Here is a 70657-nt window from a genome sequence, read left to right on the forward strand (position 1 = left end):
AGTGGATGGTGTTGATTGTGTGTTTGGAAGTTGCAGTCTGAGTGGATGGTGTTGGTTGTTGGTTTGGAAGATGCCGTCTGAGTGGATGGTGTTGGTTGTGGGTTTGGAAGTTGCAGTCTGAGTGGATGGTGTTGGTTGTGGGTTTGGAAGATGCAGTCTGAGTGGATGGTAATGGTTGTAGGTTTGGAAGATGCAGTCTGAGTGGATGGTGTTGGTTGTGGGTTTGGAAGATGCAGTCTGAGTGGATGATAATGGTTGTGGGTTTGGAAGTTGCACTTTGAGTGGATGATAATGATTGTGGGTTTGGAAGTTGCAGTCTGAGTGGATGGTGTTGGTTGTGGGTTTGGAAGTTGCAGTCTGAGTGGATGGTGTTGGTTGTGGGTTTGGAAGATGCAGTCTGAGTGGATGATAATGGTTGTGGGTTTGGAAGTTGCACTTTGAGTGGATGATAATGGTTGTGGGTTTGGAAGTTGCAGTCTTAGTGGATGGTAATGGTTGTGGGTTTGGAAGTTGCAGTCTGAGTGAATGGTGTTGGTTGTGGGTTTGGAAGATGCAGTCTGAGTGGATGGTGTTGGTTGTGGGTTTGGAAGTTGCAGTCTGAGTGGATGGTGTTGGTTTGGAAGTTGCAGTCTGAGTGGATGGTGTTGGTTGTGGGTTTGGAAGATGCAGTCTGAGTGGATGGTAATGGTTGTAGGTTTGGAAGATGCAGTCTGAGTGGATGGTGTTGGTTGTGGGTTTGGAAGATGCAGTCTGAGTGGATGATAATGGTTGTGGGTTTGGAACTTGCAGACTGAGTGGATGGTGTTGGTTGTGGGTTTGGAAGATGCAGTCTGAGTGGATGATAATGGTTGTGGGTTTGGAAGTTGCACTTTGAGTGGATGATAATGATTGTGGGTTTGGAAGTTGCAGTCTGAGTGGATGGCGTTGGTTGTGGGTTTGGAAGATGCAGCCTGAGTGGATGGTGTTGATTGTGTATTTGGAAGTTGCAGTCTGAGTGGATGGTAATGGTTGTGGGTTTGGAAGTTGCAGTCTGAGTGGATGGCAATGGTTGTGGGTTTGGAAGTTGCAGTCTGAGTGGATGGTGTTGGTTGTGGGTTTGGAAGATGCAGTCTGAGCGGATGGTAATGGTTGTGGGTTTGGAAGATGCAGTCTGAGTGGATGGTAATGGTTGTGGGTTTGGAAGATGCAGTCTGAGTGGATGGTGTTGGTTGTGAGTTTGGAAGTTGCAGTCTGAGTGGATGGTAATGGTTGTGGGTTTGGAAGATGCAGTCTGAGTGGATGGTAATGGTTGTGGGTTTGGAAGATGCAGTCTGAGTGGATGGTAATGGTTGTGGGTTTGGAAGTTGCAGTCTGAGTGGATGGTAATGGTTGTGGGTTTGGAAGTTGCAGTCTGAGTGGATGGTAATGGTTGTAGGTTTGGAAGATGCAGTCTGAGTGGATGGTGTTGGTTGTGAGTTTGGAAGTTGCAGTCTGAGTGGATGGTAATGGTTGTGGGTTTGGAAGATGCAGTCTGAGTGGATGGTAATGGTTGTGGGTTTGGAAGTTGCAGTCTGAGTGGATGGTAATGGTTGTGGGTTTGGAAGTTGCAGTCTGAGTGGATGGTGTTGGTTGTGGGTTTGGAAGTTGCAGTCTCAGTGGATGGTAATGGTTGTGGGTTTGGAAGTTGCAGTCTGAGTGGATGGTGTTGGTTGTGGGTTTGGAAGATGCAGTCTGAGTGGATGGTAATGGTTGTGGGTTTGGAAGTTGCAGTCTGAGTGGATGGTGTTGGTTGTGGGTTTGTAAGTTGCAGTCTGAGTGGATGGTAATGGTTGTGGGGTTGGAAGATGCAGTCTGAGTGGATGGTAATGGTTGTGGGTTTGGAAGTTGCACTCTGAGTGGATGGTGTTGGTTGTGGGTTTGGAAGATGCAGTCTGAGTGGATGGTAATGGTTGTGGGTTTGGAAGTTGCAGTCTGAGTGGATGGTAATGGTTGTGGGTTTGGAAGATGCAGTCTGAGTGGATGGTGTTGGTTGTGGGTTTGGAAGTTGCAGTCTGAGTGGATGGTAATGGTTGTGGGTTTGGAAGTTGCAGTCTGAGTGGATGGTAATGGTTGTGGGTTTGGAAGATGCAGTCTGAGTGGATGGTAATGGTTTTGGGTTTGGAAGTTGCACTCTGAGTGGATGGTGTTGGTTGTGGGTTTGGAAGTTGCAGTTGAGTGGATGATAATGGTTGTGGGGTTGGAAGTTGCAGTCTGAGTGGATGGTGTTGGTTGTGGGTTTGGAAGTTGCACTTTGAGTGGATGATAATGGTTGTGGGTTTGGAAGTTGCAGTCTTAGTGGATGGTAATGGTTGTGGGTTTGGAAGTTGCAGTCTGAGTGGATGGTGTTGGTTGTGGGTTTGGAAGATGCAGTCTGAGTGGATGGTGTTGGTTGTGGGTTTGGAAGTTGCAGTCTGAGTGGATGGTGTTGGCTGTGGGTTTGGAAGATGCAGTCTGAGTGGATGGTGTTGGTTGTGGGTTTGGAAGTTGCAGTCTGAGTGGATGATAATGGTTGTGGGTTTGGAAGTTGCACTTTGAGTGTTTGATAATGGTTGTGGGTTTGGAAGTTGCAGTCTTAGTGGATGGTAATGGTTGTGGGTTTGGAAGTTGCAGTCTGAGTGAATGGTGTTGGTTGTGGGTTTGGAAGATGCACTCTGAGTGGATGGTGTTGGTTGTGGGTTTGGAAGTTGCAGTCTGAGTGGATGGTGTTGGTTGTGGGTTTGGAAGTTGCAGTCTGAGTGGATGGTGTTGGTTGTGGGTTTGGAAGATGCAGTCTGAGTGGATGGTAATGGTTGTAGGTTTGGAAGATGCAGTCTGAGTGGATGGTGTTGGTTGTGGGTTTGGAAGATGCAGTCTGAGTGGATGATAATGGTTGTGGGTTTGGAACTTGCAGACTGAGTGGATGGTGTTGGTTGTGGGTTTGGAAGATGCACTCTGAGTGGATGGTGTTGGTTGTGGGTTTGGAAGTTGCAGTCTGAGTGGATGGTGTTGGTTGTGGGTTTGGAAGTTGCAGTCTGAGTGGATGGTGTTGGTTGTGGGTTTGGAAGATGCAGTCTGAGTGGATGGTAATGGTTGTAGGTTTGGAAGATGCAGTCTGAGTGGATGGTGTTGGTTGTGGGTTTGGAAGATGCAGTCTGAGTGGATGATAATGGTTGTGGGTTTGGAAGATGCAGTCTGAGTGGATGATAATGGTTGTGGGTTTGGAAGTTGCACTTTGAGTGGATGATAATGATTGTGGGTTTGGAAGTTGCAGTCTGAGTGGATGGCGTTGGTTGTGGGTTTAGAAGATGCAGTCTGAGTGGATGGTGTTGATTGTGTGTTTGGAAGTTGCAGTCTGAGTGGATGGTAATGGTTGTGGGTTTGGAAGTTGCAGTCTGAGTGGATGGTGTTGGTTGTTGGTTTGGAAGATGCAGTCTGAGTGGATGGTGTTGGTTGTGGGTTTGGAAGATGCAGTCTGAGTGGATGGTGTTGATTGTGTGTTTGGAAGTTGCAGTCTGAGTGGATGGTGTTGGTTGTTGGTTTGGAAGATGCCGTCTGAGTGGATGGTGTTGGTTGTGGGTTTGGAAGTTGCAGTCTGAGTGGATGGTGTTGGTTGTGGGTTTGGAAGATGCAATCTGAGTGGATGGTAATGGTTGTAGGTTTGGAAGATGCAGTCTGAGTGGATGGTGTTGGTTGTGGGTTTGGAAGATGCAGTCTGAGTGGATGGTAATGGTTTTGGGTTTGGAAGTTGCAGTCTGAGTGGATGGTGTTGGTTGTGGGTTTGGAAGTTGCAGTTTGAGTGGATGATAATGGTTGTGGGGTTGGAAGTTGCAGTCTGAGTGGATGGTGTTGGTTGTGGGTTTGGAAGTTGCACTTTGAGTGGATGATAATGGTTGTGGGTTTGGAAGTTGCAGTCTTAGTGGATGGTAATGGTTGTGGGTTTGGAAGTTGCAGTCTGAGTGGATGGTGTTGGTTGTGGGTTTGGAAGATGCAGTCTGAGTGGATGGTGTTGGTTGTGGGTTTGGAAGTTGCAGTCTGAGTGGATGGTGTTGGTTGTGGGTTTGGAAGATGCAGTCTGAGTGGATGGTGTTGGTTGTGGGTTTGGAAGTTGCAGTCTGAGTGGATGATAATGGTTGTGGGTTTGGAAGTTGCACTTTGAGTGGATGATAATGGTTGTGGGTTTGGAAGTTGCAGTCTTAGTGGATGGTAATGGTTGTGGGTTTGGAAGTTGCAGTCTGAGTGAATGGTGTTGGTTGTGGGTTTGGAAGATGCACTCTGAGTGGATGGTGTTGGTTGTGGGTTTGGAAGTTGCAGTCTGAGTGGATGGTGTTGGTTGTGGGTTTGGAAGTTGCAGTCTGAGTGGATGGTGTTGATTGTGTGTTTGGAAGTTGCAGTCTGAGTGGATGGTAATGGTTGTGGGTTTGGAAGTTGCAGTCTGAGTGGATGGTGTTGATTGTGTGTTTGGAAGTTGCAGTCTGAGTGGATGGTGTTGGTTGTTGCTTTGGAAGATGCCGTCTGAGTGGATGGTGTTGGTTGTGGGTTTGGAAGTTGCAGTCTGAGTGGATGGTGTTGGTTGTGGGTTTGGAAGATGCAGTCTGAGTGGATGGTAATGGTTGTAGGTTTGGAAGATGCAGTCTGAGTGGATGGTGTTGGTTGTGGGTTTGGAAGATGCAGTCTGAGTGGATGATAATGGTTGTGGGTTTGGAAGTTGCACTTTGAGTGGATGATAATGATTGTGGGTTTGGAAGTTGCAGTCTGAGTGGATGGTGTTGATTGTGTGTTTGGAAGTTGCAGTCTGAGTGGATGGTAATGGTTGTGGGTTTGGAAGTTGCAGTCTGAGTGGATGGTGTTGATTGTGTGTTTGGAAGTTGCAGTCTGAGTGGATGGTGTTGGTTGTTGCTTTGGAAGATGCCGTCTGAGTGGATGGTGTTGGTTGTGGGTTTGGAAGTTGCAGTCTGAGTGGATGGTGTTGGTTGTGGGTTTGGAAGATGCAGTCTGAGTGGATGGTAATGGTTGTAGGTTTGGAAGATGCAGTCTGAGTGGATGGTGTTGGTTGTGGGTTTGGAAGATGCAGTCTGAGTGGATGATAATGGTTGTGGGTTTGGAAGTTGCACTTTGAGTGGATGATAATGATTGTGGGTTTGGAAGTTGCAGTCTGAGTGGATGGTGTTGGTTGTGGGTTTGGAAGTTGCAGTCTGAGTGGATGGTGTTGGTTGTGGGTTTGGAAGATGCAGTCTGAGTGGATGATAATGGTTGTGGGTTTGGAAGTTGCACTTTGAGTGGATGATAATGGTTGTGGGTTTGGAAGTTGCAGTCTTAGTGGATGGTAATGGTTGTGGGTTTGGAAGTTGCAGTCTGAGTGAATGGTGTTGGTTGTGGGTTTGGAAGATGCAGTCTGAGTGGATGGTGTTGGTTGTGGGTTTGGAAGTTGCAGTCTGAGTGGATGGTGTTGGTTTGGAAGTTGCAGTCTGAGTGGATGGTGTTGGTTGTGGGTTTGGAAGATGCAGTCTGAGTGGATGGTAATGGTTGTAGGTTTGGAAGATGCAGTCTGAGTGGATGGTGTTGGTTGTGGGTTTGGAAGATGCAGTCTGAGTGGATGATAATGGTTGTGGGTTTGGAACTTGCAGACTGAGTGGATGGTGTTGGTTGTGGGTTTGGAAGATGCAGTCTGAGTGGATGATAATGGTTGTGGGTTTGGAAGTTGCACTTTGAGTGGATGATAATGATTGTGGGTTTGGAAGTTGCAGTCTGAGTGGATGGCGTTGGTTGTGGGTTTGGAAGATGCAGCCTGAGTGGATGGTGTTGATTGTGTATTTGGAAGTTGCAGTCTGAGTGGATGGTAATGGTTGTGGGTTTGGAAGTTGCAGTCTGAGTGGATGGCAATGGTTGTGGGTTTGGAAGTTGCAGTCTGAGTGGATGGTGTTGGTTGTTGATTTGGAAGATGCAGTCTGAGTGGATGGTGTTGGTTGTGGGTTTGGAAGATGCAGTCTGAGTGGATGGTGTTGATTGTGTGTTTGGAAGTTGCAGTCTGAGTGGATGGTGTTGGTTGTGGGTTTGGAAGATGCAGTCTGAGTGGATGGTAATGGTTGTAGGTTTGGAAGATGCAGTCTGAGTGGATGGTGTTGGTTGTGGGTTTGGAAGATGCAGTCTGAGTGGATGATAATGGTTGTGGGTTTGGAAGTTGCACTTTGAGTGGATGATAATGATTGTGGGTTTGGAAGTTGCAGTCTGAGTGGATGGCGTTGGTTGTGGGTTTAGAAGATGCAGTCTGAGTGGATGGTGTTGATTGTGTGTTTGGAAGTTGCAGTCTGAGTGGATGGTAATGGTTGTGGGTGTGGAAGTTGCAGTCTGAGTGGATGGTGTTGGTTGTTGGTTTGGAAGATGCAGTCTGAGTGGATGGTGTTGGTTGTGGGTTTGGAAGATGCAGTCTGAGTGGATGGTGTTGATTGTGTGTTTGGAAGTTGCAGTCTGAGTGGATGGTGTTGGTTGTTGGTTTGGAAGATGCCGTCTGAGTGGATGGTGTTGGTTGTGGGTTTGGAAGTTGCAGTCTGAGTGGATGGTGTTGGTTGTGGGTTTGGAAGATGCAGTCTGAGTGGATGGTAATGGTTGTAGGTTTGGAAGATGCAGTCTGAGTGGATGGTGTTGGTTGTGGGTTTGGAAGATGCAGTCTGAGTGGATGATAATGGTTGTGGGTTTGGAAGTTGCACTTTGAGTGGATGATAATGATTGTGGGTTTGGAAGTTGCAGTCTGAGTGGATGGTGTTGGTTGTGGGTTTGGAAGTTGCAGTCTGAGTGGATGGTGTTGGTTGTGGGTTTGGAAGATGCAGTCTGAGTGGATGATAATGGTTGTGGGTTTGGAAGTTGCACTTTGAGTGGATGATAATGGTTGTGGGTTTGGAAGTTGCAGTCTTAGTGGATGGTAATGGTTGTGGGTTTGGAAGTTGCAGTCTGAGTGAATGGTGTTGGTTGTGGGTTTGGAAGATGCAGTCTGAGTGGATGGTGTTGGTTGTGGGTTTGGAAGTTGCAGTCTGAGTGGATGGTGTTGGTTTGGAAGTTGCAGTCTGAGTGGATGGTGTTGGTTGTGGGTTTGGAAGATGCAGTCTGAGTGGATGGTAATGGTTGTAGGTTTGGAAGATGCAGTCTGAGTGGATGGTGTTGGTTGTGGGTTTGGAAGATGCAGTCTGAGTGGATGATAATGGTTGTGGGTTTGGAACTTGCAGACTGAGTGGATGGTGTTGGTTGTGGGTTTGGAAGATGCAGTCTGAGTGGATGATAATGGTTGTGGGTTTGGAAGTTGCACTTTGAGTGGATGATAATGATTGTGGGTTTGCAAGTTGCAGTCTGAGTGGATGGCGTTGGTTGTGGGTTTGGAAGATGCAGCCTGAGTGGATGGTGTTGATTGTGTATTTGGAAGTTGCAGTCTGAGTGGATGGTAATGGTTGTGGGTTTGGAAGTTGCAGTCTGAGTGGATGGCAATGGTTGTGGGTTTGGAAGTTGCAGTCTGAGTGGATGGTGTTGGTTGTGGGTTTGGAAGATGCAGTCTGAGCGGATGGTAATGGTTGTGGGTTTGGAAGATGCAGTCTGAGTGGATGGTAATGGTTGTGGGTTTGGAAGATGCAGTCTGAGTGGATGGTGTTGGTTGTGAGTTTGGAAGTTGCAGTCTGAGTGGATGGTAATGGTTGTGGGTTTGGAAGATGCAGTCTGAGTGGATGGTAATGGTTGTGGGTTTGGAAGATGCAGTCTGAGTGGATGGTAATGGTTGTGGGTTTGGAAGTTGCAGTCTGAGTGGATGGTAATGGTTGTGGGTTTGGAAGTTGCAGTCTGAGTGGATGGTAATGGTTGTAGGTTTGGAAGATGCAGTCTGAGTGGATGGTGTTGGTTGTGAGTTTGGAAGTTGCAGTCTGAGTGGATGGTAATGGTTGTGGGTTTGGAAGATGCAGTCTGAGTGGATGGTAATGGTTGTGGGTTTGGAAGTTGCAGTCTGAGTGGATGGTAATGGTTGTGGGTTTGGAAGTTGCAGTCTGAGTGGATGGTGTTGGTTGTGGGTTTGGAAGTTGCAGTCTCAGTGGATGGTAATGGTTGTGGGTTTGGAAGTTGCAGTCTGAGTGGATGGTGTTGGTTGTGGGTTTGGAAGATGCAGTCTGAGTGGATGGTAATGGTTGTGGGTTTGGAAGTTGCAGTCTGAGTGGATGGTGTTGGTTGTGGGTTTGTAAGTTGCAGTCTGAGTGGATGGTAATGGTTGTGGGGTTGGAAGATGCAGTCTGAGTGGATGGTAATGGTTGTGGGTTTGGAAGTTGCACTCTGAGTGGATGGTGTTGGTTGTGGGTTTGGAAGATGCAGTCTGAGTGGATGGTAATGGTTGTGGGTTTGGAAGTTGCAGTCTGAGTGGATGGTAATGGTTGTGGGTTTGGAAGATGCAGTCTGAGTGGATGGTGTTGGTTGTGGGTTTGGAAGTTGCAGTCTGAGTGGATGGTAATGGTTGTGGGTTTGGAAGTTGCAGTCTGAGTGGATGGTAATGGTTGTGGGTTTGGAAGATGCAGTCTGAGTGGATGGTAATGGTTTTGGGTTTGGAAGTTGCACTCTGAGTGGATGGTGTTGGTTGTGGGTTTGGAAGTTGCAGTTGAGTGGATGATAATGGTTGTGGGGTTGGAAGATGCAGTCTGAGTGGATGGTGTTGGTTGTGGGTTTGGAAGTTGCAGTCTGAGTGGATGATAATGGTTGTGTGTTTGGAAGTTGCACTTTGAGTGGATGATAATGGTTGTGGGTTTGGAAGTTGCAGTCTTAGTGGATGGTAATGGTTGTGGGTTTGGAAGTTGCAGTCTGAGTGAATGGTGTTGGTTGTGGGTTTGGAAGATGCACTCTGAGTGGATGGTGTTGGTTGTGGGTTTGGAAGTTGCAGTCTGAGTGGATGGTGTTGGTTGTGGGTTTGGAAGTTGCAGTCTGAGTGGATGGTGTTGGTTGTGGGTTTGGAAGATGCAGTCTGAGTGGATGGTAATGGTTGTAGGTTTGGAAGATGCAGTCTGAGTGGATGGTGTTGGTTGTGGGTTTGGAAGATGCAGTCTGAGTGGATGATAATGGTTGTGGGTTTGGAACTTGCAGACTGAGTGGATGGTGTTGGTTGTGGGTTTGGAAGATGCAGTCTGAGTGGATGATAATGGTTGTGGGTTTGGAAGTTGCACTTTGAGTGGATGATAATGATTGTGGGTTTGGAAGTTGCAGTCTGAGTGGATGGCGTTGGTTGTGGGTTTAGAAGATGCAGTCTGAGTGGATGGTGTTGATTGTGTGTTTGGAAGTTGCAGTCTGAGTGGATGGTAATGGTTGTGGGTTTGGAAGTTGCAGTCTGAGTGGATGGTGTTGGTTGTTGGTTTGGAAGATGCAGTCTGAGTGGATGGTGTTGGTTGTGGGTTTGGAAGATGCAGTCTGAGTGGATGGTGTTGATTGTGTGTTTGGAAGTTGCAGTCTGAGTGGATGGTGTTGGTTGTTGGTTTGGAAGATGCCGTCTGAGTGGATGGTGTTGGTTGTGGGTTTGGAAGTTGCAGTCTGAGTGGATGGTGTTGGTTGTGGGTTTGGAAGATACAATCTGAGTGGATGGTAATGGTTGTAGGTTTGGAAGATGCAGTCTGAGTGGATGGTGTTGGTTGTGGGTTTGGAAGATGCAGTCTGAGTGGATGGTAATGGTTTTGGGTTTGGAAGTTGCAGTCTGAGTGGATGGTGTTGGTTGTGGGTTTGGAAGTTGCAGTTTGAGTGGATGATAATGGTTGTGGGGTTGGAAGTTGCAGTCTGAGTGGATGGTGTTGGTTGTGGGTTTGGAAGTTGCACTTTGAGTGGATGATAATGGTTGTGGGTTTGGAAGTTGCAGTCTTAGTGGATGGTAATGGTTGTGGGTTTGGAAGTTGCAGTCTGAGTGGATGGTGTTGGTTGTGGGTTTGGAAGATGCAGTCTGAGTGGATGGTGTTGGTTGTGGGTTTGGAAGTTGCAGTCTGAGTGGATGGTGTTGGTTGTGGGTTTGGAAGATGCAGTCTGAGTGGATGGTGTTGGTTGTGGGTTTGGAAGTTGCAGTCTGAGTGGATGATAATGGTTGTGGGTTTGGAAGTTGCACTTTGAGTGGATGATAATGGTTGTGGGTTTGGAAGTTGCAGTCTTAGTGGATGGTAATGGTTGTGGGTTTGGAAGTTGCAGTCTGAGTGAATGGTGTTGGTTGTGGGTTTGGAAGATGCACTCTGAGTGGATGGTGTTGGTTGTGGGTTTGGAAGTTGCAGTCTGAGTGGATGGTGTTGGTTGTGGGTTTGGAAGTTGCAGTCTGAGTGGATGGTGTTGGTTGTGGGTTTGGAAGATGCAGTCTGAGTGGATGGTAATGGTTGTAGGTTTGGAAGATGCAGTCTGAGTGGATGGTGTTGGTTGTGGGTTTGGGAGATGCAGTCTGAGTGGATGATAATGGTTGTGGGTTTGGAACTTGCAGACTGAGTGGATGGTGTTGGTTGTGGGTTTGGAAGATGCAGTCTGAGTGGATGATAATGGTTGTGGGTTTGGAAGTTGCACTTTGAGTGGATGATAATGATTGTGGGTTTGGAAGTTGCAGTCTGAGTGGATGGCGTTGGTTGTGGGTTTAGAAGATGCAGTCTGAGTGGATGGTGTTGATTGTGTGTTTGGAAGTTGCAGTCTGAGTGGATGGTAATGGTTGTGGGTTTGGAAGTTGCAGTCTGAGTGGATGGTGTTGGTTGTTGGTTTGGAAGATGCAGTCTGAGTGGATGGTGTTGGTTGTGGGTTTGGAAGATGCAGTCTGAGTGGATGGTGTTGATTGTGTGTTTGGAAGTTGCAGTCTGAGTGAATGGTGTTGGTTGTTGCTTTGGAAGATGCCGTCTGAGTGGATGGTGTTGGTTGTGGGTTTGGAAGTTGCAGTCTGAGTGGATGGTGTTGGTTGTGGGTTTGGAAGATGCAGTCTGAGTGGATGGTAATGGTTGTAGGTTTGGAAGATGCAGTCTGAGTGGATGGTGTTGGTTGTGGGTTTGGAAGATGCAGTCTGAGTGGATGATAATGGTTGTGGGTTTGGAAGTTGCACTTTGAGTGGATGATAATGATTGTGGGTTTGGAAGTTGCAGTCTGAGTGGATGGTGTTGGTTGTGGGTTTGGAAGTTGCAGTCTGAGTGGATGGTGTTGGTTGTGGGTTTGGAAGATGCAGTCTGAGTGGATGATAATGGTTGTGGGTTTGGAAGTTGCACTTTGAGTGGATGATAATGGTTGTGGGTTTGGAAGTTGCAGTCTTAGTGGATGGTAATGGTTGTGGGTTTGGAAGTTGCAGTCTGAGTGAATGGTGTTGGTTGTGGGTTTGGAAGATGCAGTCTGAGTGGATGGTGTTGGTTGTGGGTTTGGAAGTTGCAGTCTGAGTGGATGGTGTTGGTTTGGAAGTTGCAGTCTGAGTGGATGGTGTTGGTTGTGGGTTTGGAAGATGCAGTCTGAGTGGATGATAATGGTTGTGGGTTTGGAACTTGCAGACTGAGTGGATGATAATGATTGTGGGTTTGGAAGTTGCAGTCTGAGTGGATGGCGTTGGTTGTGGGTTTGGAAGATGCAGCCTGAGTGGATGGTGTTGATTGTGTATTTGGAAGTTGCAGTCTGAGTGGATGATAATGGTTGTGGGTTTGGAAGATGCAGCCTGAGTGGATGGTGTTGATTGTGTATTTGGAAGATGCAGTCTGAGTGGATGATAATGGTTGTGGGTTTGGAACTTGCAGACTGAGTGGATGATAATGATTGTGGGTTTGGAAGTTGCAGTCTGAGTGGATGGCGTTGGTTGTGGGTTTGGAAGATGCAGCCTGAGTGGATGGTGTTGATTGTGTATTTGGAAGTTGCAGTCTGAGTGGATGGTAATGGTTGTGGGTTTGGAAGTTGCAGTCTGAGTGGATGGCAATGGTTGTGGGTTTGGAATTTGCAGTCTGAGTGGATGGTGTTGGTTGTTGATTTGGAAGATGCAGTCTGAGTGGATGGTGTTGGTTGTGGGTTTGGAAGATGCAGTCTGAGTGGATGGTGTTGATTCTGTGTTTGGAAGTTGCAGTCTGAGTGGATGGTGTTGGTTGTGGGTTTGGAAGATGCAGTCTGAGTGGATGGTAATGGTTGTAGGTTTGGAAGATGCAGTCTGAGTGGATGGTGTTGGTTGTGGGTTTGGAAGATGCAGTCTGAGTGGATGATAATGGTTGTGGGTTTGGAACTTGCAGACTGAGTGGATGGTGTTGGTTGTGGGTTTGGAAGATGCAGTCTGAGTGGATGATAATGGTTGTGGGTTTGGAAGTTGCACTTTGAGTGGATGATAATGATTGTGGGTTTGGAAGTTGCAGTCTGAGTGGATGGCGTTGGTTGTGGGTTTAGAAGATGCAGTCTGAGTGGATGGTGTTGATTGTGTGTTTGGAAGTTGCAGTCTGAGTGGATGGTAATGGTTGTGGGTGTGGAAGTTGCAGTCTGAGTGGATGGTGTTGGTTGTTGGTTTGGAAGATGCAGTCTGAGTGGATGGTGTTGGTTGTGGGTTTGGAAGATGCAGTCTGAGTGGATGGTGTTGATTGTGTGTTTGGAAGTTGCAGTCTGAGTGGATGGTGTTGGTTGTTGGTTTGGAAGATGCCGTCTGAGTGGATGGTGTTGGTTGTGGGTTTGGAAGTTGCAGTCTGAGTGGATGGTGTTGGTTGTGGGTTTGGAAGATGCAGTCTGAGTGGATGGTAATGGTTGTAGGTTTGGAAGATGCAGTCTGAGTGGATGGTGTTGGTTGTGGGTTTGGAAGATGCAGTCTGAGTGGATGATAATGGTTGTGGGTTTGGAAGTTGCACTTTGAGTGGATGGTAATGATTGTGGGTTTGGAAGTTGCAGTCTGAGTGGATGGTGTTGGTTGTGGGTTTGGAAGTTGCAGTCTGAGTGGATGGTGTTGGTTGTGGGTTTGGAAGATGCAGTCTGAGTGGATGATAATGGTTGTGGGTTTGGAAGTTGCACTTTGAGTGGATGATAATGGTTGTGGGTTTGGAAGTTGCAGTCTTAGTGGATGGTAATGGTTGTGGGTTTGGAAGTTGCAGTCTGAGTGAATGGTGTTGGTTGTGGGTTTGGAAGATGCAGTCTGAGTGGATGGTGTTGGTTGTGGGTTTGGAAGTTGCAGTCTGAGCGGATGGTGTTGGTTTGGAAGTTGCAGTCTGAGTGGATGGTGTTGGTTTTGGGTTTGGAAGATGCAGTCTGAGTGGATGGTAATGGTTGTAGGTTTGGAAGATGCAGTCTGAGTGGATGGTGTTGGTTGTGGGTTTGGAAGATGCAGTCTGAGTGGATGATAATGGTTGTGGGTTTGGAACTTGCAGACTGAGTGGATGGTGTTGGTTGTGGGTTTGGAAGATGCAGTCTGAGTGGATGATAATGGTTGTGGGTTTGGAAGTTGCACTTTGAGTGGATGATAATGATTGTGGGTTTGGAAGTTGCAGTCTGAGTGGATGGCGTTGGTTGTGGGTTTGGAAGATGCAGCCTGAGTGGATGGTGTTGATTGTGTATTTGGAAGTTGCAGTCTGAGTGGATGGTAATGGTTGTGGGTTTGGAAGTTGCAGTCTGAGTGGATGGCAATGGTTGTGGGTTTGGAAGTTGCAGTCTGAGTGGATGGTGTTGGTTGTGGGTTTGGAAGATGCAGTCTGAGCGGATGGTAATGGTTGTGGGTTTGGAAGATGCAGTCTGAGTGGATGGTAATGGTTGTGGGTTTGGAAGATGCAGTCTGAGTGGATGGTGTTGGTTGTGAGTTTGGAAGTTGCAGTCTGAGTGGATGGTAATGGTTGTGGGTTTGGAAGATGCAGTCTGAGTGGATGGTAATGGTTGTGGGTTTGGAAGATGCAGTCTGAGTGGATGGTAATGGTTGTGGGTTTGGAAGTTGCAGTCTGAGTGGATGGTAATGGTTGTGGGTTTGGAAGTTGCAGTCTGAGTGGATGGTAATGGTTGTAGGTTTGGAAGATGCAGTCTGAGTGGATGGTGTTGGTTGTGAGTTTGGAAGTTGCAGTCTGAGTGGATGGTAATGGTTGTGGGTTTGGAAGATGCAGTCTGAGTGGATGGTAATGGTTGTGGGTTTGGAAGTTGCAGTCTGAGTGGATGGTAATGGTTGTGGGTTTGGAAGTTGCAGTCTGAGTGGATGGTGTTGGTTGTGGGTTTGGAAGTTGCAGTCTCAGTGGATGGTAATGGTTGTGGGTTTGGAAGTTGCAGTCTGAGTGGATGGTGTTGGTTGTGGGTTTGGAAGATGCAGTCTGAGTGGATGGTAATGGTTGTGGGTTTGGAAGTTGCAGTCTGAGTGGATGGTGTTGGTTGTGGGTTTGTAAGTTGCAGTCTGAGTGGATGGTAATGGTTGTGGGGTTGGAAGATGCAGTCTGAGTGGATGGTAATGGTTGTGGGTTTGGAAGTTGCACTCTGAGTGGATGGTGTTGGTTGTGGGTTTGGAAGATGCAGTCTGAGTGGATGGTAATGGTTGTGGGTTTGGAAGATGCAGTCTGAGTGGATGGTGTTGGTTGTGGGTTTGGAAGTTGCAGTCTGAGTGGATGGTAATGGTTGTGGGTTTGGAAGTTGCAGTCTGAGTGGATGGTAATGGTTGTGGGTTTGGAAGATGCAGTCTGAGTGGATGGCAATGGTTTTGGGTTTGGAAGTTGCACTCTGAGTGGATGGTGTTGGTTGTGGGTTTGGAAGTTGCAGTTTGAGTGGATGATAATGGTTGTGGGGTTGGAAGTTGCAGTCTGAGTGGATGGTGTTGGTTGTGGGTTTGGAAGTTGCACTTTGAGTGGATGATAATGGTTGTGGGTTTGGAAGTTGCAGTCTTAGTGGATGGTAATGGTTGTGGGTTTGGAAGTTGCAGTCTGAGTGGATGGTGTTGGTTGTGGGTTTGGAAGATGCAGTCTGAGTGGATGGTGTTGGTTGTGGGTTTGGAAGTTGCAGTCTGAGTGGATGGTGTTGGCTGTGGGTTTGGAAGATGCAGTCTGAGTGGATGGTGTTGGTTGTGGGTTTGGAAGTTGCAGTCTGAGTGGATGATAATGGTTGTGGGTTTGGAAGTTGCACTTTGAGTGGATGATAATGGTTGTGGGTTTGGAAGTTGCAGTCTTAGTGGATGGTAATGGTTGTGGGTTTGGAAGTTGCAGTCTGAGTGAATGGTGTTGGTTGTGGGTTTGGAAGATGCACTCTGAGTGGATGGTGTTGGTTGTGGGTTTGGAAGTTGCAGTCTGAGTGGATGGTGTTGGTTGTGGGTTTGGAAGTTGCAGTCTGAGTGGATGGTGTTGGTTGTGGGTTTGGAAGATGCAGTCTGAGTGGATGGTAATGGTTGTAGGTTTGGAAGATGCAGTCTGAGTGGATGGTGTTGGTTGTGGGTTTGGAAGATGCAGTCTGAGTGGATGATAATGGTTGTGGGTTTGGAACTTGCAGACTGAGTGGATGGTGTTGGTTGTGGGTTTGGAAGATGCAGTCTGAGTGGATGATAATGGTTGTGGGTTTGGAAGTTGCACTTTGAGTGGATGATAATGATTGTGGGTTTGGAAGTTGCAGTCTGAGTGGATGGCGTTGGTTGTGGGTTTAGAAGATGCAGTCTGAGTGGATGGTGTTGATTGTGTGTTTGGAAGTTGCAGTCTGAGTGGATGGTAATGGTTGTGGGTTTGGAAGTTGCAGTCTGAGTGGATGATAATGGTTGTGGGTTTGGAACTTGCAGACTGAGTGGATGGTGTTGGTTGTGGGTTTGGAAGATGCAGTCTGAGTGGATGATAATGGTTGTGGGTTTGGAAGTTGCACTTTGAGTGGATGATAATGATTGTGGGTTTGGAAGTTGCAGTCTGAGTGGATGGCGTTGGTTGTGGGTTTGGAAGATGCAGCCTGAGTGGATGGTGTTGATTGTGTATTTGGAAGTTGCAGTCTGAGTGGATGGTAATGGTTGTGGGTTTGGAAGTTGCAGTCTGAGTGGATGGCAATGGTTGTGGGTTTGGAAGTTGCAGTCTGAGTGGATGGTGTTGGTTGTGGGTTTGGAAGATGCAGTCTGAGCGGATGGTAATGGTTGTGGGTTTGGAAGATGCAGTCTGAGTGGATGGTAATGGTTGTGGGTTTGGAAGATGCAGTCTGAGTGGATGGTGTTGGTTGTGAGTTTGGAAGTTGCAGTCTGAGTGGATGGTAATGGTTGTGGGTTTGGAAGATGCAGTCTGAGTGGATGGTAATGGTTGTGGGTTTGGAAGATGCAGTCTGAGTGGATGGTAATGGTTGTGGGTTTGGAAGTTGCAGTCTGAGTGGATGGTAATGGTTGTGGGTTTGGAAGTTGCAGTCTGAGTGGATGGTAATGGTTGTAGGTTTGGAAGATGCAGTCTGAGTGGATGGTGTTGGTTGTGAGTTTGGAAGTTGCAGTCTGAGTGGATGGTAATGGTTGTGGGTTTGGAAGATGCAGTCTGAGTGGATGGTAATGGTTGTGGGTTTGGAAGTTGCAGTCTGAGTGGATGGTAATGGTTGTGGGTTTGGAAGTTGCAGTCTGAGTGGATGGTGTTGGTTGTGGGTTTGGAAGTTGCAGTCTCAGTGGATGGTAATGGTTGTGGGTTTGGAAGTTGCAGTCTGAGTGGATGGTGTTGGTTGTGGGTTTGGAAGATGCAGTCTGAGTGGATGGTAATGGTTGTGGGTTTGGAAGTTGCAGTCTGAGTGGATGGTGTTGGTTGTGGGTTTGTAAGTTGCAGTCTGAGTGGATGGTAATGGTTGTGGGGTTGGAAGATGCAGTCTGAGTGGATGGTAATGGTTGTGGGTTTGGAAGTTGCACTCTGAGTGGATGGTGTTGGTTGTGGGTTTGGAAGATGCAGTCTGAGTGGATGGTAATGGTTGTGGGTTTGGAAGATGCAGTCTGAGTGGATGGTGTTGGTTGTGGGTTTGGAAGTTGCAGTCTGAGTGGATGGTAATGGTTGTGGGTTTGGAAGTTGCAGTCTGAGTGGATGGTAATGGTTGTGGGTTTGGAAGATGCAGTCTGAGTGGATGGCAATGGTTTTGGGTTTGGAAGTTGCACTCTGAGTGGATGGTGTTGGTTGTGGGTTTGGAAGTTGCAGTTTGAGTGGATGATAATGGTTGTGGGGTTGGAAGTTGCAGTCTGAGTGGATGGTGTTGGTTGTGGGTTTGGAAGTTGCACTTTGAGTGGATGATAATGGTTGTGGGTTTGGAAGTTGCAGTCTTAGTGGATGGTAATGGTTGTGGGTTTGGAAGTTGCAGTCTGAGTGGATGGTGTTGGTTGTGGGTTTGGAAGATGCAGTCTGAGTGGATGGTGTTGGTTGTGGGTTTGGAAGTTGCAGTCTGAGTGGATGGTGTTGGCTGTGGGTTTGGAAGATGCAGTCTGAGTGGATGGTGTTGGTTGTGGGTTTGGAAGTTGCAGTCTGAGTGGATGATAATGGTTGTGGGTTTGGAAGTTGCACTTTGAGTGGATGATAATGGTTGTGGGTTTGGAAGTTGCAGTCTTAGTGGATGGTAATGGTTGTGGGTTTGGAAGTTGCAGTCTGAGTGAATGGTGTTGGTTGTGGGTTTGGAAGATGCACTCTGAGTGGATGGTGTTGGTTGTGGGTTTGGAAGTTGCAGTCTGAGTGGATGGTGTTGGTTGTGGGTTTGGAAGTTGCAGTCTGAGTGGATGGTGTTGGTTGTGGGTTTGGAAGATGCAGTCTGAGTGGATGGTAATGGTTGTAGGTTTGGAAGATGCAGTCTGAGTGGATGGTGTTGGTTGTGGGTTTGGAAGATGCAGTCTGAGTGGATGATAATGGTTGTGGGTTTGGAACTTGCAGACTGAGTGGATGGTGTTGGTTGTGGGTTTGGAAGATGCAGTCTGAGTGGATGATAATGGTTGTGGGTTTGGAAGTTGCACTTTGAGTGGATGATAATGATTGTGGGTTTGGAAGTTGCAGTCTGAGTGGATGGCGTTGGTTGTGGGTTTAGAAGATGCAGTCTGAGTGGATGGTGTTGATTGTGTGTTTGGAAGTTGCAGTCTGAGTGGATGGTAATGGTTGTGGGTTTGGAAGTTGCAGTCTGAGTGGATGGTGTTGGTTGTTGGTTTGGAAGATGCAGTCTGAGTGGATGGTGTTGGTTGTGGGTTTGGAAGATGCAGTCTGAGTGGATGGTGTTGATTGTGTGTTTGGAAGTTGCAGTCTGAGTGGATGGTGTTGGTTGTTGGTTTGGAAGATGCCGTCTGAGTGGATGGTGTTGGTTGTGGGTTTGGAAGTTGCAGTCTGAGTGGATGGTGTTGGTTGTGGGTTTGGAAGATGCAATCTGAGTGGATGGTAATGGTTGTAGGTTTGGAAGATGCAGTCTGAGTGGATGGTGTTGGTTGTGGGTTTGGAAGATGCAGTCTGAGTGGATGGTAATGGTTTTGGGTTTGGAAGTTGCAGTCTGAGTGGATGGTGTTGGTTGTGGGTTTGGAAGTTGCAGTTTGAGTGGATGATAATGGTTGTGGGGTTGGAAGTTGCAGTCTGAGTGGATGGTGTTGGTTGTGGGTTTGGAAGTTGCACTTTGAGTGGATGATAATGGTTGTGGGTTTGGAAGTTGCAGTCTTAGTGGATGGTAATGGTTGTGGGTTTGGAAGTTGCAGTCTGAGTGGATGGTGTTGGTTGTGGGTTTGGAAGATGCAGTCTGAGTGGATGGTGTTGGTTGTGGGTTTGGAAGTTGCAGTCTGAGTGGATGGTGTTGGTTGTGGGTTTGGAAGATGCAGTCTGAGTGGATGGTGTTGGTTGTGGGTTTGGAAGTTGCAGTCTGAGTGGATGATAATGGTTGTGGGTTTGGAAGTTGCACTTTGAGTGGATGATAATGGTTGTGGGTCTGGAAGTTGCAGTCTTAGTGGATGGTAATGGTTGTGGGTTTGGAAGTTGCAGTCTGAGTGAATGGTGTTGGTTGTGGGTTTGGAAGATGCACTCTGAGTGGATGGTGTTGGTTGTGGGTTTGGAAGTTGCAGTCTGAGTGGATGGTGTTGGTTGTGGGTTTGGAAGTTGCAGTCTGAGTGGATGGTGTTGGTTGTGGGTTTGGAAGATGCAGTCTGAGTGGATGGTAATGGTTGTAGGTTTGGAAGATGCAGTCTGAGTGGATGGTGTTGGTTGTGGGTTTGGAAGATGCAGTCTGAGTGGATGATAATGGTTGTGGGTTTGGAACTTGCAGACTGAGTGGATGGTGTTGGTTGTGGGTTTGGAAGATGCAGTCTGAGTGGATGATAATGGTTGTGGGTTTGGAAGTTGCACTTTGAGTGGATGATAATGATTGTGGGTTTGGAAGTTGCAGTCTGAGTGGATGGCGTTGGTTGTGGGTTTAGAAGATGCAGTCTGAGTGGATGGTGTTGATTGTGTGTTTGGAAGTTGCAGTCTGAGTGGATGGTAATGGTTGTGGGTTTGGAAGTTGCAGTCTGAGTGGATGGTGTTGGTTGTTGGTTTGGAAGATGCAGTCTGAGTGGATGGTGTTGGTTGTGGGTTTGGAAGATGCAGTCTGAGTGGATGGTGTTGATTGTGTGTTTGGAAGTTGCAGTCTGAGTGGATGGTGTTGGTTGTTGCTTTGGAAGATGCCGTCTGAGTGGATGGTGTTGGTTGTGGGTTTGGAAGTTGCAGTCTGAGTGGATGGTGTTGGTTGTGGGTTTGGAAGATGCAGTCTGAGTGGATGGTAATGGTTGTAGGTTTGGAAGATGCAGTCTGAGTGGATGGTGTTGGTTGTGGGTTTGGAAGATGCAGTCTGAGTGGATGATAATGGTTGTGGGTTTGGAAGTTGCACTTTGAGTGGATGATAATGATTGTGGGTTTGGAAGTTGCAGTCTGAGTGGATGGTGTTGGTTGTGGGTTTGGAAGTTGCAGTCTGAGTGGATGGTGTTGGTTGTGGGTTTGGAAGATGCAGTCTGAGTGGATGATAATGGTTGTGGGTTTGGAAGTTGCACTTTGAGTGGATGATAATGGTTGTGGGTTTGGAAGTTGCAGTCTTAGTGGATGGTAATGGTTGTGGGTTTGGAAGTTGCAGTCTGAGTGAATGGTGTTGGTTGTGGGTTTGGAAGATGCAGTCTGAGTGGATGGTGTTGGTTGTGGGTTTGGAAGTTGCAGTCTGAGTGGATGGTGTTGGTTTGGAAGTTGCAGTCTGAGTGGATGGTGTTGGTTGTGGGTTTGGAAGATGCAGTCTGAGTGGATGGTAATGGTTGTAGGTTTGGAAGATGCAGTCTGAGTGGATGGTGTTGGTTGTGGGTTTGGAAGATGCAGTCTGAGTGGATGATAATGGTTGTGGGTTTGGAACTTGCAGACTGAGTGGATGGTGTTGGTTGTGGGTTTGGAAGATGCAGTCTGAGTGGATGATAATGGTTGTGGGTTTGGAAGTTGTACTTTGAGTGGATGATAATGATTGTGGGTTTGGAAGTTGCAGTCTGAGTGGATGGCGTTGGTTGTGGGTTTGGAAGATGCAGCCTGAGTGGATGGTGTTGATTGTGTATTTGGAAGTTGCAGTCTGAGTGGATGGTAATGGTTGTGGGTTTGGAAGTTGCAGTCTGAGTGGATGGCAATGGTTGTGGGTTTGGAAGTTGCAGTCTGAGTGGATGGTGTTGGTTGTTGATTTGGAAGATGCAGTCTGAGTGGATGGTGTTGGTTGTGGGTTTGGAAGATGCAGTCTGAGTGGATGGTGTTGATTGTGTGTTTGGAAGTTGCAGTCTGAGTGGATGGTGTTGGTTGTGGGTTTGGAAGATGCAGTCTGAGTGGATGGTAATGGTTGTAGGTTTGGAAGATGCAGTCTGAGTGGATGGTGTTGGTTGTGGGTTTGGAAGATGCAGTCTGAGTGGATGATAATGGTTGTGGGTTTGGAACTTGCAGACTGAGTGGATGGTGTTGGTTGTGGGTTTGGAAGATGCAGTCTGAGTGGATGATAATGGTTGTGGGTTTGGAAGTTGCACTTTGAGTGGATGATAATGATTGTGGGTTTGGAAGTTGCAGTCTGAGTGGATGGCGTTGGTTGTGGGTTTAGAAGATGCAGTCTGAGTGGATGGTGTTGATTGTGTGTTTGGAAGTTGCAGTCTGAGTGGATGGTAATGGTTGTGGGTGTGGAAGTTGCAGTCTGAGTGGATGGTGTTGGTTGTTGGTTTGGAAGATGCAGTCTGAGTGGATGGTGTTGGTTGTGGGTTTGGAAGATGCAGTCTGAGTGGATGGTGTTGATTGTGTGTTTGGAAGTTGCAGTCTGAGTGGATGGTGTTGGTTGTTGGTTTGGAAGATGCCGTCTGAGTGGATGGTGTTGGTTGTGGGTTTGGAAGTTGCAGTCTGAGTGGATGGTGTTGGTTGTGGGTTTGGAAGATGCAGTCTGAGTGGATGGTAATGGTTGTAGGTTTGGAAGATGCAGTCTGAGTGGATGGTGTTGGTTGTGGGTTTGGAAGATGCAGTCTGAGTGGATGATAATGGTTGTGGGTTTGGAAGTTGCACTTTGAGTGGATGATAATGATTGTGGGTTTGGAAGTTGCAGTCTGAGTGGATGGTGTTGGTTGTGGGTTTGGAAGTTGCAGTCTGAGTGGATGGTGTTGGTTGTGGGTTTGGAAGATGCAGTCTGAGTGGATGATAATGGTTGTGGGTTTGGAAGTTGCACTTTGAGTGGATGATAATGGTTGTGGGTTTGGAAGTTGCAGTCTTAGTGGATGGTAATGGTTGTGGGTTTGGAAGTTGCAGTCTGAGTGAATGGTGTTGGTTGTGGGTTTGGAAGATGCAGTCTGAGTGGATGGTGTTGGTTGTGGGTTTGGAAGTTGCAGTCTGAGTGGATGGTGTTGGTTTGGAAGTTGCAGTCTGAGTGGATGGTGTTGGTTGTGGGTTTGGAAGATGCAGTCTGAGTGGATGGTAATGGTTGTAGGTTTGGAAGATGCAGTCTGAGTGGATGGTGTTGGTTGTGGGTTTGGAAGATGCAGTCTGAGTGGATGATAATGGTTGTGGGTTTGGAACTTGCAGACTGAGTGGATGGTGTTGGTTGTGGGTTTGGAAGATGCAGTCTGAGTGGATGATAATGGTTGTGGGTTTGGAAGTTGCACTTTGAGTGGATGATAATGATTGTGGGTTTGGAAGTTGCAGTCTGAGTGGAGGGCGTTGGTTGTGGGTTTGGAAGATGCAGCCTGAGTGGATGGTGTTGATTGTGTATTTGGAAGTTGCAGTCTGAGTGGATGGTAATGGTTGTGGGTTTGGAAGTTGCAGTCTGAGTGGATGGCAATGGTTGTGGGTTTGGAAGTTGCAGTCTGAGTGGATGGTGTTGGTTGTTGATTTGGAAGATGCAGTCTGAGTGGATGGTGTTGGTTGTGGGTTTGGAAGATGCAGTCTGAGTGGATGGTGTTGATTGTGTGTTTGGAAGTTGCAGTCTGAGTGGATGGTGTTGGTTGTTGGTTTGGAAGATGCAGTCTGAGTGGATGGTGTTGGTTGTGGGTTTGGAAGTTGCAGTCTGAGTGGATGGTGTTGGTTGTGGGTTTGGAAGATGCAGTCTGAGTGGATGGTAATGGTTGTAGATTTGGAAGATGCAGTCTGAGTGGATGGTGTTGGTTGTGGGTTTGGAAGATGCAGTCTGAGTGGATGATAATGGTTGTGGGTTTGGAAGTTGCACTTTGAGTGGATGATAATGATTGTGGGTTTGGAAGTTGCAGTCTGAGTGGATGGTGTTGGTTGTGGGTTTGGAAGTTGCAGTCTGAGTGGATGGTGTTGGTTGTGGGTTTGGAAGATGCAGTCTGAGTGGATGATAATGGTTGTGGGTTTGGAAGTTGCACTTTGAGTGGATGATAATGGTTGTGGGTTTGGAAGTTGCAGTCTTAGTGGATGGTAATGGTTGTGGGTTTGGAAGTTGCAGTCTGAGTGAATGGTGTTGGTTGTGGGTTTGGAAGATGCAGTCTGAGTGGATGGTGTTGGTTGTGGGTTTGGAAGTTGCAGTCTGAGTGGATGGTGTTGGTTTGGAAGTTGCAGTCTGAGTGGATGGTGTTGGTTGTGGGTTTGGAAGATGCAGTCTGAGTGGATGGTAATGGTTGTAGGTTTGGAAGATGCAGTCTGAGTGGATGGTGTTGGTTGTGGGTTTGGAAGATGCAGTCTGAGTGGATGATAATGGTTGTGGGTTTGGAACTTGCAGACTGAGTGGATGGTGTTGGTTGTGGGTTTGGAAGATGCAGTCTGAGTGGATGATAATGGTTGTGGGTTTGGAAGTTGCACTTTGAGTGGATGATAATGATTGTGGGTTTGGAAGTTGCAGTCTGAGTGGATGGCGTTGGTTGTGGGTTTGGAAGATGCAGCCTGAGTGGATGGTGTTGATTGTGTATTTTGAAGTTGCAGTCTGAGTGGATGGTAATGGTTGTGGGTTTGGAAGTTGCAGTCTGAGTGGATGGCAATGGTTGTGGGTTTGGAAGTTGCAGTCTGAGTGGATGGTGTTGGTTGTTGATTTGGAAGATGCAGTCTGAGTGGATGGTGTTGGTTGTGGGTTTGGAAGATGCAGTCTGAGTGGATGGTGTTGATTGTGTGTTTGGAAGTTGCAGTCTGAGTGGATGGTGTTGGTTGTTGGTTTGGAAGATGCAGTCTGAGTGGATGGTGCTGGTTGTGGGTTTGGAAGTTGCAGTCTGAGTGGATGGTGTTGGTTGTGGGTTTGGAAGATGCAGTCTGAGTGGATGGTAATGGTTGTAGGTTTGGAAGATGCAGTCTGAGTGGATGGTGTTGGTTGTGGGTTTGGAAGATGCAGTCTGAGTGGATGATAATGGTTGTGGGTTTGGAAGTTGCACTTTGAGTGGATGATAATGATTGTGGGTTTGGAAGTTGCAGTCTGAGTGGATGGTGTTGGTTGTGGGTTTGGAAGTTGCAGTCTGAGTGGATGGTGTTGGTTGTGGGTTTGGAAGATGCAGTCTGAGTGGATGGTAATGGTTGTGGGTTTGGAAGATGCAGTCTGAGTGGATGGTGTTGATTGTGTGTTTGGAAGTTGCAGTCTGAGTGGATGGTGTTGGTTGTTGGTTTGGAAGATGCAGTCTGAGTGGATGGTAATGGTTGTGGGTTTGGAAGTTGCAGTCTGAGTGGATGGTAATGGTTGTGGGTTTGGAAGATGCAGTCTGAGTGGATGGTGTTGGTTGTGGGTTTGGAAGATGCAGTCTGAGTGGATGGTAATGGTTGTGGGTTTGGAAGATGCAGTCTGAGTGGATGGTAATGGTTGTGGGTTTGGAAGTTGCAGTCTGAGTGGATCGTAATGGTTGTGGGTTTGGAAGATGCAGTCTGAGTGGATGGTAATGGTTGTGGGTTTGGAAGTTGCAGTCTGAGTGGATGGTGTTGGTTGTGGGTTTGGAAGATGCAGTCTGAGTGGATGGTGTTGGTTGTGAGTTTGGAAGTTGCAGTCTGAGTGGATGGTAATGGTTGTGGGTTTGGAAGATGCAGTCTGAGTGGATGGTAATGGTTGTGGGTTTGGAAGATGCAGTCTGAGTGGATGGTAATGGTTGTGGGTTTGGAAGTTGCAGTCTGAGTGGATGGTAATGGTTGTGGGTTTGGAAGTTGCAGTCTGAGTGGATGGTAATGGTTGTAGGTTTGGAAGATGCAGTCTGAGTGGATGGTGTTGGTTGTGAGTTTGGAAGTTGCAGTCTGAGTGGATGGTAATGGTTGTGGGTTTGGAAGATGCAGTCTGAGTGGATGGTAATGGTTGTGGGTTTGGAAGTTGCAGTCTGAGTGGATGGTAATGGTTGTGGGTTTGGAAGTTGCAGTCTGAGTGGATGGTGTTGGTTGTGGGTTTGGAAGTTGCAGTCTCAGTGGATGGTAATGGTTGTGGGTTTGGAAGTTGCAGTCTGAGTGGATGGTGTTGGTTGTGGGTTTGGAAGATGCAGTCTGAGTGGATGGTAATGGTTGTGGGTTTGGAAGTTGCAGTCTGAGTGGATGGTGTTGGTTGTGGGTTTGTAAGTTGCAGTCTGAGTGGATGGTAATGGTTGTGGGTTTGGAAGATGCAGTCTGAGTGGATGGTGTTGGTTGTGGGTTTGGAAGATGCAGTCTGAGTGGATGGTAATGGTTGTGGGTTTGGAAGTTGCAGTCTGAGTGGATGGTAATGGTTGTGGGTTTGGAAGATGCAGTCTGAGTGGATGGTGTTGGTTGTGGGTTTGGAAGTTGCAGTCTGAGTGGATGGTAATGGTTGTGGGTTTGGAAGTTGCAGTCTGAGTGGATGGTAATGGTTGTGGGTTTGGAAGATGCAGTCTGAGTGGATGGTAATGGTTTTGGGTTTGGAAGTTGCAGTCTGAGTGGATGGTGTTGGTTGTGGGTTTGGAAGTTGCACTTTGAGTGGATGATAATGGTTGTGGGTTTGGAAGTTGCAGTCTTAGTGGATGGTAATGGTTGTGGGTTTGGAAGTTGCAGTCTGAGTGGATGGTGTTGGTTGTGGGTTTGGAAGATGCAGTCTGAGTGGATGGTGTTGGTTGTGGGTTTGGAAGTTGCAGTCTGAGTGGATGGTGTTGGTTGTGGGTTTGGAAGATGCAGTCTGAGTGGATGGTGTTGGTTGTGGGTTTGGAAGTTGCAGTCTGAGTGGATGATAATGGTTGTGGGTTTGGAAGTTGCACTTTGAGTGGATGATAATGGTTGTGGGTTTGGAAGTTGCAGTCTTAGTGGATGGTAATGGTTGTGGGTTTGGAAGTTGCAGTCTGAGTGAATGGTGTTGGTTGTGGGTTTGGAAGATGCAGTCTGAGTGGATGGTGTTGGTTGTGGGTTTGGAAGTTGCAGTCTGAGTGGATGGTGTTGGTTGTGGGTTTGGAAGTTGCAGTCTGAGTGGATGGTGTTGGTTGTGGGTTTGGAAGATGCAGTCTGAGTGGATGGTAATGGTTGTAGGTTTGGAAGATGCAGTCTGAGTGGATGGTGTTGTTTGTGGGTTTGGAAGATGCAGTCTGAGTGGATGATAATGGTTGTGGGTTTGGAACTTGCAGACTGAGTGGATGGTGTTGGTTGTGGGTTTGGAAGATGCAGTCTGAGTGGATGATAATGGTTGTGGGTTTGGAAGTTGCACTTTGAGTGGATGATAATGATTGTGGGTTTGGAAGTTGCAGTCTGAGTGGATGGCGTTGGTTGTGGGTTTAGAAGATGCAGTCTGAGTGGATGGTGTTGATTGTGGGTTTGGAAGATGCAGTCTGAGTGGATGGTAATGGTTGTGGGTTTGGAAGTTGCAGTCTGAGTGGATGGTGTTGGTTGTGGGTTTGGAAGTTGCAGTCTGAGTGGATGGTGTTGGTTGTGGGTTTGGAAGATGCAGTCTGAGTGGATGGTAATGGTTGTGGGTTTGGAAGATGCAGTCTGAGTGGATGGTGTTGATTGTGTGTTTGGAAGTTGCAGTCTGAGTGGATGGTGTTGGTTGTTGGTTTGGAAGATGCAGTCTGAGTGGATGGTAATGGTTGTGGGTTTGGAAGTTGCAGTCTGAGTGGATGGTAATGGTTGTGGGTTTGGAAGATGCAGTCTGAGTGGATGGTGTTGGTTGTGGGTTTGGAAGATGCAGTCTGAGTGGATGGTAATGGTTGTGGGTTTGGAAGATGCAGTCTGAGTGGATGGTAATGGTTGTGGGTTTGGAAGTTGCAGTCTGAGTGGATGGTAATGGTTGTGGGTTTGGAAGATGCAGTCTGAGTGGATGGTAATGGTTGTGGGTTTGGAAGTTGCAGTCTGAGTGGATGGTGTTGGTTGTGGGTTTGGAAGATGCAATCTGAGTGGATGGTGTTGGTTGTGAGTTTGGAAGTTGCAGTCTGAGTGGATGGTAATGGTTGTGGGTTTGGAAGATGCAGTCTGAGTGGATGGTAATGGTTGTGGGTTTGGAAGATGCAGTCTGAGTGGATGGTAATGGTTGTGGGTTTGGAAGTTGCAGTCTGAGTGGATGGTAATGGTTGTGGGTTTGGAAGTTGCAGTCTGAGTGGATGGTAATGGTTGTAGGTTTGGAAGATGCAGTCTGAGTGGATGGTGTTGGTTGTGAGTTTGGAAGTTGCAGTCTGAGTGGATGGTAATGGTTGTGGGTTTGGAAGATGCAGTCTGAGTGGATGGTAATGGTTGTGGGTTTGGAAGTTGCAGTCTGAGTGGATGGTAATGGTTGTGGGTTTGGAAGTTGCAGTCTGAGTGGATGGTGTTGGTTGTGGGTTTGGAAGTTGCAGTCTCAGTGGATGGTAATGGTTGTGGGTTTGGAAGTTGCAGTCAGAGTGGATGGTGTTGGTTGTGGGTTTGGAAGATGCAGTCTGAGTGGATGGTATTGGTTGTGGGTTTGGAAGTTGCAGTCTGAGTGGATGGTGTTGGTTGTGGGTTTGTAAGTTGCAGTCTGAGTGGATGGTAATGGTTGTGGGTTTGGAAGATGCAGTCTGAGTGGATGGTAATGGTTGTGGGTTTGGAAGTTGCACTCTGAGTGGATGGTGTTGGTTGTGGGTTTGGAAGATGCAGTCTGAGTGGATGGTAATGGTTGTGGGTTTGGAAGTTGCAGTCTGAGTGGATGGTAATGGTTGTGGGTTTGGAAGATGCAGTCTGAGTGGATGGTGTTGGTTGTGGGTTTGGAAGTTGCAGTCTGAGTGGATGGTAATGGTTGTGGGTTTGGAAGTTGCAGTCTGAGTGGATGGTAATGGTTGTGGGTTTGGAAGATGCAGTCTGAGTGGATGGTAATGGTTTTGGGTTTGGAAGTTGCAGTCTGAGTGGATGGTGTTGGTTGTGGGTTTGGAAGTTGCACTTTGAGTGGATGATAATGGTTGTGGGTTTGGAAGTTGCAGTCTTAGTGGATGGTAATGGTTGTGGGTTTGGAAGTTGCAGTCTGAGTGGATGGTGTTGGTTGTGGGTTTGGAAGATGCAGTCTGAGTGGATGGTGTTGGTTGTGGGTTTGGAAGTTGCAGTCTGAGTGGATGGTAATGGTTGTGGGTTTGGAAGTTGCAGTCTGAGTGGATGATAATGGTTGTTGGTTTGGAAGTTGCACTTTGAGTGGATGATAATGGTTGTGGGTTTGGAAGTTGCAGTCTTAGTGGATGGTAATGGTTGTGGGTTTGGAAGTTGCAGTCTGAGTGAATGGTGTTGGTTGTGGGTTTGGAAGATGCAGTCTGAGTGGATGGTGTTGGTTGTGGGTTTGGAAGTTGCAGTCTGAGTGGATGGTGTTGGTTGTGGGTTTGGAAGTTGCAGTCTGAGTGGATGGTGTTGGTTGTGGGTTTGGAAGTTGCAGTCTGAGTGGATGGTGTTGGTTGTGGGTTTGGAAGATGCAGTCTGAGTGGATGGTAATGGTTGTAGGTTTGGAAGATGCAGTCTGAGTGGATGGTGTTGTTTGTGGGTTTGGAAGATGCAGTCTGAGTGGATGATAATGGTTGTGGGTTTGGAACTTGCAGACTGAGTGGATGGTGTTGGTTGTGGGTTTGGAAGATGCAGTCTGAGTGGATGATAATGGTTGTGGGTTTGGAAGTTGCACTTTGAGTGGATGATAATGATTGTGGGTTTGGAAGTTGCAGTCTGAGTGGATGGCGTTGGTTGTGGGTTTAGAAGATGCAGTCTGAGTGGATGGTGTTGATTGTGTGTTTGGAAGTTGCAGTCTGAGTGGATGGCAATGGTTGTGGGTTTGGAAGTTGCAGTCTGAGTGGATGGTGTTGGTTGTTGGTTTGGAAGATGCAGTCTGAGTGGATGGTGTTGGTTGTGGGTTTGGAAGATGCAGTCTGAGTGGATGGTGTTGATTGTGTGTTTGGAAGTTGCAGTCTGAGTGGATGGTGTTGGTTGTTCGTTTGGAAGATGCCGTCTGAGTGGATGGTGTTGGTTGTGGGTTTGGAAGTTGCAGTCTGAGTGGATGGTGTTGGTTGTGGGTTTGGAAGATGCAGTCTGAGTGGATGGTAATGGTTGTAGGTTTGGAAGATGCAGTCTGAGTGGATGGTGTTGGTTGTGGGTTTGGAAGATGCAGTCTGAGTGGATGATAATGGTTGTGGGTTTGGAAGTTGCACTTTGAGTGGATGATAATGATTGTGGGTTTGGAAGTTGCAGTCTGAGTGGATGGTGTTGGTTGTGGGTTTGAAAGTTGCAGTCTGAGTGGATGGTGTTGGTTGTGGGTTTGGAAGATGCAGTCTGAGTGGATGGTAATGGTTGTGGGTTTGGAAGATGCAGTCTGAGTGGATGGTGTTGATTGTGTGTTTGGAAGTTGCAGTCTGAGTGGATGGTGTTGGTTGTTGGTTTGGAAGATGCAGTCTGAGTGGATGGTAATGGTTGTGGGTTTGGAAGTTGCAGTCTGAGTGGATGGTAATGGTTGTGGGTTTGGAAGATGCAGTCTGAGTGGATGGTGTTGGTTGTGGGTTTGGAAGATGCAGTCTGAGTGGATGGTAATGGTTGTGGGTTTGGAAGATGCAGTCTGAGTGGATGGTGTTGGTTGTGGGTTTGGAAGATGCAGTCTGAGTGGATGGTAATGGTTGTGGGTTTGGAAGATGCAGTCTGAGTGGATGGTGTTGGTTGTGGGTTTGGAAGTTGCAGTCTGAGTGGATGGTAATGGTTGTGGGTTTGGAAGTTGCAGTCTGAGTGGATGGTAATGGTTGTGGGTTTGGAAGATGCAGTCTGAGTGGATGGTGTTGGTTGTGAGTTTGGAAGTTGCAGTCTGAGTGGATGGTAATGGTTGTGGGTTTGGAAGATGCAGTCTGAGTGGATGGTAATGGTTGTGGGTTTGGAAGATGCAGTCTGAGTGGATGGTAATGGTTGTGGGTTTGGAAGATGCAGTCTGAGTGGATGGTGTTGGTTGTGAGTTTGGAAGTTGCAGTCTGAGTGGATGGTAATGGTTGTGGGTTTGGAAGATGCAGTCTGAGTGGATGGTAATGGTTGTGGGTTTGGAAGATGCAGTCTGAGTGGATGGTAATGGTTGTGGGTTTGGAAGTTGCAGTCTGAGTGGATGGTAATGGTTGTGGGTTTGGAAGTTGCAGTCTGAGTGGATGGTAATGGTTGTAGGTTTGGAAGATGCAGTCTGAGTGGATGGTGTTGGTTGTGAGTTTGGAAGTTGCAGTCTGAGTGGATGGTAATGGTTGTGGGTTTGGAAGATGCAGTCTGAGTGGATGGTAATGGTTGTGGGTTTGGAAGTTGCAGTCTGAGTGGATGGTAATGGTTGTGGGTTTGGAAGTTGCAGTCTGAGTGGATGGTGTTGGTTGTGGGTTTGGAAGTTGCAGTCTCAGTGGATGGTAATGGTTGTGGGTTTGGAAGTTGCAGTCTGAGTGGATGGTGTTGGTTGTGGGTTTGGAAGATGCAGTCTGAGTGGATGGTAATGGTTGTGGGTTTGGAAGTTGCAGTCTGAGTGGATGGTAATGGTTGTGGGTTTGGAAGTTGCAGTCTGAGTGGATGGTGTTGGTTGTGGGTTTGTAAGTTGCAGTCTGAGTGGATGGTAATGGTTGTGGGTTTGGAAGATGCAGTCTGAGTGGATGGTGTTGGTTGTGGGTTTGGAAGATGCAGTCTGAGTGGATGGTAATGGTTGTAGGTTTGGAAGATGCAGTCTGAGTGGATGGTGTTGTTTGTGGGTTTGGAAGATGCAGTCTGAGTGGATGATAATGGTTGTGGGTTTGGAAGATGCAGTCTGAGTGGATGGTGTTGGTTGTGGGTTTGGAAGATGCAGTCTGAGTGGATGGTAATGGTTGTGGGTTTGGAAGTTGCAGTCTGAGTGGATGGTAATGGTTGTGGGTTTGGAAGTTGCAGTCTGAGTGGATGGTGTTGGTTGTGGGTTTGTAAGTTGCAGTCTGAGTGGATGGTAATGGTTGTGGGTTTGGAAGATGCAGTCTGAGTGGATGGTGTTGGTTGTGGGTTTGGAAGATGCAGTCTGAGTGGATGGTAATGGTTGTAGGTTTGGAAGATGCAGTCTGAGTGGATGGTGTTGTTTGTGGGTTTGGAAGATGCAGTCTGAGTGGATGATAATGGTTGTGGGTTTGGAAGATGCAGTCTGAGTGGATGGTAATGGTTGTAGGTTTGGAAGATGCAGTCTGAGTGGATGGTGTTGATTGTGGGTTTGGAAGATGCAGTCTGAGTGGATGATAATGGTTGTGGGTTTGGAACTTGCAGACTGAGTGGATGGTGTTGGTTGTGGGTTTGGAAGATGCAGTCTGAGTGGATGATAATGGTTGTGGGTTTGGAAGTTGCACTTTGAGTGGATGATAATGATTGTGGGTTTGGAAGTTGCAGTCTGAGTGGATGGCGTTGGTTGTGGGTTTAGAAGATGCAGTCTGAGTGGATGGTGTTGATTGTGTGTTTGGAAGTTGCAGTCTGAGTGGATGGCAATGGTTGTGGGTTTGGAAGTTGCAGTCTGAGTGGATGGTGTTGGTTGTTGGTTTGGAAGATGCAGTCTGAGTGGATGGTGTTGGTTGTGGGTTTGGAAGATGCAGTCTGAGTGGATGGTGTTGATTGTGTGTTTGGAAGTTGCAGTCTGAGTGGATGGTGTTGGTTGTTGGTTTGGAAGATGCCGTCTGAGTGGATGGTGTTGGTTGTGGGTTTGGAAGTTGCAGTCTGAGTGGATGGTGTTGGTTGTGGGTTTGGAAGATGCAGTCTGAGTGGATGGTAATGGTTGTAGGTTTGGAAGATGCAGTCTGAGTGGATGGTGTTGGTTGTGGGTTTGGAAGATGCAGTCTGAGTGGATGGTGTTGGTTGTGGGTTTGGAAGATGCAGTCTGAGTGGATGGTGTTGGTTGTGGGTTTGGAAGATGCAGTCTGAGTGGATGATAATGGTTGTGGGTTTGGAAGTTGCACTTTGAGTGGATGATAATGATTGTGGGTTTGGAAGTTGCAGTCTGAGTGGATGGTGTTGGTTGTGGGTTTGGAAGTTGCAGTCTGAGTGGATGGTGTTGGTTGTGGGTTTGGAAGATGCAGTCTGAGTGGATGGTAATGGTTGTGGGTTTGGAAGATGCAGTCTGAGTGGATGGTGTTGATTGTGTGTTTGGAAGTTGCAGTCTGAGTGGATGGTGTTGGTTGTTGGTTTGGAAGATGCAGTCTGAGTGGATGGTAATGGTTGTGGGTTTGGAAGTTGCAGTCTGAGTGGATGGTAATGGTTGTGGGTTTGGAAGATGCAGTCTGAGTGGATGGTGTTGGTTGTGGGTTTGGAAGATGCAGTCTGAGTGGATGGTAATGGTTGTGGGTTTGGAAGATGCAGTCTGAGTGGATGGTAATGGTTGTGGGTTTGGAAGTTGCAGTCTGAGTGGATGGTAATGGTTGTGGGTTTGGAAGATGCAGTCTGAGTGGATGGTGTTGGTTGTGAGTTTGGAAGTTGCAGTCTGAGTGGATGGTAATGGTTGTGGGTTTGGAAGATGCAGTCTGAGTGGATGGTAATGGTTGTGGGTTTGGAAGATGCAGTCTGAGTGGATGGTAATGGTTGTGGGTTTGGAAGATGCAGTCTGAGTGGATGGTGTTGGTTGTGAGTTTGGAAGTTGCAGTCTGAGTGGATGGTAATGGTTGTGGGTTTGGAAGTTGCAGTCTGAGTGGATGGTAATGGTTGTGGGTTTGGAAGTTGCAGTCTGAGTGGATGGTAATGGTTGTAGGTTTGGAAGATGCAGTCTGAGTGGATGGTGTTGGTTGTGAGTTTGGAAGTTGCAGTCTGAGTGGATGGTAATGGTTGTGGGTTTGGAAGATGCAGTCTGAGTGGATGGTAATGGTTGTGGGTTTGGAAGTTGCAGTCTGAGTGGATGGTAATGGTTGTGGGTTTGGAAGTTGCAGTCTGAGTGGATGGTGTTGGTTGTGGGTTTGGAAGTTGCAGTCTGAGTGGATGGTAATGGTTGTGGGTTTGGAAGTTGCCGTCTGAGTGGATGGTGTTGGTTGTGGGTTTGGAAGATGCAGTCTGAGTGGATGGTAATGGTTGTGGGTTTGGAAGTTGCAGTCTGAGTGGATGGTAATGGTTGTGGGTTTGGAAGTTGCAGTCTGAGTGGATGGTGTTGGTTGTGGGTTTGTAAGTTGCAGTCTGAGTGGATGGTAATGGTTGTGGGTTTGGAAGATGCAGTCTGAGTGGATGGTAATGGTTGTGGGTTTGGAAGTTGCACTCTGAGTGGATGGTGTTGGTTGTGGGTTTGGAAGATGCAGTCTGAGTGGATGGTAATGGTTGTGGGTTTGGAAGTTGCAGTCTGAGTGGATGGTGTTGGTTGTGGGTTTGGAAGATACAGTCTGAGTGGATGATAATGGTTGTGGGTTTGGAAGATGCAGTCTGAGTGGATGGTAATGGTTGTGGGTTTGGAAGTTGCAGTCTGAGTGGATGGTGTTGGTTGTTGGTTTGGATGTTGCAGTCTGAGTGGATGGTAATGGTTGTGGGTTTGGAAGATGCAGTCTGAGTGGATGATAATGGTTGTGGGTTTGGAAGTTGCAGTCTGAGTGGATGGTGTTGGTTGTTGGTTTGGAAGTTGCAGTCTGAGTGGATGGTGTTGGTTGTTGGTTTGGAAGATGCAGTCTGAGTGGATGGTGTTGGTCGTGGGTTTGGAAGTTGCAGTCTGAGTGGATGGTGTTGGTTGTTGGTTTGGAAGATGCAGTCTGAGTGGATGGTAATGGTTGTGGTTTGGAAGATGCAGTTTGAGTGAGAAAAACCTGGCAGATGGAATATAATGGAGGAAAATGTGAAGTTATGCACTTTGGATCGAAGGATAAAGGAGCTGAATACTGAATATTATTTAAATGGAGAAAAATGCAGAAAGCTGCAGCACAGAGGGATTTGGGTCCTCGTGCTTAATCATAAAAAGCTAACGTTCAAGTTCAGCAGGTAATTGGGAAGTCAAATGGAATGATTTATTTCAAAGGGAATGGTGTATAAAAATAGGGGAGTCCTGCTAAAACTATAAAAGGCATTAGTTAGACCTCACTTGGAATACTGTGAATAGTTTTGGTCCCCTTATCTAAAGAAAGATATACTGACACTGGAGGCAGTCCAGAGAAGGTTCAGTAGGTTGATCCTGGGTATGGAGGGATTTTCTTTTTTTCAAGTGCACTTATTGAAGTTTTATATTTCATATAACAAATTATCAACCAATGAAGATGTAAGGGTAGAATGTCAAAAAATGACAAACAAATCCCCAATAAAAACACAAACTAAAACTTAAACACTCTAACTGAGCCCCCTAACATCTGACGGTGTCTAGAAAAAGGCAATAAAAGGTTGCCATCTAAGGTAGAACTTCCCCACTGACCCCCTGATGGTATATTTAATTTTTTCTAAGTGCAGGACTGTCATTAAATCGCCCAACCAGGCAGAAGCACTGGGCCGGATCGGAGACCTCCAGCTAAGCAATATTCACCTCCGCCACCAGTGAGGCAAAAGCATCAACATCTGACCCTACCCTAGAGTGAAACGCCGGAGTGTCTGAGACCCCAAATATGGCTACCAATGACTCTAGAGCCTACTGAAGAATATCCAATATAGTGTTGAAAATGGAATCCCAGAAGCTGGCAAGTTTGGAGCAGGACCAAAATTTGTGAATGGTGCTGGGGTAAGCGAACAACAACCACACTTAGAAATCATAGAAAAGTTACAGCACAGAAGGAGGCCATTCGGCCAATCTTGTGCATGCCATCCCGAGTACACAAAGGTGCCCTTTGTAATCCCACCTTCCTGCACCCTGCCCATAATCTGCACTTAATGTGCAGATCCAGGTACTTTTTATAAGAGTTTAGAGTCGACTTCCGGTGGCGGCCATCGTGTGAGCGGTCACACATCTGTCAGCTCCCGCTCGAGATGGTTTTTATTGGTCCTTTTCCCGGTTGCTGGGAGGATGTTTTGGAGGAAATAGATGCAGAGGTGGTGGAGGAAAGTTATACTCCTCTGGTGAGGTCGGTGGATGGATCCGCGGAGCAGATGCGGGTTTAGAAGAAAAGAGCTCCAGGAGTTAGAAACTCTTTGTGCGACACAGGAGAAGATGGCGGAGGGTAGAGGGTCGGCCTGCCAGCCTAAAGGTCAACGGATTTTTAAAAATAAATTAAGAGTACCCAATTCATTTTTTCCAATTAAGGGGCAATTTAGCGTGGCCAATCCACCGACCCTGCACATCATGGGTTGTGGGGGCGAAACCCACGCAAACACAGGGAGAATGTGCAAACTCCACACAGACAATGAACGAGAGCCGGGATCGAACCTGGGATCTCGGCGGCGTGAGGCAGCAGTGTTAGCCACTAAGCCACCATGCTTTGGTCAACTTTCTTAATGAAAAGTTCAGCCAACAGCAGAGGGAGGCTCAGGAGGACCTGGCGAAGGTGGTAGACCCGCTGAGTGCGTGGATCGACCGTGTGGAGTTGAGGCTGGAGACCTAGAGCCAGGCGATCCAGAAGGTGGAGGAAGCAATGGAGGAACAGGAGGAGCAGCTTACCTCGTTGGCAGTCGAAGTTGGGATGCTGAGGGAGACACCAGAAGCGGCTCAAGGAGAAAGTGGAGGATTTGCAGAACCGCTCCCAGAGGCAGAATCTGAGAATATTGAGGATGCCTGACGATATTGAGGGAGCGGACGCAGGCTCTTATGTGGCTCTGATGTTAAAGAAGCTAATGGGAGAGGGGGTCTTCGACCGGCCCCTGGAGGTCGATCGGGCGCATAGGGCGCTTATGAGGAAGTCGCAGGCGAATGAGGCACCGAGAGCAATGGTAGTGAGGCTACATCAGTTCTTGGACAAAGAGGAAATCATGCGATGGGTCAGGCAGACAAAGAGATGTACCTGGGAGGGCAACGAGCTCTGGGTCTATCAGGACCTGGGCTCGGAACTGGCAAAGAGGAGAGCCAGATTCAACTGGGTTAAGACTGCCTTCTTTAAGAAGGGGGTGAAGTTAGGGATGCTGTACCCGGCCTGCCTTTGGGTGATCTATAACGTCTGCGAACACTATTTTGGAACACCAGAGGAGGCAATGGATTTTTTGAGAGCCAGTGGACTGGCAGGAGAGGGAGGACATTGAACTTTGGAGGAAATGTGAGGCGGTGTTGGTTCTCCCTGCCCCTCTTTTTATTTTATTGCTCTGTGTTCTTTTTGGGGGGTAATGGCCAGGGGAGAATCTTTCTTCTCTTTGGGGCTGTTTAGTATTTTGATGAGCAATAAGGAGGGAGTTGATGACGGTGGACATCCGAGGGCGGGCCTGCTGGGTTGCAGGATTCGAGCCGGCTGCTGGCCCAAGAAGGGTTATGTTGATCGGCAGGGTGCCCCCCTGACCAGGCTGGTCACATGGAATGTGAGAGGGCTGAATGGGCCAGTCAAACGGTCGCACGTGTTCACGCATTTGAGGAGCTTGAAGGCGGACGTGGCATTTCTATAGGAAACTCATTTGGACCAGACTAAGTTGAGGAAGGGGTGGGTTGGACAGGTTTTTCATTCGGAGTTGGATGTGAAGACGCAGGGAGTGCTGTTGCTAATAAACAAGCGGGTAGCATTGAGGTGGGAAATATAATGGTAGAACCGGGAGGAAGGTTTGTGATGGTGAGCGGGAAAATAGAGGGGATACCAGTGGTCCTGGTGAAGGTTTATGCCCCAGAATGGAGGATGATGTTGAATTTATGAGGCAGGTGTTGGGGAAGATCCTGGACCTGGACTCACCCCTTAAGTTGATCATGGGGGGGGTGGATTCCAATACGGTCATTGAGTCGATATTGGCCCCTTCGAGTCGGCGATCGGGGAGGGTGTCGGCAGTGGCAAAAGAGCTAAAGGAGTTTATGGAGCGCATGGGGGGGGTGGGCTGGTGGAGTTTGGGAGGCCGATCGCAATGGAATTTTTGTACTTTGCCCTCGCCTCATTGTATACCCTTACCACCAGGGGCCCCAGATCCCCCAAAGACGTCTTATAAAGTTCCACCAAGAACCCATCCGGGGCCTTCCCTGTCTGCATCGCCCCCAGCACCTCCACCAGCCCAATGGGTGCCCCCAGCCCCACCACCAGATCCTTCTCCACTTTGGGCAACTCCAACTCATCTAAGAGTTGCTGCATTCGCTGGTGGGACGGGCGCAAACAATGAAAATGACGGTGCATCCAAGGTTCCGATTCGTTTTGCAGAACCTTCTTATTTTCATCTCAAAGGTCTTTTTTAGGAAAGTTAACCCCCTGATTTTGGGGTTTGTTTGGGCGGGGAGACCTTCCCAAGTAAAGAAGGTGCTGCTGGAATGGGGATGTTGTGGGGGGAGGGGGGAGGTGGCTGGCCTTGCCGAACTTGATGAACTACTATTGGGCAGCTAATTTAGCAATGGTTAGGAAGTGGATAGTGGGGGAAGGGGAGGCATGGGAGCGGATGGAGGCAGCCTCCTGTAAGGGCATTAGTTTAGGGACACTTAAAAAAAAAAAATTTAGAGTCTCCAATTCAGTTTATCCAATTAAGGAACCATTTAACATGGCCAATCCACCTATTCTGCACATCTTTGGGTTATGGGGGCGAAACCCACGCAAACACAGGGAGAATGTGCAAACTCCATACGGACAATGAACGAGAGCCAGGATCGAACCTGGGACCTCGGCGCGGTGAGGCAACTGTGCTAACCACTTGCGCCACCATGCTGCCCTAGTTTAGGGACACTGTTGACGGTGCCTCTGCCGTTCTCGCCGGCCAGGTACTGCACAAGTCCGGTGGTGGTGGCAGCCCTGAGGGTGTGGGGACAGTGGCGGCAGCACCTGAGGTTGGAGGCTGCCTCGGTTTGGGCACCGATCTGTGGGAATCATAGATTTGCACCGGGGGGATTGGACCCAGGGTTCCGGAGGGCGGGGGTCGGCCGGTTTCGGTTCCTATTTGCAGGGGCAGCTTCTTGAGCCTGGAGGAACTGGAAGAGGAGTATGAGCCGCCCAGTGGGAATGGGTTCCAGTACTTACAGGTGCGGGATTCTGTCAGGAAGCAGGTGTCGTCCTTTCCCCACCTTCCGCCCCCGGGTTTGCAGGACAAGGTGGTGTCGAAAACAGGAGTTGGTGAGGGTAGGGTGTTGGAGATCTATAAGGAATTAATGGATTGGGAGGGAGTCCCAATAGGAGAAGCTAAACGGAAGTGGGAGAAAAAGCTGGGGAGGGAGGTGGAGACAGTGGTGTGCGAGGAGGCTCTGAGGGGAGTGGACGTATCTTCTTTGTGTGCTAGGCTTCAATTCAAGGTGGCTCATATGGCTCATTTGACGGTAGCCAGAATGAGCAGGTTCGTTGATTGGGCCGAGGGCAGGTGTGAGCGGTGCACAGGGTGTGCCAGCAAACTATGTCCACGTTTTGGACTTGTCCACCAGATTCTGGTGAGGGTTCGCTGATGTAATGTCTGATGTGCTGAGGGTGAAGGTGGCCTCGAGTCCAGAAGTGGATATTTTCAGAGTGTCGGAAGACCCGGGAGTCCAGGGGGCAAGAGAGGCTGATGTTTGGCCTTTGCCTCCCTGGTAGCCTGGAGATGGATATTATTAGATTGGTGGGTCTCGGAGCGGGTGGAGGGAGGGGGGCACCAGGGGCGTGGGTGAGTGACCTGGCAGAGTTTCTTAGGCTGGAAAAGATAAAGGTCCCCCTGAGGGGGTCTGTGGAGGGGTTTGCCCAGAGGTGGCAGCTGTTTATCGACTTCTTTGAGAACAATTAAGATGTCAGCAGTGGGTGGTGAGGGGGGATAAAATGGGGAGGTAGGAGAGCTGGAGGAGTGGGGGAAGGCTGTTAGGTATTTAGTTGATTTGGTTTTGCAGCCCTGTTGGCTTGTTTTGTTTTGTGTTTGTGTTTGATGTGTAAATATATAATTGCCTCAATAAAGTATTTTTCAAAAAAAATCATTTCCAAACTTAATGACTGGAGGGAATCAAGCTGAACTGGGCCGAGGTGAATTTCATATCCGAGTTCAAAGCAGGTCTATTGAAGATTTTTGTTTTAAAATCTTTTTATTGGCATTTTCAACATTATATACATTGACGTTTGTGTTTATTTGTTGTACGGTGTAACGCAAAAAGGCTTTTATCTTACTTTACTATATTTACAGATTTATGCCGTGTTCTCCCCCCCCCCCCCAGCCCCCCTTTCCCTAACCCCTCCCCGTCTCCCCCCACCCACCCCCCTTGCTATCCTCCCTGGTCGATGCGGGGGTGTAGAAGAGAATTTAATGTGCAAGTTAGTTGCCTGCTTAAAGGCTTCATTAATATCTAGTTGCTTGGGCATATTTTATAAGAAAAGGCACTTGCTAAAAGCATGATGGGATGCTTGGCTGTATTTTGAACTGCTTCTGTACAAAATTGTGGAAGGTCGAATGTTGTTTACAAATGCTGCAGCTTGTTTCTGCTGACAATCTGCTTTAAAATTGTTTTAGCCAGAGACAGAGAAACATGCTAGATAACTTATGAAGAACATTCCCAAGGTTTGTTTTGTGTAAACATGGCTAGCAGAAGCTTGTTTTTTGTCCTTGATGCTGTTTATTTCATGGTATAAATATATGCTCTTAAATTTGTACGGTCGGGTGTTTGGAGTGGCCTCCGACCATTACAACCCCTCCACGATCAAGTCCAAATATATTACCTGAAACAAAGCTCGAAGCCTCTGACTATTTTCTTTCAACAACAGGGGGTGTGCTCCCCCTTTTCCTTGCTCTCCCTTTTCCTTGCTCCCCCTTCTCTTCTCCCTTTATCAGCTTTAGCCGTGTTTTTTGTGGATGAGTGTGGGGGGCGGGGGTGCTCAAGAAGGTACATCAATTCTGTCGAAGGCCTCGTCTCTGTGTCCAGGGAGACGATCACCTCTGGTGTTCTCTCCCCGGGGGTGGGGGGGGTTAATATTACGTTCATCAGCCGCCTGATGTTCGCAGTGAGTTGCCTACCCTTGACAAAGCCTGGCTGGTCTTCAGCGACCACCTCCGCTACAGCGTTCTCCAGCCTTTTGGCCAGGACCTTTGTGAGTATTTTTGCATCCACATTCAGCTACGAAATGGGTTTATATGATCAGTTAATACGTCAATATTTAATTACTTGATTTCTAGAGATATTTCTGTAGAGTATCAAACTCAAATATAATATAATATTTCCGTCGGGTCTTTGTCTTTTTTGGGTTTTGTTATATTACTGGGCCTAGTACTATGTATCGTTACTAGTTGCTGTTGATGCAGATGGTCTGATGGTGTGATTCTGAAGAAACCACGAGACTTCAACTTAAAGCAAACAAATTTATTAAGTAACAATTAATTATATTTGAGTTTGACACTCTCCAGAAATATCTCTAGAAATCAAGTAATTAAATATTGATGTATTAACTGATTCACAACTACAAATACTAACTATACTGAGAGCTACCTATCGTATACTACTGCTTACTAAACACTCCTGGTTTGAAAAAGACCATTATCCTCTAGGAGCTGATACTTATACTGGGATCTCGTGGTGCCCTCTAGTGATAGTGTTACAGCTAGATGTTATAATTAACCCTTTAGTTATATACACATATACATATCATTACATCCCCCCTTTTTATTAACATTTCTTTCTTGTTTTAACAAAGGAAAAATGTAGAACAATAAGTAAACCAAAAAACATGATATGTATAACTTTGTACAGCGCAAAATGAGTAATGAATACACAAATTGACTGTGAAGTATTTACAAGTTCAGTCTATTAGATTTATTTCTTCTTCTCGTAGATCTTCTCAGTGGACGAGGTAGTGATTCTGCTTTCTTGACAGTTCTTTGCATGTCAGTGGTACTTTGATTGTTGGTTAGCATCTCTTGAAAGATAGTTTTGTTGAGTTGTAGATCTGGAAACATTTTTTATGGTTGAATCTTTTTGAGTGCTCTACGATTTCTACATGGGATGTTACCTTCAGTTGTTCTAATTATGTATGATCTGGATGGTGCTTGTCTGATGATTTTGGCAGGAGCAGGCCAACCTGCTAACCCCTATGATATGATAAACCTCCATCAGGCATTTTGATCCTAACCGTGTCATCTGGAGATAAATTCTATGATAATCTATGATAATGAGTCAAGAGTGGTTGCATGCATGTCATAATATAATCTTTGACGATCACGTAGCTGTTGCATTTTTTCATAGAATTTACATTGCAGAAGGAGGCCATTCGGCCCATCGAGTCTGCACCGGCTCTTGGAAAGAGCCCCCTACCCAAGGTCAACACCTCCACCCTATCCCCATAACCCAGTAACCCCACCCAACACTAAGGGCAATTTTGGACACTAAGGGCAATTTATCATGGACAATCCACCTAACCTGCACATCTTTGGACTGTGGGAGGAAACCGGAGCACCCGGAGGAAACCCACGCACACACGGGGAGGATGTGCAGACTCCGCACAGACAGTGACCCAAGCCGGAATTGAACCTGGGACCCTGGAGCTGTGAAGCAATTGTGCTATCCACAATGCTACCGTGCTGCCCCGGTAGCTCTGGAAGATGATCAGGATTTGGAAACTGCAACTCAAGTAACGTTGTTCTCAGATCCCTAATCATTAGCATCTGTGCCGGTGACAGACCTGTTGCTAATGGAGTTGCTCGGTCGGCTAGAAGTGCAAGATGGATGCCTGACGCAGAATCCAGAGCTTTATTAATCAGTTGTTTAACAATATGTACTCCTTTTTCTACTGTCTATTTGATTATGGGTAATGTGGAATAGATGCTATGTGTTTAAAATTGTAGAGTCTTGCAAACCCTGCCCAATCATTGCTATCAAAACACGGTCCATTATCTGTCATGACAGTGGTTGGTATTCCATGTCGGGAAAAGGTTTCTTTGCTCGCTTTTATCACAGACACGTTGTAGCAATGCATCCTTTTTAGTCTCCTCTCAAATTAAGTTGATTTTTTCATCCGATGCTGGAATGTTGTCTGCACACATCTGTACCTGAGATTCAATATGTTGAATGAATTCCAGTGGTTCACTTTGCAAAGTGATGGAGCGTGATAACGCATCTGCTATTATCAGATCTTTTCCAGGTGTGTCGATGAGGTCGAAATCATATCATCGGAATTTCATTAGAATTCTTTGGAGTCGTGGAGTCATGCCATTGAGATCCTTATGAATAATGTGCACCAATGGTCTGTGGTCGGTCTCCACAGTGAAAGTGGGTAGTCCATAAACTTTAATATTCCGATTAGTAGACCAGAACATTCTTTTTCGATTTGAGCGCAGCGACATTCTGTTGGTGTCATCGTTCTCGATGCATATGCGACAGGAACCCAAGATGAACTGTCATCTTTTTGCAACAATACTGCTCCAATTCCGTCCTGACTTGCATCAGTCAAAATTTTTTGTCTCCCTATTTGGATTGAAAATTACTAAAATCAGTGCGGTGGTGAGTTGTGATTTCAAGTCAAGCCACTCTTGTTGATGATCCTTTGTCTATTCAAACAAGGTTGATTTCTTAATCAGGTTTCTCAGAATTGTTATTCGGAGGGCAGCACAGTGGCGCAGTGGATAGCATTGCTGCCTCACGGCGCCGAGGTCCCAGGTTCGATCCTGGCTCTGGGTCACTGGCCGTGTGGAGTTTGCACATTCTCCCTGTGTCTGCGTGGGTTTCGTCCCCACAACCCAAAAGATGTGCAGGGTAGGTGGATTGGCCACGTTAAATTGCCCTAAAGTTGGAAAAAATTAATTGGGTAATCTAAATTTTATTTTTTTTAAACGGTTGGACAAATTAGGGATGAATTTGCCTAGGAAGTTGACAACGGCAAGAAAACGAAGAACTGCTTTTTTGTCCTCAAGGGACTTTCATTTATTGAATGGCTGCGATTTTGTCAGTGTTAGGTCGCACACCTTTTTCTGAAATTTGATCTCCTAGGAACTTCAATGTCAAAGCGTCAAAACTACATTTGGATTAATTCAGCTTAAGGCCATACTCATGTATGCATTGAAAGACTTGTCTTAGTCTCAAGATATGTTCTTCTGGTGTTGATGATCATATGATGATGTCATCTACGTAGAGACGAACACCGTCTATTCCCTCAGTCATCTGTTCCATGATGCTGTGGAAGATTTCAGACACAGAGATTATTCTGAAAGACATTCTGTTATAGCAGAATCTGTCAAAAGGTGTATTAAAGGTGCAGAACTTTCTGCTCCAGTCTTCTAATTGAATTTGCCAGAAACCTTGCGATGCATCTAACTTGGTGAAGATGCGAGCATTCGCCATTTTGCTGGGGATTTCCTCTCTCTTCGGTGTGGGATAGTGTTCCCTCATGATGTTCTCATTGAGGTCCTTGGGATAGATACATATCCGCAGGTCACCTGACGGTTTCTTCACACAAACCATCAAACTGACCCAGTCAGTCGGTTCAGTGAATCTTGATATTATACCCTGTTGTTGTAGCCTTTCTAATTCCAACTTCAACCTTTGTCTCAGTGGAGCAGGAATTCTCCTTGGTGATGTCCTACAGGTTTAGCATCCGTCCGAAGTAAAATCTTGTACTTAAATGGTAGCATGCCCATGCCTTTGAATACATCTGGACATTGATCAAGGACTCTTTGGATATCCTTTTGTAGATCTGAATGAGATGAAGTTGCAGTATAAATGCACTGTATTAGGTGTACCTCCTTGCAGGCTTGTAATAATAATAATAATCGCTTATTGTCACAAGTTGGCTTCAATTAAGTTACTGTAAAAAGCCCATAGTCGCCACATTCCGGCACCTGTTCAGGGAGGCCAGTACGGGAATTTAACCCGTGCTGCTGCCTTGTTCTGCATTACAAGCCAGCTATTTAGCCCAGTGTGCTAAATCAGCCCCTTGTGCACCTACGAGTGACGATGTATCTGACTTGACAATCTCAAATCTTAGTTTTGTTTCAATATCCTTGTTGGAAACTACTAAATAGCATGATCCCATTGATGAGAATGCATTGCCGTTGTAGTCTGTTGGTTTACAGGCAGCTGGAAGAATTTTAGGAGTTTGCTTGAGCCTTGAGAGGTCGAGCTTGGATAACAGGTTAGCTGACGCGCCTGTGTCCAATTTAAAATTGATTGAGCATTCATTTACTTCGAGCACTGTGTTCCATTCAGTAGCTGAAGTAATGGAATTAATTGAATTGGTAGGCAAAGTTACTTCAGTGGAGTTTTCATGTTTCTCAATGATCCCTACAAAGAATGTATTTTCCAGGGAGTAACTATCTGAATCTGTCGAAAAATCTTGCTCTAGCTCTTTTTCTTTTGATTGTACACTTCGACCATTAATCTGCCTTGTAATTGGTTTGTAAGATTTAAATGTGAGTGTAGATCTGCACTGTGCAGCATAATGATTTAATCTGCCACGTTGTGAGCATTGCTTTCCTCTGGCAGGGCATTTTCTTTGAAAGTGGGAGGTTCCACCCCTTGAACACGTCATTGTGTTGACGTCATGCCGCACGACACTTCGCGCATGCGTAGATCGGGTTTTGGCCGCCTCGCATTTCTGAGCGAAGTGCGCATGTGCGGGGCTAGCATGCGCCGCACAAGATGGCTGCCGCTCAAAACATGGATCTTCTTAATCTGCATCACTGCCTTTACACACTCTGCCTCGTGGGGAATTTGCGTGCCCTTTTCACGGAGAAAATACTCTTTGTACTGATTTTTTGATTGTTGATGTGACAAATGTTGAATTCTTTACCCGTCAGTCTGGCCTCAATAAAACTCTAGATGGATTTGTAGGCATAGCATTATTTATTTTTAACCAACTTGCAAGTCTGACTCACTTCACAAAAACCCAGAACACAAGCTGCCTCCTGGGTCTTCCGAACCGAGTGCAATTGGAGACAAAGGAATCTCTACAAATACATTCAAATGGCACCAAGTTTCACATACACGATTCCCATAGGTCATCCTATACCCCTCCTGACCTGGCCATACATCCTAATTGGCTCCCTTCTCATTCCTTAACCCTGGGCCTCTTTTTACCCAGCATCCTTTTCCCCTCCTCTACCAGACACCCCTCCCCCCTTCCTTGCCATGCTTGCTGAAATCCTTTCTCCTTATTTAAACTTACTATTTTATATCACATTCGTCATTCCCTCCTTTTATCCTTTCATGATAACCTATCTATTCAATCCGTAGCTACGGCCCCTCATCTAAAAAGATTTGTCGCTGCGTTTCCAATTCCTGTTGTAGTCCCCCTTCATCCGCTGCACCCTCGTGGATCCTAATAGCTAAGATTTTAGGGGCGTCTATCTGTTCTAGTGCACCCCGCATTCTACCCATCACACATTTAAGGATGGCCAGGCCCACAAAGATGCAGCCGAGTGCCACTGCTAAATACATGGTCATATTTATCAACCTATCCTTCCAACCTCCAAATCCCCAGTTACCCCAAGAGCCAGGGTCCTGCATTCCGTCCAGGTGATCCCGTATGCGATCCATAAATTTAGTGATGTTAGCGGTTAGGTCTTGAACTCCCATGATACACTTGCCCTACACTATGGCGCATACCCCACCCTCACGGGCCAGAAGATAGTCAAGAGCAGACCGGTTCTGCATTGCATACAACCGTAGCTGAGACAATTCCTTGGTTATTGCCCCGAGGGCTCCCAAGGTTTTGTTTCCCAAGATGGTAAGGCCACAAATAAAATAATTCCTATCGCTGACCGCCAAGGAACCCCCCACACCTCCTAGTGTCAAGACGCTCAGAATTCCCCACCCGGCTGAGTGGCCTCGGTTGGGTGCAAGAACCTGAGGCTTTTTCCAGTTCTCGCAGAATTCAGCTGAGACTGCCCGGCGTGCTAACTGATTATGCAGTATCCACGCAGAGGGGCAGGGGACTGTGGTAGGGACTAGAGTCCTGATAGCAATTTGGCGGGGAAATGGGGCTGACAAAACATTGGTCGCTGTGCCATTAAAAAAAAGTAGTAATCTTGCTCCGTGTACAGGCTAGCATCACAATCAGTATATCGGTTGTGTAGGGATCCCCCAGTAGCCCAGTTTATCCAGCTTTGGAATGCCCATTCGGGCCTCCCAGCAATGCGGAAAGCCCTAGTCCCAACAGTGATATGAGAGACATTCGCCCAGCCACAAAGGAGCTGGAGGCCGGCGTTCAATGGAACGCAGGTGGTGTTGTAACAAACGCATTGGCCAGACACCTGAGTGATATGACATCTCCTATCCGTACAGGTGGGGAACAGACATGTTATATTCGTTTCCACCTCTACCAGCAAACAGCCATACCCGTCACTGCTGAAACAATTCTCGTACAACCGGGAGTCTCTATTGGGAGTGAAGTGGCTAGGTATGTATGCCCTCCACCGTTGCAGCCTATCATACTGTGATTGGGAATTATCTCGAGGAAGGGGACGGCAAATAGCCGGTGGTTCTGAACCCGGATCGTAAGGAAGAGTGACTTGCTCGGGCGGTGGCTCGGAATGCTGACAATGAACCACGGTTTGGGGAATGCCCCAAAGCGGTGAAACAGAAAATAACCCGTCCCTGGCCAGACAAGCGGTGGTAAATGTGGTAGAAGAGATTCATACTACCCGGGTTTTCCTCAGTCTGGGCCCTAAATTAATTAAGTGTATCTCCTGATAACCTACGTTCTAGTTGTACTCCGCTCCTTACACGCCCCGTCCTCTCTCAAGTCCCCCTCTCTCTCTCACAACCTCTTCCTACCCTCTCCTGACGGTCTGATTTTACCTTTATGACACCAATCTTAACACATCCAAAATCAAATTTACATGTACTCCAAAATCAAGGCAATGTCCATGTAATGTTCCCTTCCCATCGCCGGGACAGGTGCAATAGCTTCATGAGTCCTGCATTGTCCGTTAACCTGATGGCCTTCCATGAGTCGATACCATGTCCTCGTATATGGGGGCAGCGAAGAACATCACCTCTGCATAACCACTTTCTTACCTTGCAGGTCAGCTGTTCGGGAGAGAGAGGGAGCCGGGACCTTGGAAACAGCGCGGGAGTTTGAAAAAGCGCGGGAGCTGCGAGGCAGAGGGGACAGATTAAAAGGTCGCTGCCTGGGTGAGGTAAGTACTGATTAACCACTTTCTTACCTTGCAGGTCAGCTGTTCGGGAGAGAGAGGGAGCCGGGACCTTGGAAACAGCGCGGGAGTTTGAAAAAGCGCGGGAGCTGCGAGGCAGAGGGGACAGATTAAAAGGTCGCTGCCTGGGTGAGGTAAGTACTGATTAACCACTTTCTTACCTTGCAGGTCAGCTGTTCGGGAGAGAGAGGGAGCCGGGACCTTGGAAACAACGCGGGAGTTTGAAAAAGCGCGGGAGCTGCGAGGCAGAGGGGACAGATTAAAAGGTCGCTGCCTGGGTGAGGTAAGTACTGATTAACAACTTCTTCCTTACCTTGCAGGTCAGCTGTTAGTTTCGGGAGATCAGTTTCGGGAGCAGGCCTATTGGCTGACTGTAAATCAGGAAGGATACAAAGGGTGTGGCTGAAGTGCCTTTAGAAACAGAGTGCTGGAAGCAAACGGAGTGTATCTGAGTTTGAGTAAGGCTGAGTTCGGGTAAGAGGTGAGTGTGGGCTGTGTTTTTTTGGTGTTTGGGGGTGAGTTTCCCCCCAATTTTTTTAAAAAAATCTAATTAATTAAGTAAATTAATTAACTAGTTAAGGGAATTTGGTGCTCATCTTAAGGAGGTGCAGAGAAGCAGACCTGTGAGGGAGCCTCGGGAGCAATTACACCACAGCTAGCAGGTGAGTGATTGGCTTGTAACAGGTAAGTGATTTTTCTTTTCTCTCTTTGACTTTCTCTTAGCTGTGTAGTGTAGTTCAAATTTAACTTCAGGTTTAAGTCATGGCAGGAGAGCTCAGACCCGTGTCATGCTCCTCTTGTGAGATGTGGCAAGTCAGGGACCCTTCTGGTGTCCCTGACTCCTTCATCTGCAAGAAGTGTGTCCAACTGCAGCTCCTGTTAGACCGCTTGACGGCTCTGGAGCTGCGGATGGACTCACTTTGGAGCATCCGCGATGCTGAGGAAGTTGTGGATAGCACATTCAGTGAGTTGGTCACACCGCAGATTAAAATTACTGAGGCAGATTGGGAATGGGTGACCAACAGACAGAGGAAGAGTAGGAAGGCAGTGCAGGGATCCCCGTTCATGGCACCGTGGCTGGCTCTGCTGCACAGAAGGACGGGAAAAAGAGTGGCAGAGCTATAGTGATAGGGGATTCAATTGTAAGGGGAATAGACAGGCGTTTCTGCGGACGCAAACGAGAATCCAGGTTGGTATGTTGCCTCCCTGGTGCAAGGGTAAAGGATGTCTCGGAGCGGCTGCAGGGCATTCTGGAGGGGGAGGGTGAACAGCCAGCTGTCGTGGTGCATATAGGCACCAACGATATAGGTAAAAAATGGGATGAGGTCCTACAAGCTGAATTTAGGGAGTTAGGAGTTAAACTAAAAAGTCGGACCTCAAAGGTAGTAATCTCAGGATTGCTACCAGTGCCACGTGATAGTCAGAGTAGGAATGACAGGGTAGCTAGGATGAATACGTGGCTTGAGAGATGGTGCAAGAGGGAGGGTTTCAAATTCCTGGGACATTGGGACCGGTTCTGGGGGAGGTGGGACCTGTACAAATCGGACGGTCTGCATCTGGGTGGGACCGGAACCAATGTTCTCGGGGGTGTGTTTGCTAGTGCAGTTGGGGAGGGTTTAAACTAATATGGCAGGGAGATGGGAACCGATGTAGGAAGTCAGTGGGGACAGAAACAAAAGGCAGGAAGGGAGAGTGTGTAAAGCATGACCTGAGAAAGCAGGGCAGAGAGCAAGGAAGGTCTACATTAAACTGCATTTATTTCAATGCAAGGGGCCTGACGGGCATAGCGGATGAACTCAGGGCATGGACGGGCACATGGGACTGGGATATTATAGCTATGACTGAAACATGGCTAAGGGAGGGGCAGGACTGGCAGCTCAATGTTCCGGGGTACAGATGCTATAGAAAGGATAGAACAGGAGGTAAGAGAGGAGGGGGAGTGGTGTTTTTGATTAGGGAGAACATCACGGCAGTACTTAGAGGGGATATATCCGAGGGTTCGCCCACTGAGTCTATATGGGTGGAACTGAAAAATAAGAAGGGAGAGATCACCTTGGTAGGACTGTACTACAGGCCCCCAAATAGTCAGCGGGAAATTGAGGAGCAACTATGTAAGGAGATTACAGATAGCTGCAAGAATAATAGGGTGGTAGTAGTAGGGGACTTTAACTTTCCCAACATTGACTGGGACAGCCATAGCATTAGGGGCTTGGATGGAGGGAAATTTGTTGAGTGTATTCAGGAGGAATTTCTCATTCAGTATGTGGATGGACCGACTAGAGAGGGGGCAAAACTTGACCTCGTCTTGGGAAATAAGGAAGGGCAAGTGACAGAAGTGCTAGTGAGAGATTACTTTGGGACAAGTGACCATAACTCCATTAGTTTTAAGATAGCTATGGAGAATGATAGGTCTGGCCCAAGAGTTAAAATTCTTAATTGGGGCAAGGCCAATTTTGATGGTATCAGACAGGAACTTGCAGAGGTAGATTGGGGGAGACTGTTGGCAGGCAAAGGGACGGCTGGTAAATGGGAGGCTTTTAAAAATGTGTTAACCAGGGTGCAGGGTAAGCACATTCCCTTTAGAGTGAAGGGTAAGGCTGGTAGAAGTAGGGAACCCTGGATGACTCGAGACATTGAGACTCTGGTCAAAAAGAAGAAGGAGGCATATGACGTACATAAGCAACTGGGATCAAGTGGATCCCTAGAAGAGTATAGAGATTGTCGAAATAGAGTTAAGAGGGAAATCAGGAGGGCAAAAAGGGGACATGAAATTGCTTTGGCAAATAATGCAAGGGAGAATCCAAAGAGATTCTACAAATACATAAAGGGGAAAAGAGTAACTAGGAACAGAGTAGGGCCTCTTAAGGATCAACAAGGGCATCTATGTGCAGAGCCACAAGAGTTGGGTGAGATCCTGAATGAATATTTCTCATCGGTATTCATGGTGGAGAAAGGCATGGATGTTAGGAAACTAAGGGAAATAAATAGTGATGTCTTGAGAAGTGTGCATATTGCAGAGGAGGAGGTGCTGGAGGTCTTAAAGCGCATCAAGGTAGATAAATCCCCGGGACCTGATGAAATGTATCCCAGGGTGTTGTGGGAGGCTAGGGAGGAAATTGCGGGTCCCCTAACAGAGATATTTGAATCATCGGCAGCCACAGGTGAGGTGCCTGAAGATTGGAGAGTGGCGAATGTTGTGCCCTTGTTTAAGAAGGGCAGCAGGGAAAAGCCTGGGAACTACAGACCGGTGAGCCTAACGTCTGTAGTAGGTAAGTTGCTAGAAGGTATTCTGAGAGACAGGATCTACAAGCATTTAGAGAGGCAAGGACTGATTCGGGGCAGTCAGCATGGCTTTGTGCGTGGAAAATCATGTCTCACAAATTTGATTCAGTTTTTTGAGGGGGTGACCAAGAAGGTAGATGAGGGCAGTGCAGTAGACGTTGTCTACATGGACTTTAGCAAAGCCTTTGACAAGGTACCGCATGGTAGGTTGTTGCAGAAGGTTAAAGCTCACGGGATCCAGGGTGAGGTTGCCAATTGGATTCAAAATTGGCTGGACGACAGAAGGCAGAGGGTGGTTGTAGAGGGTTGTTTTTCAAACTGGAGGCCTGTGACCAGTGGTGTGCCTCAGGGATCGGTGCTGGGTCCACTGTTATTTGTGATTTATATTAATGATTTGGATGAGAATTTAGGAGGCATGGTTAGTAAGTTTGCAGATGACACCAAGATTGGTGGCACAGTGGATAGTGAAGAAGGTTATCTAGGATTGCAACGGGATCTTGATCAATTAGGCCAGTGGGCCGACGAATGGCAGATGGAGTTTAATTTAGATAAATGTGAGGTGATGCATTTTGGCAGATCGAATCAGGCCAGGACCTACTCAGTTAATGGTATGGCGTTGGGGAGTGTTATAGAACAAAGAGATCTAGGAGTACAGGTTCATAGCTCCTTGAAGGTGGAGTCGCAGGTGGACAGGGTGGTGAAGAAGGCATTCGGCATGCTTGGTTTCATTGGTCAGAACATTGAATACAGGAGTTGGGACGTCTTGTTGAAGTTGTACAAGACATTGGTACGGCCACACTTGGAATACTGTGTGCAGTTCTGGTCACCCTATTATAGGAAGGATATTATTAAACTGGAAAGAGTGCAGAAAAGATTTACTAGGATGTTGCCGGGACTTGATGGTTTGAGTTATAAGGAGAGGCTGGATAGACTGGGACTTTTTTCCTTGGAGCGTAGGAGGCTTAGGGGTGATCTTAAAGAGGTCTATAAAATAATGAGGGGCATAGATAAGGTAGATAGTCAACATCTTTTCCCAAAGGTAGGGGAGTCTAAAACTAGAGGGCATAGGTTTAAGGTGAGAGGGGAGAGATTCAGAAGGGCCAAGAGGGGCAATTTCTTCACTCAGAGGGTAGTGAGTGTCTGGAATGGGCTGCCAGAGGTAGTAGTAGAGGCGGGTACAATTGTGTCTTTTAAAAAACATTTAGATAGTTACATGGGTAAGATGGGTATAGAGGGTTATGGGCCAAGTGCGGGCAACTGGGACTAGCTTAATGGTAAAAACTGGGCGGCATGGGCTGGTTGGGCCGAAGGGCCTGTTTCCATGCTGTAAACTTCTATGATTCTATGATTCTATAAGTGAAATGTCCTTGTAGCTTAGTTGGGGTTACAGATGTAGATGATATTTCCCTTTTACATGTCCGTCGCCGATGTCACTCCAAGCGAGGTGAGGCCGAAGATTACACAGGCGGTGCACAGCCACCCCATCATGCTTCACACCTGTAAAACAGCGCTGGGGAAGGGAAGCAGGTTAGTAACCGACCTTTTTACAGTGGTAGAGGTGGACCCAGTTTATAGTGGTGGAGGTGGACCCAATTTACAGTGGTGGAGGTGGACCCAAGCACTCCGCCCCTCCACTTTAACTACAGTGGGGGTGGTAAGGAGAACTTGGAAGGGCCCCTCCCATCGCGGCTCCAACCCTTTCCGAGTCCAATTTTTGACCATGACATAACTACCGGGCTGCACTGAAAGTGAGCTAGGTAATGGGGGCAGTGGCGGGTGAGCCGCGTGGACCTGGCCATGGGGCTCCTTGAGGACCTTAGTGAGGGCTAGAACATAGGTGGTCATTTCTTCAGTCATATGGTGAAACTGAACCAGTCTGGGAACATGCAGGTTCCAGGGAGTTCTAAGGGGCCTGCCATAAAAGATCTCGGCAGGAGAGAGCCGGGCCGGTCCCACAGGTGTAACCTGCAGCTGGAAGAGGGCAACGGGGAGCAACTTAAGCCATGTCAGTCCCGTGTCTGCTCTTAATTAGCCAATTTAGTTTTGAGGGTCAGATTGTGTCTCTCAACCAACCCGGCCGCCTGCGGTCTGTACGCACAGTGTAACTGCTGGGATATGCCCAACTGGGAGCAGAGCTCTTTGTTAATCTTTCCAATAAAATGAGGCCCATTATCAGAACTTAACTGAGCTGGTATACCGTACCGGGGAATGATTTCCCGCATCAGAACTTTAACCACAGTAGCAGCTTTATTATCGGTAGTCGGATATGCCTCGACCCATCTGCTGAACACATCCACAATGACCAAAACATATTTATAACATTGACACCTTTCTAACTCAATGTAATCCATTTGGAGCATCTCAAAGGGACCATTGGGCAATGGGGTTTGCCCCATTCCACAAGGGATACCTTTGCCGGTGTTATATTGCTGACAAATCAAACACCGATTACTGATACTCTGGGACAACCCCTGCATTTTAGGGTGCCACCAAGTGTCCAGCAACAAATCACTAGTTCCCCGAGCCCCACAATGAGTTGCAAAGTGTACACATTCGATGACCCATAAAGCCAGTACATCAGACATACAAGTCTGATGTGCTGGCGTGGTCCATAATAAGGAAACAGAATCATATGCACAACCTAACCGTTTCCACATTTGTTTATCACTCGCAGGAGCGTCCTCCTGTAACCTTATGACGTCTTGGATGGTTGGCATTGGCTTGTCAGAAGCAGACCTATTTATAGCAGATCGTTTAGTCTGACTTAACATTTTAGGCACCATCACTTGCAGAATTTGCGTGGCTGTCCGCGCTGCACAATCTGCTCGTTCATTACCAACGTCAACTGGGGTTGTACCATTCGTGTGGGCAGCGCATTTAATAACGGAAATCTGCGCAGGCATAAGGAGGGCCTGCAGTAGGTCATTAACTAAACCCCGGTGGGATATTTCCGTGCCGGCCGAGGTAAGGAATCCCCTATTCTTCCAGAGTTGCCCGAAGTCATGAACTACCCCGAAAGCGTATCGGGAGTCAGTATAAATATTTACCCGACGATCTACCACAAGTATACATGCACGGGTAAGGGCGAAAAGTTCGGCTTGTTGGACTGAATAAGGGGTCTGAATAGCGGCCGCTTCTAGGATCAGACCATCCTGATCTACAATTGCGTAACCGGACAGTCTCCGGCCAGTGGGGCTTACTAATGCACTGCCATCAACATACATAATCATGTCAGGTTGTTCTAACGGAATATCACTCAGATCGTCCCTTATTGTTGTAGTTTCCTGAATCAAGGCTAAACAGTCGTGACCAGGCGCATCCTCATGGACAGGGGGACCGCTAAGAAAACAGGCTGGATTGATAGTGGTACAATATTTAAATGTCAGACGTGGATTGTTCAAAAGGTATATCTCATACCTATTCTGACGAGCTGCGGTAAGATGCTGAGTCTGCAGTTGCCCCAGTAGCGCGATGACCGAGTGGGAGCTATACACCGTAATATCCTGTTGGAGAGTTATATTGGCAGCAGCCTGCAAACTATTGTATATCGCTGCCAAGATCTGGGTGCAAACAGGGTGGCCCAACGCTACTGGATCAAGTTTGGAAGAGTAATATGCTACGGGCCGGTGCTTGTCCCCATGTTGCTGGGTGAGTACCGCTGTTGAACATCCTTCCAGAACAGTACAATATATCTGGAACGGTCGGTCGTACAGGGTCCTACCGAGGGCCGGTGCTTGTAACAAGGCCTGCTTCAGGCAATGGAAGGCTTCGAGTGCCTCGGTGGTGAGAGTAAAATTCCCCCCTTCACTAGTGTAAGGCGTCAGCAGCTTTGTATAGACAGCGATGTTTGGTATCCACTGCCTACAATAATTCACCATACCCAGCCAATGACGGACCTCCTTGGCTGTGGTAGGGGCGGGGAATTGGCATATTGGTTCAATCCTACTGGGTTCGAGACTTCTTTCTGTGGCTGTAAGTAAAACTCCTAAGAACTTGACCTTTGTCTGAGCCACCAGGACCTTTGATTGTGAAACAACATAACCCAACGAGGATAGGTGGTTTAATAACTGGATCACATCATCCCTGTTACTGGGCTCGTCAGGACTCGCTACCAATATGTCATCTACATACTGCACTAGAGTGGAACCATGCTCCAATGTCAAAGCCTGGAGTTGGGTCTGCAGACATCTGGAGAAGAGTGTAGGTGAGTTGACGAACCCCTGAGGCAGTCGGATCCAGGTATACTGCTGTCCATTGTAAGTGAAGGCAAACAAATATTGGCTTTCAGATGCGAGTGGAAGGGCAAAGAAAGCATGCTGAAGGTCAATTATGGTGAAGACCCGGGCTTGAGCTGGAATCTGAGCCAGTATGTGGGCAGGATTAGGGACGAGAGCATGTAACGGCTGTGCGATGGCATTGATTGAACGTAAATCCTGTACTAATCGGTACTGGTCTGGTTTGACTGGTTTAGGCACAGCAAGTATGGGGGTGTTACATTCTGATTGGCAAGGGACCAAAATACCCTGTTGCAACAGCTCTCGGATTAATTTGTCTATAGACGGGGCAGCTTGGGGTTTCAGGGGGTATTGCCGAATGGAAGGCAGCTTTACATGGTCCTTAATCGTTACCTTAATGGGTGTAACATTTGTCTTTCCCACTTGTGATGGGTATTCCACCCAGACCTGTGGGTTGACATATTCCAAAACGTCACGTCCCCGGTGATGCTGAAGTCGAGTGTTAATCGTTTCAGGGACCTCAAAATATTTTATGGAAGTGCCGTCTGGCGTGACTTGAAGTGCGTACTCTGTTGGATCTGAATGATCCACTGCCCTCCTTACCATAGGCCCCAGATCCTTGGCATGGTACTGGTCATGGACCTGATGTGTAATATGAGGGCCTACAGAAGCTGACTGTGGCCATAAATGTGGTGGTATTGTAACAAAATCGGCTGTACCTTCTTTTCCCGTGACTGTGGCTGTAACCTTGACTGGCCATTCGGTCCCAATTAACGGCCGGTATTTGTCCTCCAACTCGCTGTTTTGTCCGGTTCTGTCATAGGCCAGGGTAACGTGTGCAGTGAATGTTCAATGTCTAACGTCCACCACTGGGGAGTGATAGAAATATAGCACTGTTGTCTCATCCTCCATGATTGAACCGTTACCCCTTCATCTCCGCACTCTAGCTGTAGCTGGAAGATACACAGTAAATCTCGGGCCAACAAGTTACAGACCAATCCAGTAGTCACCACAAACTGATGATCCACAGACTTATTCTCGTAAGTGACTGTCACAGGTTCAGAAATAGGATACTCATACACCTGTCCTTGGAACCCCGACAAATGCTGGGTGTGGTCGGATAGTGGTAGTCGAAGTTCTGATTGCACCGAAGACATGGCTGCTCCAGTGTCGATTACAAATGGGCAGTGTTAATCTCCTATCTGCAGAGAAATAATAGGTTCCCTGTCCGATTGGAGAGTCCTTATGACTAAATTAGCTCGTCAATCTTGTGTTGGGAAAGGGTTTGCCTTAGAGAAATCAGTGTACCTCGTCTGTCCTCCCCTTGGTGGGTACCCCCTCCTTTGGGCCGGGTAGTCTCCTTCTGCTGCCCGTCTTTTAAAGGGGCATTCCTGTTGCCAGTGATCTGCACGGCTGCAATTAAAACATGCATTGTTCCCTCTATATCTGCCCCGTCCTCTTTTCTCAGTAGACCCCTCAGAGGGGGCAGCAGTTGTGAAGCTGTTGGTGCATACGGTTGGCCATAAAGAGGAGCTGAGGGTTCATTTGGGTGGGTTTGATATCCTACCCCATGTTGATCCACCCACCCAAGGTCACAATATTGGGGTTCCAGCTGGTAAGCCACCATATCTGCCGCTGGTTGGGGTCTCAGATCATCTTTTTTCATTGCATACTCAGTCTTAATCTTTGCAACTGAGCCTCCTTCCTGGCCTACACCCTCCTTCCAATAAAATCTGGCTGCCCTGGCCATCTGAGAAGGGTCATTCTCTGTCCAATTCATGTTATTACATTTCACGGCAGTAGCCACAGAAGGTGGTAGGCAATGCATTAACATAGCACAATATTGAGGGGAATTCTGACCATTTTGGTACGGCAATTCGCCTGACTGCCCACGGTAGATTTCATTAAAACGTTCCAGAAATTCCTCTGGCTCTTCAGTCTTTTTAGGTTTGAGGTCTAAGATAGCAGAGATGTTTATGGGCTTTTGAAATGTGACATTCAACGCATTCAGGATTTGTGCCCGTCTACCATCGTCCAAAGCATGGGCTTGCTGAAGTGCGGCGTGGCTAGCATAATTCAAGTAATTGAGATGATTGCGGTACTCTGCTGGGGTTAAAACCTGCTGGACTAGGGCCCAGAGGTCTCTTAAATCAGCTTGATAAGCTGAGATGGTAGTTCTCAGATAATCCACGAAAGCAGCAGGAGATTTCTTCCTGTCTGGGATTGCAGCCAGAATAGCCATCATCCCACTGGGTCTCCATGGGAAATAAACATCTATCGTGGGCTGGGCGGACGCCGCTACAGCATCAGGGTTTGGTATTTTCCTAATCGGCAACTGTCTCAGAGTCTCACTAGGGGGCACTCTAGCGGATTCCTCTGGCTCTTCAAAGACTGCGACATCCTTCCCTTCCACTAGGGGGAGCTCCAGCTCCTCAGAACCATTCCCATCCTCTTTCTTTGTTCTCATACTTTTCTGTCCTACCATATCGGTCTGAAGGAGGTATGTGTGATTGTTTCTGGATAGGATCAGGCCCCTCTCTCATTGTCCGAGATCGGGTCCTAGAGCTAACTGGGCTTGTTGAACAGAGCTCCCCTTCTCTAACAGACAGTGAAGATGCTGAAATAGGACCCAAGCTATCAACCAAAGGGACTGGAGAGGCTGGCATGATTTGAATTTGGGAAGCAGTGACTGGATATAAATTATGATACCCTGGTGGTTCCGGAATTAGTGCAGACAATGCTACTGGTGCAGTTGGGACTCTACCCGACATGGTTCAATTTTTTAGGTCCTCGTCTCCTTCTGTCAATGCAAGGCCAGCCATTGAACTACGTAGCCCATTTTTAAAAGCTCGAGTCCACCCTCTCTTTACTTGCTCGTTTTTTGAATGCACACTCCTTTTTCAAGATCTCCAGAGTTTTCTGGTTCCCCCCTTCACTAATTGGAATTCCCATTTTAAGGGCATTTTCTTGCCAACTTGATAACATGATCTTATCCCTTTCCTCTTGACAATATTGTCTCCATAATCCAATTAATTATTTTGCTTTCATACTTTGGCACTTTTTCCAGATTTCTCCCTGAATTTTCTTAATGATGTCCAGGTCTTTAGTGCCCCCTAGTGGCCATTCGTCACCCAATTTCTTCCTTAAGGTTGCTGACGTTTTCCTAAAATCTCTCGCTTTATCTGGATAAATATCACATAATATTTGCAATCCGTACCAACCGCGAGTGACCAGACCAATCAGACCATAAGAAGAGGGGAAAATCAATGCGCGGTCATTTTCCAGCTACACATTGTGGGCCCTTTTCCACTTTCCTTGTCCAAAATCAGTTTAATTCTGATTTTGCAGTTGGTCGGTAACCGTCTGGAGAAATCCCGGGTTTCCGGCACCAAATGACAAATGTTGAATTCTTTACCCGTCAGTCTGGCCTCAATAAAACTCGAGATGGATTTGTAGGCATAGTATTATTTATTTTTAACCAACTTGCAAGTCTGACTCGCTTCACAAAAACCCAGAACACAAGCTGCCTCCGGGGTCTTCCGAACCGAGTGCTATTGGAGACAAAGGAATCTCTACAAATACATTCAAATGGCATCAAGTTTCACATACACGATTCCCATAGATCATCCTATACCCCTCCTGACCTGGCCATACATCCTAATTGGCTCACTTCTCATTCCTTACCCCTGGGCCTCTTGTTACCCAGCATCCTTTTCCCCTCCTCTACCAGACACCCCTCCCCCCTTCCTTGCTATGCTTGCTGAAATCCTTTGTCCTTTGTGAACTCACTGGAATTCAACTGGCCTACATCTACATTACTGTAACTAATATTTAAACTAACTATTTTATATCACATTCGTCAGATGAACCATACATATTTCTATTGCGATTTCTAAAGTCAATTATTTTTGCCTTAGTAATCTTTCTCTTAAATGTTCATGATGTGTAGATGCCGGCGTTGGACTGGGGTGAGCACAGTACGAAGTCTTACAACACCAGGTTAAAGTCCAACAGGTATGTTTCGATGTCACTAGCTTTCGGAGCGCTGCTCCTTCCTCAGGTGAATGAAGAGGTATGTTCCAGAAACTTAAATGTTCATCAGTGATTCCGAACATTATTTGTTCACGAATCATTGAATCATTAAGTGCAGAAAAGTTACAGGATTGTGATAGCAGCCTCAGATCTGTTATAAAGCTGTTAAAGGATTCATCTTTGACTTGCAACCTCTTCTTAAATATGTAGCGCTCAAACGTTTCATTGGTTTGAATCTTACAATGGCTATCAAATTTTTCAAGGATTACTTCAAAATTTGTTTTGTCTTGACCCGCAATGTATTGAAATGAATTGTAGATCTCTATCGCGTGTGAATCAGCCATAGATAGTAACAGAGCTATTTTACGAGCATCTGTGGCATTATTTAAGTCAGAACTTAAGCTGAAATTGCTGTTTAAACAAACACCAGTTTACATTTAAGTCACCGGTGATCCTGAGGTGTCGAAGTGCTTGTGTTCTATCCATCGAGCTGGGAATCATCAAAGTTTTTCGGAAGGTGATGCTCTGTTGCCGAATAGCTGTGATTTATTTTTTCTAATCTTACTATTCTATTCTAGGTAGTTGCTGTAGCCAATCCTGGTACCATGTTATATTACTGGGTCTAGTAATATGTATTGTTACTAGTTGCTGTTGATGCAAATGGTCTGATGGTGTGATCCTGAAAAAAACACAAGTCTCCAACTTAAAGCAAACTAATTTATTAAGTAGCGATTAATTGTATTTGAGTTTGACACTTTACAGAAATATCACTAGAAATCAAGGGATTAAATATTGATGTATTAACTGATTCACAACTACAAATACTAACTATACTGAGAGCTATCTCTCATACACTACTGCTTATGAAACACTCCTGGGTTGAAAGAGACCAAGATCCTCCAGGAGCTGATACTTATACTGGGATCTGGTGTTGCCCTCTAGTGGTAGTGTTGCAGCTAGATGTTATAATTAACCCTTTAGTTATATAAGCATATACAAATCATTACAGGTATCAGTGAGATTGTGGCCTGCGCTAGTTCAGGAGGCAAAGTGCCCCTTGCCAGTGAGACTGCTAACATGTCCCTTAGATGTGGGGCCAGGGCCAGTGCAAATTTTTTGTAGATGTCCGCCGGGAGCCTATCAGGTCCTGGCGCCTTACCCACCTGCATGGAGTTGATGCTCTCCATGATTTCTCCCAGATCTGTTGGTGCTTCCAGCTCCCTCCGTCTGTCCTCCTCTACAACCAGCATTTCCAGTCTGTCAAGGAACTGTTTCATCCCCACGTCCCGATCTGGGGGTTTGCAGGTGTACAGTCCTTGGTAGAGGGTCTTAAATGCTTGATTGACCTCCTTTGGTTCTGTTACCAGTCTGCCTCTGCCATCCATTACCTACGCTATTTCTCTCGTGGCTGCCTGCTTTCTCAGTAAAAGGTCTCCCGTGTCTGGCAGAGTTGGTTGCTTTCCTAGTGGTAGCAGGTTGAAGTCCATTTGTAGCTTTTTTCTCTCTGCCAGCAGCTCTACAGTCGGGGCCTCGGAGTACTTTCTGTCTACCTCCAAGATGGAGTCAATCAGCTGTTACCTGGCCTACCTCTCTTCTCTATCTCTGTGTGCCTTGTAGGCTATTGTTTCCCCTTGGATCACAGCCTTCAGTGCCTCCCAGAAAATGGAAGGTGCGACTTCTCCATTCCGGTTGTTAGTCACGTAGTCACCTATGGCCTGCGATGTATTTTGGCAGAAGGCCTTGTCAGCCAGGTGGTCCGTGTCCAGCCTCCATGTGGGACGCTGGGCACGGCCCATCTCCAACCTCACATCCACATAGTGCGGAGCGTGGTCGGAGATGACTATTGTGGAGTACTCAGTGCCTGTAATTCCTGGAAGCACCGATTTCCCCGATGCAAAGAAGTCAATACGGTTATATACCACGTGCACTTGTGAAAAGAACGAGAATTATTTTTCTCCCGGGTGCAGGAACCTCCATGGGTCCACCGCCCTTATCTGCTCCATAAATGTCCCCAGTTCCTTAGCGATGCCTGTCTTTTTCCCTGTTCTGGGGTTTGATCGGTCGATCAGCGGGTCCTGTACGCAGTTAAAGTCGCCCCCCCATAAACAGTCGGTGTGTGTCAATGTCGGGGATTTCCGCCATGGTCTTCTTTATGAATTCTGTGTCGTCCCTGTTGGGCACGTACACATTTACCAGTACGACCGGTGCCCCTTCCAGGACACCGCTGGCCATGACGTACCGTCCCCTGGGTCCGTAACTGTCTTGGTTCCTGTAAACCTCGTCCTCTTGCTGATCAGTATGGTCACTCCCCTAGCCCTCGTCCCATAGCATGAATAGTACATCTGTCTCACCCTGCCCTTCCTTACCAGTAATCTGCCCTTTTCCCTAAGTGTGTCTCCTGTAGGTAGACTATGTAGGCCTTCAGGCTTCTCAGGTGGGCAAAGACTCTGGATCTTTTCACTGGGCCATTAAGTCCCTTACGTTCCAGGTGAATATCCTGGTGGAGGGGTTTCTGTCACCCTGGAACTGCGGGATCAACCATACTTATCTGATGGATGTGCCCCTGCACTCCAGGGTTACCCTTTGTTAGGGGGTCGTCCAAAATGGTCACGGTCGCCACTCTCACCGTGAGGTCGGGCCCATGCACTCCGGGGTCTCCCTTTGTCCAGGGGGCACCCAACATGGCTGCCAACTGTGTGTACGCCACATGGTTGCGCCCCTGAACTCCGGGGTCTCCCTTTGTTTAGGGACCGTCCAAAGTGGCTGCTTGCGGCGCCATCTTGATTCCTCGGCCTGCTCCATGTCTACTGAGGCCTGTGTCTGTCTCGCTGCCAACCTTTTCTTATCCTTCTGTCCCCTTTCTGTTCTGTGAGTTGCCCCCTGATGCACGATCAATGACCACTAAAGCGAGGTTGTAGTCCAATTGAAGGCTTTAATAAGCTCGATGTTTCCCACAGCAGCTCAGGTACAGAATGAAACCTGCTGGGGTGGCACGGGTTCTTATACCCCGCCTAGCAGGGTGGAGCTATTATACATCCTAACCAATAGAAAGCATACAGTTTCCACCAATGGTGCTCCAGTCTATCAGGTACTGTAATACCTCTAATACCACCCCCCCCATTTCTCTTTTCCTCCCTTTCCTCCCCCTGTATTCGCCCTCCTTTCTACCCTGCCCCCCCCCCCCCACCAGCCAGACGCTCCCTCTCCCCCGAGAGGTGCGCCGGGGAACCCTTTATTGATCGTCTTCCCGTGCTAGCCTGCTCTGCTAATATGGTGGCTCCCCTCCCTGGGCTGGTCTCGCCCGCTCTCTGTTCTGCCTGCCCTTCTCCGTTCCCTTCCTCGCCTCTCACCTGTGTACCAAATCCTCGCTTCTCTCCCTCTGTCCTCCCACTTTAGTCCAAGAATGAGGCAGCACACGAACACAGAGTCTATACAACAGATCTTGGTCCCGTTTCGTCCTCCACATTCCATCTTTTTCCCTGTTGCCCTCACCTTTGCTGCATCTGTTCCTTTTCTAGATTGTTGATCTTCACAAACTCCTCGGCCTCCACTGGTGCGCTGAAGTAATACTCCTTTCCTTTATAGGTTACCCAGAGTTTGGCTGGGAACAACATGCCGAACCTCACCCCGCTCTTGTAAAGCGCCGATTACGCCTTATTGAATTCAGCCCTTTTTTCCGCGAGGTTTGCCCCAATGTCCTGATCTTATTCTGCTTCCTGCCCACAAGCAGTTCACCTCAGGATCTTTTCCCGGTCCTGGTACCGGTGCAGCTTCGCGATGATCGCTCTCGGCTGCTCCCCAGCCTTGGGTTTTGGCCGGAATGACCTGTGTGTCCTGTTGAATTCTGGGGGGTTTGGGAAGCTGTTCCTCCCAACTAGGTTGCCCAGCATGTGGGCGATGTAGGTCCCTTCCCTCCACCCCCTCTGGCAGACCCACAATACGGATGTTCTGTCGCCTGAACCTGTTTTCCTGGTCTTCTACTTTTCCCCTCAGGTTCCCTTGGGCCGCCACCAACGTCCACCTCGGTCTCCAGAGCCACGATCCTATCACTCTGGTCAGTTGCCGCCCTTTCCAGGTCCAGGATCATCCTTTCCTTGGCTTCCACCTTCTTTCCCAGGCCGTCTATCGTGCGCTGGAGGGCGGCCATCGCTTCCGTCGCCACCTCTTTCATCACCACCTGGAGCTCCACTTTCATTGCCTCCCTCATGGCAACCAGTTCTTTTTTAGGAATGTCTGGCATCCCTCACCCGGTGGAGTGGGGGGGGGGTTCACTGCCTGTTCATGCTCCTCTGTTCGGGTCGTCAGTCGCCCCCTCTCTTGTTTCGCCGGGGCCTCCGCCTCGCCTCGTGCGTCAGCTGGCCCGTCTGCTCGCTGCTCATTCCCCTTGCCGCTGCTTCTGCCTTCTCCATGCCCCTTTGAACTACTGTTTGCCGACATCTTCCCTTCTGCTTCTTCGCTACTAGTGTCTTGAAATGAAATGAAAATGAAAATCGCTTATTGTCACAAGTAGGCTTTAATGAAGTTACTGTGAAAAGCCCCTAGTCGCCACATTCCGGCGCCTGTTCGGGGAGGCTGGTACGGGAATTGAACCGTGCTGCTGGTCTGCCTTGGTCTGCTTTCAAAGCCAGCGATTTAGCCCTGTACTAAATCAGCCCCTGGATTTGGGACTTTTGGGTTTTTAGGAGTTTTGAGCCCAAAATCCTTGCTATTCTGGGTCTGATTGGGAAGCGAACCACCTGACGTGCGTCCGCTCAGCACATCACTACCACCGGAAGTCACCTGCTGAAGATTTTAAAGAAACATGCCATTGTTTTTAATGGAGAGCTGGGAAACATGAAGGAGATCGCAGTTAAGCTAAAGATTAAGGATGAAAGCGAAGTAAAATTCTTAAAGGCTAGGACAGTGCAGTAGGCCATTGGGCTAAAGGACGAGATAGAATTAGAGATGCTGGTCAAGTTGGGTGTCCTCAGACCAGTAATGTAAGTGATTAGGCCACATCCACAATACCCGCAGTGAAGAAATATATGCATGTGGTGATTGTAAGTCACAATCAATCCGATACTGTGTGCAGAACTGTACCTTCTGCCTTTAGTTGATAATTTATTTTCTGGGATGTGTGGAGGACAGCATTTCAGTAATGTTGACCTCGGAAAGCCCATTTCCAGATAAATGCAGATCCAGATTCACAATAATATTTGACATTGTGACACACAAAGGGTTATTCAGGTATAAAAGACTTTAATTTGGCATCACATCCGTACCTTCTTGGTTCCAACCTGCCATGGATCAAATTCTAAGCGGACTAGGAGTCCATGCTATTCTAAGCGTCCTTCCTGTTTATTTGATTTGTTCCCATTTTAAAAATTTTGTTTTTATTATTTTGGTCTGTGACCCTAGAATCGGTGTTTTTTCTTAAAGCAGAAGTTGAAACAGCCTACTTGACAGGACAATGTGTTTCCAGTTTTGATGTTTGGGAGAGAAGAAACCAGGCTCTTCGGCAGCAGGTGGATCTTAGGAACTGGTTGTGGTAAGAGTCATTTTGATTGGTTAACTGGTGTTACCCTTTCTAAACCACAGTGTGTCTTTTTAAAAAATATTTTATTGAGGTATTTGAACATTTTTATAACAGTAACATAAACAATGCCATCAACATGGTAAAATAAACATTTCCCCCCAGCTCAATCTTCACACACATCAACCAGACAACAACAATCCCCCCCCTCCCCTTGGAATACTGCATCGGCTGACATTTTAATTTTCCCCGAGAAAGTCGACGAATGGCTGCCACCTCCGGGTGAACCCTAACATTGACCCTAGTATTTATTTATTTATTTAAAAAAAAAATATTTTTATTCATCTCCTTTTTCACATTTTCTCCCACATTTACACCCATCAACAATAAACAATAATCAGCAAGATATGTCAATCCCCATAACAATAACAACGATCCCATCCTCCCACCTACCCCCAAACATCAGCCCGCATGTTTACATAAACAAATGACAAAAAGGAATCCGGGATTACCCATAGTCACCCTTAATATACACGCCCCCCTCCCCCCCAACCCTCCCACCCATCCCCCCCCCCCAACTAATGTTCGATGTTATCCAGTTCTTGAAAGTGCATAATAAATAGTGCCCATGACTTGTAGAACCCCTCCGCGCTTCCCCTCAGTTCAAACTTAACCTTCTCAAGGGTCAAGTATTCCAACAGGTCCCCCCGCCACACCAGGGCACTGGGTGGAGAGGCTGCTCTCCATCCCAGCAGGATCCACCTTCGGGCGATCGACGAGGCGAAGGCTATGATATCTGCCTCCGCACCCGTTTCCAACCCTGGCTGGTCTGACACCCGAATATGGCCTCCCGGGGACCCGGGTCCAGTTTCACTCGCACCACCTTGGAAATTACCCTAAAAACCTCCTTCCAGTAATCCTCTAGCTTTGGACAGGACCAAAACATATGAACGTGATTAGCGGGCCCCGCCCCACAACGCTCACACACATCCTCTACTCCTTCAAAAAAATCGGCTCATCCTCGCCCTCGTGAGGTGCGCTCTATATACCACCTTCAGCTGTATCAGCCCCAACCTCGCACATGAGGCGGAGGCATTCACTCTCCGGAGCACCTCACACCAGACCCTCTCCTCTATAACCTCTCCCAGCTCTTCCTCCCACGTTGCTTTGATCCCTTCCAGTGGTGCCTTATCCTCTTCCAAAATAGCTCCATACACCGCTGACACTGCCCCCTTCTCCAGTCCCCTTGTCGTCAGCACCTCCTCCAACAATGTGGAGGCCAGTTCGTCTGGGAAGCTCTGTATCTCCTTCCTGGCAAAATCCCGAACCTGCATGGACCTAAACACTTCTCCCTGCTCCAGCCCATACTTCGCTTCCAGCTCCCTCAATCCTGCAAACCGACCCCGAAGAAACAAATCTTTTAGTGTCTTAATCCCCCTCTCTTCCCATTTCCGAAAACTTCCATCCCACCTCCCTGGCTCAAATCTGTGGTTCGCCCGAATCGGCATTTCCCTTGACCCTAAACCCAACCCGAAGTGTTGGCGAAACTGCCTCCAGATTTTCAATGAAGCTATTATTACCGGACTCCCTGAGTATTTCCCTGGAGCTATTGGGAGCGGCGCTGTTGCTAGTGCCTTCAGCCCCGACCCCCTGCACAAACTCTCCTCCATTCTGACCCACTGAGAATCAACCCCTCTGACCCAGCTCCGCACCTTCTCCACATTCGCTGCCCAGTAATAGTACAACAGGTTCAGGAGACCCAAACCCCCTGCCTGCCTTCTCCTCTGTAGCAGCACCTTTCTCACTCTGGCCACCTTCCCTCCCCACATGCCCCACATCCACATTCAGAAGTGTTATGGGCCGATACGACCCACACTCCGTCGGATCCTTATCTTTTTTTAGCAACAGTGAAATCGATGCCTGCCCCAAGGTTTGCGGCAACACCCCCTTCCCTATCACCTCCTCAAACATCCCCACCATCAGGGGTGCCAACCTATCCTTGAATTTTTTATAATATTCCACCGGAAACCCATCCGGCCCCGCCACCTTCCCCGACTGCATCCTCCCAATCGCATCCTTTATCTCCTGCTCCACTATTGCTCCTTCTAATGTAGCACTGTCCCCCTCCCCTAGCCTCGGATACTCCAAACCATCTAGAAATTCCTGCATCTCATGATCTCTCCCGGGTGGCTCTGACTTGTACAACCTCTCATAAAACTCCTCAAAAACCTTGTTAGTCAGCACTGGAGCCACCACCAACTTACCTGCCCTATCCCTCACCTGAAGAATTTCCCTTGCCGCTGCCTCCCTCCAGAGTTGACCTGCTAACATAAACTTATCTCCATGTTCATAAACTGCACCCCTTGCTCGTCTCAGTTGGCGCACCGGACAGTCGGTTGAAGCTCGCCTGTAGTTCCTTCCTCTTTTCCAGCTTCGCTGGGTCCCCATCTTCTGCATACCTCCTATCTACTTCCAACATCTCATCTGTTACCCTCTGCCGCTCCAACCTCTCCTCTTTGTCCACCCTGGCCTTAAACAAAATTACCTCACCCCTCACCACCACCCTTCGAGCCTCCCAGACGACTGCCTTCGACACCTCACCCGTACAGTTGAATCCTACATATTCCTTAATTACATTTTCAATTTTCTCACAGAATACTTGGTTCCCCAAAAGCCCCACATCCAGTTTCCACCCCGGTCTCTGCGCTACCCCCTTCTCCAGCACCATATCCACCCAATGTGGAGCGTGATCTGACACTGCAATTGCAGAGTATTCCGACCCCTTGACTCCAGCCAGCAAAACCTTCCCCACCACAAAAAAGTCGATCCGCGAGTATACCTTATGGACCGCTGAGAAAAACGAGTACTCCGTTCCCTTGGGTGCAGGCACCTCCAAGGGTCCACCCCTCCTATTTTCACCATTAGCCCAGCCAGCACCTTCGCCCCCCCTGATGGGACCAGCGAGCGTGGCCGTGATCTGTCCAACCTTGGCTCCTGCACAAAGTTCCAGCCCCCCCCCCCCACAATCAGCTCATGTGTTTCCAAGTCGGGAATAGCCCCAAACACCTTCCTCGCGAATCCCACATTGTCCCAATTGGGACCGTATACAGTTAACAGCGCCACTAATCTCCCCTCCAGTGCCCCTGCCACAATCACATATCTACCCCCCTGATCTGCCACCACCTTCTCCATCTGGAAGCGTACCCTGTTGCTGACCAACACCGCTACACCTCGAGCCCTTCCATCAAATCCGGAGTGAAACACTCGGCTAACCCAGCCCCTTTTAAGTCTCACCTGGTCCTTCACCCTCAAGTGAGTCTCCTGCAGCATTGCTACATCGGCTTTCAAACTTTTAAGATGCACAAGCACCCTTGATCTCTTGACCGGACCTCCTAGCCCTGTCACGTTCCACGTGACTATCCTTACTGGGGGTCTCTCACCCCCCCCACATTTCTTATCCACCATCACCATACTACCGGGTCCTGCCCCATAAGCCTGACCCGCCCCTGTCCATTGTTAACATCGAACCCCTTCCCCCCCTCCCAAGAACCCCCCCTACAAAAACATCCCCCAACATCCATCCCTTCCCCCCCTCTCGCTCGCCTCGTAGGCCCATTGAAGCCTGCTATCCAGGCTCCAACGTCCACAGCCCTCCTCTCACCTCAACCCCGTTCACTAACTGACTTTAGTTAGCTAGTGCGGGTGGCTCCCCCCGCCAAGACCTCTCGCCCCCTTCCACCCAGTCCCAGAGAAAGAAACACCAAAACAAACCCAACAATCCAACCCCAACAATTCACTAACATAACATTTAACCGTCGCCACACGAAACGCCTTTAACTTGAATTCTGTAACAATGCAAAGAGAAGTAAATTGCAATACAAATCAGTAAAAAGAAAGTTGTAACATTTGTACATTTTCCAGCTGCTCAAAATACAGTCCAGTCTCTCTTCCAGTTCCGCTCTTCATGTCTGTCCCAAGCCTTCTGCCCTCACAAACGCCTCAGCCGCCTCCGCTGTCTCAAAATAAAAGTCTTTGGCTTTATACGTTACTCTCAACTTCGCCGGGTACACCACACCAAATCGCACCCCCTTCTTGTACAAAGCCGCCTTCACTCGCCCAAACGCCGCTCGTCTTTTTGCCAACTCCACCGTCCAGTCTTGGTAGATCCGAACCGCAGTACCATCCCAGAGCACCTCACGCTCCTGCTTCGCCCAGCTTAATACCTTTGCCTTCATGCAAAACTTATGGAAGCAGATAATTACTGCCCTTGGTGATTTGGGCTTCGGCCTTAATGACCGATGAGCTCGGTCTAGCTCGTCCAGGGTGGGGCTCTCACCCTCCCCCATCAGCTCCGCCAACTTCTTAGCGAAGTATTGCGATGGCCTTGGGCCCGCTGTCCCTTCGGGCAAGCCCACAATTCTCAAATTGTGCTACCTTGAGCGGTTTTCCAAGTCTTCCAGCTTTGCTCGAGTCCTCTGTTAACCTCCACCACCCTCCGCAGCTCGTCCCCCATCGAGGTGACCTGGTCGCTGTGTCGTGACACGGCCTCCTCCACTTCCTTCATCTTCTCGCCCTGCTCTCTCACCTCGGCCGATGCCTTTGCCACCGCCACCCTCACCGGGCTGATTGCCTCCTCCACCAATGACTTCAACACGACCGCCGTCTCCTTCCTCAAGGCCTCCATGTGCCTCACCAAATGTTTTTCCAGCTCCACCACCATAACGTCGGTCATCTTCTCCACCGTAAGTAGTGCAGCCCCGTCTAGCAGTTCGGCTTCCGCCATCCTGTCAACACTTTTGCTCGTCTTCTCCTCCAGTGGCGAACCCGCGTTTCCTCCTTTCTTCGACGCTGCTCTTCGCATCCTTTAGCGGCTTATTGTTTTTTATCTTCTTTCTTTTCTCCTCTCTCTCCCTTCACCCTCCTGTCCTTCATCAATCTGACTTATTCTTTTTTTGAAAAAAAAAGGGGAGAGAAAAAAAAACTTTTACCAAACTTCCTTAAACCTTCTTTCTTTCTCCTCTGCATTCACCCTTCAGCCTTCTTTCTTCTTCCTAGGTGGGAGCGATCCGACGTAGAGCACCCTCCCTACATAGTGCCCTGGCCTCGGGCCTGCCAACTCGGCCTCCTCGTAGCTCCGCCCCCTCTGCTCTGACCTCGACGCCGCGCTGGGCCCAGCGCCTCAGCCCCCACCGCCCGATACCCACGCGGGGTTCTTTGCCGGATTTTAAACCGGCCCGGCTGGCTGTTTGTGACGGCCCCAAAGGCCGACGATAGTCGGGGGGTGCGTGAAGACTCGGGGGTTTCCCCAAAATTGGCGCGAATCACGGCCACCGGCGGGAGCTCTTGTTGCTGCGGCCGCCCTGCTCGCCCACACCCGCGGAAGTCCAACATTGACCCTCTTCAGGCGAACTTTATTTTCTCGAGAGTGAGAAACCCAGCCATGTCACTAACCCAGGTCTCTACACTTGGGGGCTTCGAGTCCCTCCACATTAACAAGATCCGTCTCCGGGCTACCAGGGAGGCAAAGGCTGAGACGTCGGCCTCTTTCGTCCCCTGAACTCCCAGATCTTCCGACATTCCAAAGATCGCTATCTCCGGACTCGGCACCACCCCTGTTTTTAGTACCGTGGGCATTGCCTTCGCAAAATCCTGCCAAAACCCTCTAAGCTTCGGGCATGCCCAAAACATGTGGACATGATTTGCTGGGCTTCCCGCGCACCTCACACCTATCCTCAACCCTGAAGAACTTACTCATACTAGCAGCTGTCATGTGTGCCCGGTGGACTAGCTTAAATTGTATCAGGCTCAGCCTGGCGCATGATGAGGAGGTATTAACCCTGCTGAGGGCATCCGCCCATAGCCCGGCCTCAATCTCACCTCCTAGCTCGTCCTCCCAGTTGCCCTTAAGCTCCTCCACCGGAGTTTCCTCCGCCTCCGAAAGCTCCTGGTAAATATCCGATACCTTCCCCTCTCTCACGCAGGTACTGGAAACTACTCTATCCTGTATCCCCCGTGGCGGCAGCAACGGAAAGGCTGGCACATGTTTTCTCAGGAAATCTCGCACCTGCAAATACCTAAAACCATTCCCTGCTGGCAATTTAAAATTATCCTCCAAAGCTTTCAAGCTGGGAAAGCGCCCGTCTATAAATAGATCCCCCATCCTTCCAATTCCTGCCCTCTGCCAACTCCGGAACCTGCCATCTAGCCTACCCGGTACAAACCTGTGGTTATTATAAATCGGGGTCCAAATCGATGCTCCTCCCACTCTCTTATATCTCCTCCATCGCCCCAGATACTCAGAGCTGCCACTACCACGGGACTTGTGGAGTATCGGGCCGGCGAGAACAGCAGTGGTGCTGTTACCAGTGTCTTTATATGACGCCGCCTCCATCCGCTCCCATGCCGACTCCTCCCCCACTACCCACTTCCTAATCATGGCTATATTAGGTGCCCAGTAGTAATTGCAGAAGTTCGGCAGCGCCAACCCACGCTCCCCCCCGACTGCGCTCCAGCAACACTTTCTTCACTCGAGGGGTTTTACTCACCCACACAAAGCCCCAAATAATCTTATTCACCCGCTTGAAAAAGGCCTTAGGGATGAAGATGGGGAGGCACTGAAAGACAAACAGAAATCTGGGGAGGACCGTCATTTTCAGTCTGTACCCTCCCTGCCAGATAGCGGGAGCATATCCCATCTCTTAAAGTCCCCTTCCATTTGTTCTAACAACCGGGATAGGTTTAACTTGTGCAGTGCCTCCCATTCCCGGGACACCTGGATTCCCAAATATCGAAAGCTCTTCCCTACCATTCTAAGCGGCAGCTCTCCCAGTCCCTTCCCCTGCCCTCTTGCCTGGATCGCAAAC

This window comes from Scyliorhinus torazame, unplaced genomic scaffold, assembly GCF_047496885.1.
Source record: "Scyliorhinus torazame isolate Kashiwa2021f unplaced genomic scaffold, sScyTor2.1 scaffold_400, whole genome shotgun sequence".
NCBI lineage: Eukaryota > Metazoa > Chordata > Chondrichthyes > Carcharhiniformes > Scyliorhinidae > Scyliorhinus > Scyliorhinus torazame.